Here is a 72089-nt window from a genome sequence, read left to right as displayed (position 1 = left end):
ACCCCGCCACAATACCACCACTTGTAATGTGAACCATTCCACATACACTCTTTATTAACATTTTACTTATAATCAACCTTAAGTGTTAGCAATTAAGGGAGAGAATAGCTTAGTTTTGTTTTATGAACGTTCACCTAACGTGGTCACATAGTACGAGCCTCGCGCCACACGCGAGCTGGAGATAAGAACACGTCATAAAAGAGCAGCCGTGCCGAAACTTTGCTTTAATTTCTAAATGGCTTTTTAATAATCATTGAAGTTTATATTCTTGATCAACTTATGCCAGTTGATTCAGAGATGTTATCACATAGCCAACGGCAGAAAAAAAATTAAAAAAAAGCTAAACAAATTTGTTTACAATAATTAATTAAAACAATTTGTGTTAAAAAACAAACAAAAATTTAAATTTTGAATTCATTTAATTCATACTATTCCAGTTAAATAATAACTTTTCAATTTAAATCATTTCATAACAATGAAATTTCATCAAATTTCAAACTCAGTGCACTGTGCTAACGATAATTAGTTATAAACTTTGCTTTTCCCTTTATGTCCGAGATCATATTAAATGGATTAATTTTTGTGATATAGTCATTGAGTTACATGTACTACGTAGGTACGTAATTATACCTCAATGGTTATTTTTGTACCTAGGTACTAACAACTTAACTCTAAAATAATATTTCCATTATAAAAATATTTCATTATACAAGTATTTAAAATCAATCCTTTTGAAATGAGTATAATCGTCGAACGCAAGCGTATAAATAAAGTTATCTCTCTGAATTAAGTAAACATTCATTGTGTTAAGTTGAGCTGATTTTGTTCTAGTTCTCGTTAAGCCGGAGCGGATAATCAGGCTTAACGCATCATACATGAGCGCGTAGAAAAGTTTGGCATAACTGAGAACATTTTATACAGCTCTATAGTTCACTAGTAATATGGAAGACCTGATCATGGTAAGAAGAGAGATAGTACGTGCGTCGTTACTACGTACCTACTCTTCTTTTAGAACAGTTTATGTCACCATTTCAACATTTCGAATATTTACTGTTTTATGTATTTTTTTTATTTTATTAATATGATCACATATAACGTAAACAAAGGGGCATAAAGAATATTAAGATATCATTCACTTCCTTGCCACACAGTCACTCGAATAACCACAATTCCACAATCCCAATTTAATTAAGACTAATACAGCGTCACTGTCCTCAGTCAGCCACAAAAAACCGTTGATGATTCGCTATTTGTCACTTACGATTCCAGTAGGTGACATGAGAAACGGTCGCGGAACGCAGCCGTAGTTGATTTAGTGGCTCAGTGCGCTACGATAACTATACCTTGTTTACAGTACATTAAACTTGTGCCAAGTGCCTGCGCTATTCGAGTCGAGATGCGGATTAATGGATTATTTTCTATATAATTTTATAGTTTAAAACTTAAGTAACTAGCTCCTGGAGATATCATAATGCGGGGATTGTGCGTTCGCTGGGTGCGGAACTTTACATAAATATAAATGTTGCCTTTCAGTGTTGTAGTTTTGATTTATTTACATATAATATATGGACTAGGGTGTATAAATTCCAGCGGATAGATATTATCGTCGACTATAGGTATACAATCCCGTTTGAATCAACACGATTAAGAAATATGACCCATCACGGTCAGTATTAATTCTTTATTCAACATTGAAATCACAGACTCATTAAATCAACATACAATCGATACGCAAATGTCAATCGAATGCCCGTACAATAGCGACGTAAACTATCAAAACCGTGAACAAGTGTCTGCGTAATTTCTGAACATTTATTTGATTGTCGGCGCACCTTGCCGCTTACAAAGCTTTGACCGACCGGACAAACAAGCGGTGGACGCAATAAGCTCGCAATTTCGGACCACCGCTCAACAAATTTACCGACCGAAATGAAGTCTCAACTGAACGAATGCTGTCAACAGGCCACCACTTTTATTACTCGCGCCACTATTGAATTCCGATGTTCCGTTTCAGTGTGCGACATCACGCTACGCCTCTATTCGGTCATTATTTAAAGGGACAATACTAAAGTTCCAAGAAATTACTTTGGATAAATAGCTGGTTGAAATAAAACTGGATTTAATTGTACTGGGATAAATAACAATGTTGGATTTAACCGAAGTTCAATATTGTTGTTTAATATGTTGATGATCAGTTCGTTATTAAAAAATATTCACAATTAGTTGGTGCATGTGCTTAGGGGACAGTTTATTGGCAAATAACTCTCCGATTTACCAAACGTTTCATAAACGTTGACATATTATAAAATATGAACAGGAACATAAATGCCTTTTTATTTCAAATCCTAAACTAAATGTACTAATTATAGAAGTGGTTATAGCTTTAATACGTACGTATTATAACTTATAACCCCAATAATAAAACCCCCAGAAAAACTCACATAAAATAGAATAGCAACGAAGTGTATGTTTTGTGATAGCCGGGTGCATCCGGAATATCCGGGCCACTCGTTTGGCGGCACATTAATTACCCGGCCACTTAACCGTATGGTGCCACAGCCCGACTGCTTATAATGGAGGAGAACGCTATTATCAATTTGCTATTTTCATATTTATGTGTGACGAAAATGCACCATGCACGGTTAATCTTTTACGATGCACTTTGTCATCATAATTTATCAAATTAAAAAATTGTTATCACTACTATGATATAATACGTTACGTTATACCTATACGCTGTACCTACAATTTTTTCTTATACTCGAGGAATTATAATAATTAACAGACAATTTTACAGCAAAATCGAAGTAAGAATATTTTCAATATGTTGTGTAATAAATAACTTAACAGCAATAACGTGTCATGAAAATATGTTATTTGCCTCTTTATTCGCAGTTATAAAGAATAGCTATTGGTTTTTCATATTTTTATATGCGAACGCAACCGACACTCAAAAACAAACATGCTAATATTGAAAGCGTCAGCTTGGTCTACGCCATGTCTACACAGCTACGCGGCAACAACACTTCTCGCTCCTATTTCTGCAAACAAGAAACGATTAGTTTTCCTTAAACATTTCAGTTTTGATAAAGCGTATATAAGATTCTTGATGACTGTAGAACCGATGTAGTAGATTATAAAATTGATAGACTAATTATTATTTATTCAATCTAAAAGTAAAATAAACAAATTTTAACGTTAGGTTACCAAATCATTTCTTTATTGGCAGCGATTGTTACGGTGATATTTTAATAATTAATGTTATTATACCTTAATCATTCCCACAGTAATAAATCAAGAATAAAAACACAACTTAATGTGCAATTACTGATTTTCGTCTAACAATGAAACGTGTTCACTTTCATTATTTACTCTGTTTAATGAACCATAGACGATGGAAGATACCTACATGCCATGCATATAAAACGGGGTCCTACACAATCGTGAGTGACTAATAATAAATCACTTTAACCACAACCATCACGGGTCTGCATTCATCACAGTCTAGTACATTTCTGCATGCGTTACTTTTCTACAGCACGTAACAAAGCTTGTTTGGATACATGAGCACTGAGCACCCGTATGCGAGTTTACTAAACCACGCTGTTTGAATAGCGTTCGTATGCCCATAGATTCATAATACCCTCTAAAATATACATTCAAAAATTCAATATCTGTAACTGACATTGTGCGTCATTTGTGGCATAAATCGTTTATAATCAAGTCTCGTGACGTCATCAACAACTGTCTGCGGCCTGACATGTAATTTCCCGAGCGTCAATTATCAAGATGCCTCGCGGTCGAAGGCCTACTGTCAAGTCTTTGATAACACCTTATTATTACTCTTAGACTTGACGAATAAATTATTTTATCATCTAGAAGTTACAATATTTAAGACAGTATTTATTAAGATATTTTATTGTAACCATTTATAATAAAAGCTTGAACACAATCCTATCGTAGATATATTATTACAAGCATCTAAGCATACTTGTGACATGCGTAATTTGTTGTATATATATAGTTTTATAGTTTGGGAGTTATTCAAGAATGATTAAATGACAATTAAGGCTAGCGCTCAGGGCTAAGGTTAAATAGATGAAATCAATTTAAGAACATCAGAATCAACTGATTTGTTTATTTAAGATGGCAACAGCTATAACCCATAAATTACAGGACGAATTCAAAGGAATGTTTTAATTGTGGTTTTAATCGAACTGGATAACATTCGAAGTATGTACCGTAGTTCCACTTACATTCACATTGAAAGTAATTGTTTATTTTATTATGTAATAAATCGGTGCACAATAATGTAGCCATTAATTACATCGTATCAACAAAATTTTGTAATTGAGATTTAAGGCCAAACAGCCGCAACTGCTAGCAACAAGGTACATCGTAGCAATATAGTATAACGGTGTCTACGACTTCCTTTAGTACGATTCCAAAGACGGTTTCCTTGAAATTTAGTTCAGAAATGTAAGAAATTATAGACAATTTTATTTTTTATAGTGCTCTTTAATTTTTCAGAAGTGAAAATAATGTTTGTGGTTCTACTTTTTCTTTTTCTCCTTCAAAATGTAGCCAGATTCTGATGCGATAGATATCAAATGAGCATTTTTTTACAAATTGATTGGAAAATAATTTAAACACATACGTAATGGCTTTTTCTCAAACTGTTGCTTTCCAATAATATATAAAGTGCATGTGTACGCGTAGACCAAGGGAGATAGGCCTTTAGGTAAATGTTTCTTAACATTTGATCTAACTTCTTCAATTTATCTGTAATTAAATGAAGAAAAACAAATTAGTTCAGCTGCTATACAGGACGTCCAAAACGTCGTTCCTGACAATTATCAACGTAAACCTTATTACAGCGACCAGACAATTTTCCTACTAACCTAACATCGTTTGAGTAAGATGAAAGGCACATCCAAGGTAGCGGTAGCTTTAACCGGTTAACTGGCGGATAATCAATTATCCGTTGACCGGCTGCATCCGGCTGCAACGGAACTATGATGGAACAGATAAATGGCTCGGAAATCTGGCTCTTATATAGTTATGACTATCTTTGTGTTATGACATTTTTATTTGTAATTTCTTGTAAGATATCTTACACTGAATAGAGCAAACAATACGTGTTACATATTATGCGCTTTCATACAACTATGTAATTCAGTGTTAAACGTCGATTTTGATTTGACATTATCAGCCTTTTAAACTTGTTGTGAAAGTCCTAATTGTGAGCTCGAATAAATTAACTATTAGGACGCCAGGACTAATAACAGTATCTCGTAATATACACAGAGCCCCAAGCAAAGTTGAATAATACAAAAAGTTACAAAGTTTCAAATTGCTTAATTCCACTCTCGTACTCTACTATACAAATTGTATAAATAAGTATCAAGTTTTATCTCTTAAACTTCAACCACGAGACGTGTTAGAAACTTTCCGACACATCAAGTTTAAATCGCTGGCCGAACCCGAGACACTAATATATCGCCGAACTTATCCTAGGGCTTCTAGCTGAGGCAATCCCGATAAAACAACCACAGAAACTGACACCAACAAATCTCTGGCCCCTTATCTTTCAATCCGAGCCCGTAGGAATTTAACCCAAATAATTTCCGTGTCATTAACCCTCTCCTCGTCCTAAGCAAGACAGACAACATCACATTTAGATCGGTATCGTGTAAATCTTGCAGCTTAAAGATTAACTGATCTCGGCTGCAGAATTAGAGTTATCAACCACGGACGCGAAGAAATCGTGCTATCTCCCAGTAATGCAGGCTTTAGGGGCTCCAATCAAACTAAACAAAGCCTTCTAATCGCGTTTCCATTGCGTATCTACATCTGTGGAGTTTCGTGAGTGGGATTAGTCTACAGACGAGACTAGTTACTGTCTCGTTACCTCAAATGACTCTAAATGTTGTGAGATTGCTGACTAAGCTCACTGCACTATCATTACCATCTATTTAGCTTTATTATTCATTAATTAATTTAATTCTACCCCTTTTTAAAATACCTTTCAATGCCATTTTACAATTTTTAAAACCTTGTATTTATAATGACGCTGTTACAGAGCTTTATACCAATCTTAAAAAATAGAAAAAGTTACGAAAGTCTAAATTAAATATTTTAATATAAATCTCAGAAAATAAAGGATAAAGTTGTAATAGTTTTATACCGAAGTTTCGTACAACAAAAGCTTGCCAGTGTTATTATACAAATTTCAAGAATAAAAACTTCACTTTGTTTTGTCTCAATCCGTTAAGTAAGCGCCGCGATGTTGATGCTTATTTTTTCTCTTTTTGTCTAGTTCTTCTGAGCTTGATCCATGAAAATGCCAATTCCATTTTTATCTCATTCGCAACATTTTAATAATTCGATTACGATTAATTCGATTACGAATAAAAAGTAAACAAATAAGCGCATTGTGCCAAGCAGTGTCATACCCTACATCTGACCCTAGGGGACTTTTTGGTCCAGGTCTCGTTATACACATTGGACGAAAAAAATATAATTTTATGTTTTATGGTATGTACGTAGTACTTACTGCACGTTTCTTTTTTTTTTCGAAATGTAACGCATCACACATTTTCAGTTCCTTTGTCACTAGAAGTATATTTGTTAATATACGTAGAAAAATAAATAAGGCATTAATTCAATCTTTTATGAGCCGCAATATAGAAGTGGGGTACATTTAAAATATGTTAGAAATAGGAGGAAAAAACATCCCTTTTCATTTTATCTAATCTTTATATTTAATTTATTCGTATAAATCATGAGGATACCTTTTTACATAAAATAAATCAGTCTAGTGGACGTAACATTAAATAGTTAATTGCCCTGAACCGTTCCCAAAGGAACTCTGTATTAAAACTAACTTTTTACATTTTACACTTTATCCTATGATTATGAATTATTTTGTTGCCATCAGATTAATACGATGTGCCTCTAACGTATGAAATATGATAATTGTTTAAATCGTACACAAATTAAAAGCATCAAGCATCTAAAACAATAAACAGACAAGTAGCGTTAAGATAATAGCTACATTAAAAGGTTAAATCTTAGAAGTTTGACACAATCCTATAACATTGAATAAATATTATCTCTCCGATATTTAATTATAAGTTCGCTTAATTACTTACAGTTTGAAAGAGGTTCTACACATTAATTATCCCTGGCCGCCGTCTTAAAACTGACACGAGCTTAACAAATATCGGAAGCGTCCCAACAAGCCTTCAGTGAGGCTGCTTAGTCACCGCCACGGAACAAAAGATAACTTTCGATGAGCACGGGAACAATTAGCCCGCGTTATCGTGTTACCACGTAAAAATACCATTGCTGTCATTTTTATAGAAAGACTTTCCTTGGTATAACATTTTATTAATTTAGGTACCTCACCATCAGAAGTAAAGTAAAAAAAGGACAACATTAGGCTTATTAATTAGTTAAAATTACGTCATTATTGTGTATTATAAAGCTCTAATTTAGTAATTAGGTTTGTTGTAGTTATACCCTATCTTCGAATTGACTTATCAACTATGTCACTACGATAATTTTTATATAGCAACTCACGCGTACATCTTTGGAAGCTCTCGATGAAAGTTGCTCGTCTTGAAAGTTAACCCGCGGATCAAAGTTTACTCGTGGGACACGAAACTTGACTCGAATGATAAGATTAAAATATTACATCGGCTACAGAAACTACTGCAGATATCCTACTGACATAGTTACAGACACTTTGTATTAAAGTTATATTACGATAGTGGAGTCGAACGAGACGCTGTGTAAATAATAATAATTCTTGCTATTCCTATTGTATCGCACAATACTCAGCTTTGAAACGCTAACTTTTATAACACTGTATAACAGTTGTTATAGTGGTCTTTTACTTGATATTTAACAAGATAAAAATAGGTCTTTACAAGTGTGTAGAGATAAACTACGATAACATGGCGCGCCCCTCCAAATTACTGTTTCAATGTGTGTAGTGAAATACAAATATTTTAATTAAATTAAATTATTAATTTTTATTATCATATCATATTATTATATTATTTATTATGAATTTCACAAATACTTTCAAACGTTTTGAATTTTGGAGGGGCGCGCCATGTTATCGTAGTTTATCTCTAACACTAGGAGTAGGAATGTAGAGTATTAACATAATATGAATGTAAGTTATAAGGTATATTAAGAAGAGCTGGAACGTCAACACATTTACACATTGCACATGTTAGGCCGGGAGATACTGACACAAAATTTCGGGTCATTTGTAACAGGATGGCGGTCTAGAGGGGTCTTAGTACGCAATGACAAAAAGAAAAATGATGGTCAGAACGCTGGTACCGGCGGACTAGTCGCGTGGGCGTTAGTCACACTCGTCGGATAAATAGCGAAAGTCCAACGATTTGTAACACAAAAATTTTAGAATTTACCGATAGCCCTTAAAAAAGATGTAGGCGGTAGTGTCATGCCATACAGTTACGATGTGACTTACAGTCCGCCATACCGACATGAATGCGTTGATTTAAAAAAAACAATTCAACCATTTGTACCGGGCTCACTTTTGCACAGGTAACCATCGTCGTGCAGCCATTTACTAAAATCGCCATGACATACTTTTCGGACGATTCCAAATGGTCGCCATACCGCGGAAAATCTGCAAATTTTTGAATTTTTTTTTTCTCGCCAAACGATTTGTACCACCCTACATTTTTTTTTCAACAACTCCTGAATGATTATAAATAGAAGTGTAATAATGCCATACCTGTGGGAGGTGGCGAATGTGTATAAGATTTTTTTCTTATTGTAAGATTTTATTCGTAGTTTGAACGATTTGTAGCAGTATGGCACTAATTTTTCCCTCTATTAAAAGTATGGCAAATATAATAATGGTCACGTTGCATCATATACTTTCCAAAAATGCCGTACTGGTACAAATCGCCAATTCTTTTCATTTTTTTTTACGTCTTGGCTTAAGTCTTACAATCATCCGCCCCATGTTTGCAATCTGCGATTTTTTTTCTAGGTAGAATTGTATACAAACAAACAGAATATAATGATCCCATACTGTAATAAATTATTTTACGTATTGTACAGTCGTATTTTTGAAACGTGACGAATAAATTAATTTTCAAGTATGGCAGCACTTTTTCCCCCTACTAGAAGTATGGCAAATATTATAATGGTCACATTTTATCAAATACTCTCCAAAAATCCAAATGCAATACTGGTACAAATTGTTTGGCGAAAAAAATTTTTTTTTTGCAGATTTTCGGCGGTATGGTGGCCATTTGGAATCGTCCGAAAAGTATGGCATGGCGATGTTCGTAAATGTCTGCACGATGATGATTACCTGTGCAAAAGTTAGCCTGGTACAAATGTTTGAATTGTTTTTTTTTTATCAACGCATCGCGTCGGTATGGGGGGCTGTAAGTTACACCGGAAAAGTATGGCATGACACTACCGCCTACATCTTTTTTATGGGCTATCGGTGAATTCTAAAATTTTTGTGTTACAAATCGTTTGACTTTCGCTATTTATCCGACGAGTTCGACTAACGCCCACGCGACTAGTCCGCCGGTACCAGCGTTCTGAGTTCTGACCATCATTTTTCTTTTAGTCATTGCGTAATAAGACCTCTGTAGAACCGCCATTCTGTTACAAATGACCCGAAATTTTGTGTCAGTATCTCCCGGCCTATGTATGTGTCATATTTTGCAATTGTTTATAAATACAGGGTGATGTAATTGGTGTAGTACGAATATCTAAAAATCTATGAAGAATTTTGTGATACAGTAAATGGAAGAATTATAGACTATTTTACAGTATTTAATAAAATCATTTAATTTTTTGTTCATTTTCATTAGAAATGTCAATTTTTCTCACCAAGGTGGAAATTTGGATGATAAGGATGTTGTTAGAAAAATATAAATTTTGACTAAAATCGGCATTTTTTTTTCAAAAATCAAATTACTAATTAATAATTTGAGTTATCACATTATTTAAAAAAATAAGCCAAACTATACACAATTTTTACCTACTTGATGCAATCCTCAAAGATCATGGACATAGTGTATTGCGCCTTCCACCATACCATCCAGAACTCAACCCAATAGAGTTACTATGGGGCATAATTAAAGGGAAAGTAGCATCACAAAATGTGAACTTTAACTTGAAAACTGTGGGAGAATTATTTAGAAAGGACGCAAATGCTATTAGTCTGGATATGTTTAGTGACGTTTGGAGAAAGACGCGAGAACATGAGGAAAAATATATTCAATTAGAACCAAAAGTAGATAATTACACTGACTCATTTATAATAACATTAAGAGATTCCGACAACGAAACATCGAGTTCTTCGAGCGATGAAAGTTACAGTGAAGTAGAAGATTACGATTATGATTAAATAGATTCTTCTTCTTCTCTATAGATACTGCTTTCTGAATTGGTGGTAAATGTTAAAACTGTTAAACTGTTATGACGATTCAAAAGTGCTTCGTCTAATTGTATAAATGTTTGAGTTTGAGTTTAAAACCAATAGTGTGAAAATTATACAATAAACATGTAACACATATTTGTTAGCGCGTATTGGTAGGTATTACGTACTTACTACAAATATAATATTTCTTAGATATCTTTACTCGACCAAAGTCAGGAATTTGATAATTGAATGATTATTAATACTTTTATCCAATTGATTATTATTAGAATAAATAATTAACTTCATCAATTGATTTACTTTTAAATTATAGTTTTACAGGTAAATTATGAGAGCTTTCATAAGTAATTATATTTGCATATATATATATATATATCTACAACGCACCCATTTTACAATTCAAGTCTAAAATGAAACTAGAGTCGCATTTATTTTTGAACATACTGTAAGTGAAATTGCATAAGTGTGAGTACTGTGAACATGCCAGCTTTCCCTAATTGACCGATATATATATGTACAAATCATTATTTCCTGATGATATTATATTTGAACATGCATTGTAGCAATTAATTTAGTTAATTACTTTCAGCTGCTTCTTGTCGCACACTAACGGAATTGTTAAAAGTCTCTTTAATTGTCAAAATTTTAGTAGATATAATTTATTTTAATAACATAAAAAATTAAAAGCCTCACAATCACCCGTCACACGCATTGAAATTACAATGTAGAATTTTATACACATGGAAATAATTATAATCTAAATAAGTGAATTCAATTAATTCATTAAATCTTATACCGTTTTATTGCAAGCAGTCTGTCTAAATTACATAGCTAAGCATATTAGAGAGGCATAATAAAACTAATTTGGCCGAGGACTGAGGATAAGAGTGCCTGGTATAGAAGGTAGCTGAGCGGTGACGGCCTCAGGCGTCATCTAATGAGCTTCCGCGTCTCACAATGTACCGAGATGATATTCCTCGGTACCCGACGACTATTATTATATTCCAAGCGAATCGCCCCGGGCGCGCTTGCAAGCCTTTTCAAAACTATGTTTCGCTATATTCGTGGGTAAGAGTTAACCACTAATTCTAAACAAGCCCTCTTAAATCATTCGGGATAAAGAGCCAAATAAACTCTCACGATGTGTTACTCACATAATGGCTTTATTTAGTGCTTCGTTAGTGTACGTATATAATACCTAGCTGTTTAAAGTTAATTTAAACTGGACTAGGAGATTAAAACGAAAGTTTAAAACTTTATTATCTGCTGAGGAAGTTATTCATTTGTTTTCAAATACTAATTAAATATTCAGATGTGATTTATTTAAAACAAATACTTGAATTTTACATTTAGATATATTTTTATTTTTTTCAAATTTTCAATACCAAACAATTAGTTATTTTAATTGTGTTTAAAAATATTGCGAATGCAAAAATATTACTATATTGCTATAGGAACGAATAGTAAATAACAAATAGTAGCAATAGCAAACTAAATCATATATCTGCATCTCCATACACTGAGTGAATACCGTTGCCTCGCCCAAATCCGGCCTAATCTCGGCTTACGAGAGATCACAGGAATCGCTACCTCTACCGTGATAACGCTTTTCAGTTAATACACAAATAAAGTAGCATTTCTACTATTGTGATATAAAGGCGTATGGTTTTTTTTTAAAAGCTAAGTAACGAGATACTTTGGTAAAACTTAAATATTATGTGCTATTCTGTATGTCTTTAATTTTCTGTTAGTAATTTGTAATTTGGGTCCCTATTAAATTATATTATTTTATCTGATACACATACACAATATGAAAAATGCTTTATAATATTAGAAGAGCACATAAGGCTCATCCCGGTTCCCTTCAGTTTTGCGATTTATTGACAAAAATATTCATGCAATAAACACCCTAAGAAAGAAAATTGGCAATTTAAAATGTGAATGTAAAAAGTAATTGTGTTGGAGTATTGGAAATCCAGGATTCGACAACGCTCTACATTTTCCATCTTGCAAGTTGATGGAGAAATAAGCTCTTGAAAGACAAACAACTTCACAGTATTCTTGGAAATATATTTTAAGCTATATAATATTTACTTTAAATTAGCATTTGCTGAGTAGTTAATAAATTATTTGTATAAATTGCATTTCATCATGAAGCTCCAGCAAAAACTTGATAGCAAACGCGTAACTTCAAACTTGAAAGGGTTATTCATTTCTAGCGAGCAATATATTTTCTTACTAGGTTTCCGCCCGCGGCTACGCCCGCGCAGTCAAAGAAAAACCTGCATAGTTCCCGTTCCCGTGCGATTTCCGGGATTGCGTCATTTTCCCGGGATAAAAAGTAGCTTATGTCCTTTCTCGGGTATCAAAATATCTCCATACCAAATTTCATGAAAATTGGTTCAGTAGTTTAGGCGTGATTGAGTAACAGATAGACGGACAGAGTTACTTTCGCATTTATAATATTAGTATGGATTATTCGAATAGATGTAATTATAAATATAAATAAAAAAAAATATGGTTACGTAGATACTCAAAAAGCATTTACAAAACTAAATACGTGTGTCATAAAATATCAGTGTAATCTTAAAATTGAAAAGCAAATCGGATAGCAGAATCCAGATTTTCATTTAGTTTACTTCTTTGACTTTTCATTTTTGCTTAAATCAATTATTCAATTCATGGATTCCATTGGCACTCTATAAAATTCCGTACGAAGTCAATAAGACTATCGAAAACAAAAAGTTTCCAAACTTTAAGTCAACTAAACTCAACTTCTTGTTGAATAAAAAGGAACAAGGAAAACATTTTCAGTTACGTTATAATGGGAGTTTAAAATCTCCTTTATATCTGAAAAGTTTAACCGTGCACACTATTATTATGTATCCTTTAAGATTATTCAGGATTCCAAATACATTTGAGTAGCCTATATTTCCATAACTTCCCTTCAAATATCAGAACCATATACATCAAACGTTTCGGATTCTCGGGGTAAAGCCGTATATTCAAAGCCGTTCTATTTCGTAATCAGTCCGAGCTAAGTATGTCTCAAACCTGGAAACGGTTGATTGTATTGTTGAATCTGGCTGAGAATCACCGGCAGCTTTCACACTGAGTCTAAGCGCGACCATTTCATGAACTAATCCTCTCCCAGAGAGGCATTAGCGAACCCGAGCCAATGCATTGTCATGCTCTTATTCTAACGCTTTTAGACTTCACTTTACACTTAAAGAGATACTTACCCAACATTTCTAAAAATAACGCTTAAACGGCATTCTTTTAATGGGATTTAGATGAATTTTGTTAAATTATCGCGGCAACATTTCATTGTTAAATTTAAAGTAAATAATGAATATAATATTTAATTAATATTTATACATACTAATCATAATATTATCTCTATCTCTAATATTGAGCATTCTATAATAGTATAATAGTAAATTATTTCTTCGTATTTCAATAAAAATTAAAATTAAAAATTTTAACAACTTCACAGCTTGTCTTATCTATCATCTTTTTACAAATCCTATGATTAATTATTTAGGTTCAAATTCTAAATTACAGTAACAAATTCAAAACTTAATTTGTCCGTTAAATACAGAACACTATTTGATGAGGATAATATTATCCTGCATAAAGACTGGCAAAAACGGTGCATTTTAACTAAGATTTCAGAATGGCAAGTGACGTTAAATAGACTGGCTGCAGGGAATAATCCTCGGTATGGGAGAGAGTGAAGGGGTATTATCTTACTAGCTTCAACCCGACGTAAGCACCTGCAGAGTGTTCCTGTCTCACACTATTGAATGTACTTTTTACGCCAAGACACTAAGCTTAGATATCAACATTCTACAAGTGCTGTACGAGACGAGTGGACAGCAAAATACTGAGTACAAAAATGATTCTTGTTTATCCTAGTCTGCTGCATTATTTGTAGTTTAGAAATATATTTTATTTAAAAATTAGGTAGTGAAAAATTGTACTGTTTTTTTTGTACAGTCCTTTGTTGTCTAATTTAAAACGCTGTACAACATTAATTTATTTATTTTAAGTATATTCAACATTTTGTGAGTAACAAAAAAGATGTATTTGAAATGACCTCTTTATTAGTAAAAATACACAATATGCGATATCCAATCATTTACTTTCTGTTATCAAAAAACTCATCTGCCACTAATTTTAACACGGTCGTAAGAGACGCCATGGACAGAGACCGGTGGAGGCAAATCATCCGCTCCAGATGCAACCCTGATGCTGACCAGTGACCACGATCCTCAGACATGAGGGACCGACAAGAGAGAGATCAAAAAGGAAAAGTCAGATTTTATTACCAAACAAATCTTCACACTAAATGTTACTCGTAAATATATTTCATGCTCAACTTTTAATCTATCGTGGAAAGGAAAATGTATATCTGTTGGAAATAGTAATTAAAAGGAACATAAATTAAGATATATTCAACCGGACGTATTCATTATGAGTGCTTATATTTTGGTTCAATCCCTTAAAAGCTTGCCATTGTCTCGTGTAGATTGATAGCCACTGCCTGTAACAAGCCCGTATTGAAAATATGTTCCTGTTTAATATTAAGAATGGACAGACTTTTGTGATTAAAACAAAACGTACGTGCTTTATAGTGCCGTGAGAATGACTGCAATGACTGCCATGGATGTTTTCCAAAACAGCACTCTAATCTAGACTTTTTACCTGTATTGGAAAACATACATAGAAATAACACTTAGCTCGCACACCAAATATATTAAAGTATGAATAATATAAATACTAAAAATAGATACGTATAGAAACAATTTCTGAAAAATATATATTTTCAAGCATATAATCATTTATATTTTAATCTATAAGTATCGTAGAATATTGCGGGTAAAATTGTCAACATAAATTATTTCCTTAGCAAAATATTAGAGGGCGATGAACATTTATTTTTCAATTTGTTTTTTTCCTCTATTATTGAAAGTGATTAAGCTTTATAGCCCAGAGATTTATGCTCGTGCCCTTTAATTGGAACCCATTCAAAGCAGATATTGGTATCAATGGAGTAGGTCATTTCAATTTTAGTGAAATATTGAGAAATACGGGTTTAATTTACATTTTCTTGAATTGGAGAATTCGTTCTGACATTGCCAGAGTTTATGTGCCCCAATAGTAAATTCGACTAACTTTATTCATTAAAAGAACTTTATTAAACCATTATTTTCCAAATCTAATAATCAAAAACAAGAAGTCATCTCATGGAAATGCATATGACGGGTAAAAGCAAGTCTGCTTAAATGGCGTCTATGAAAGGCTTATGTTAGTAGTCTGAAGACGTGGTATTGAGTTCACAATGGGGCCAATCACGGTGCCAACTTCCAACACCCCTAGAGGCACGTCCTTGTACTTCCGAGTTGAAACGTAGTTGGTTTGTTCCAAAGGTTGTTACAAACTATGATTTAAGAAACGGGTTGAATAGTTCAATTGTTATCATTTATTTGTCATTCCATTTTTTTATGAAAAATTATTTTTAGACAAAAACCCGCGCTCAGCTCACATTCCATGACACAAATTGAAATTAAATTAATTGATTGAATGTCACTTTTATCGATGTAGATAATATTATAGTCAAATTAAAGTGCTTTATATGGGTCAGTTTCAATTGTAGTTTTTACAGGGAAAACAAAAAATATGTAGAAATCCTTGGCAAGAAAGACACCGAGATAAACTAGCTTAATGTAGTGTAATAGACTGACGTCTAGCGCGCTTTACATGCATTTTCAACAATCTTTACCTTGTTTACACAAGCATGGGTACAGAAATACGTTTACAATATTTATGTAGGTATTCTGAAGCTGTGAATTTATGAAGAAAGATGCTTTCCGTCTTTCCGTTAGAATATAAATCTTACCTTAACTTAATTTACAAATCATTAACACTTCTTAATAAACTAATATATACTTAACTGTAATCCCTACTTTAATGAAAGCGTGTTAATATCAGACGTAGAATGTTATCGATAACCCCATACCATTCCCATATGAATTTCTTTATGATTACATAATAAATTTTTAGAAATCACAACTAATTCATTAATCAAAATTACTTTTTATTCGTTTCAAATTGCTAGCCAACACATAGTTGACCGTAACATATATAAAATATATGCACATGCAACATATATATATATATAATATAAGTATATAATATATGTATAATATATGTTTTACATATATGTATAACATATTCGGTAGATATAGGTAGACGTGATACTCCGTATCGAATCGCAATTTACATCACGTTATTTGCAAGGTAAGAACTTGGTACTTCGTACATGCTCGTAGTCAAAGTATCTGCTAAATCTCCAAGATAGAGCAAGCACAAAGTTAGTGTATAGCACTCTATTCCAATGTTCCCCTGTAAATAGGTCGGCTACAAGTTCCAATTTAACTTAATATTGACATAAAATACGTTATAATAGGACTATACGTTTTAACACTGATGTGATGTGAATATTTAGAACATTTTCTAGATAAACTAGATCTTACAAGATTTATTTGCAACACCATTTATAGCGGCAAGGTACACTATTTTTTTTAGAAAGGAAAAATCGTAATGGCAGAGTCTTAGCTTCGTAAAAATTATAAATGCGGAGTACAGTACGTTTAAACTTTAAACATTAAACAACTTCTAATGTTTTAAAAATTGTCCACCGCATTATATTATTATTACGTAATAGTATTTTAAATAGATCTCTGGTTGATATAGTAAGTTCACATCATACCTAAATAGTTTTTACCTACTCATAATATATTAATCTGAGTAAAACCAACATAACACAACCAAAATAATTTTACCCAACATTACGCCCTAATTCACAATCACATCGATTTCGGTTTGACATCGATTATATCGAGTAGATACACATGTCCAAAACTAAACCGATATCGATAGCCAAATAAACTAGCAAACCACATCGATTACCTGTCAACGACAGCCCCTGAATGACCGTAGCATCATATCCGTTGGGACCGGCCAATACCAGCTTTAATACATAATATTATTTGCGAATTGCGATAGACATTGATAATAAGATTACAGTTTTGAGAAAATATTCCTTTTATAAAATCATAAATATATCTTTAAGGCAAACAACAAAGGCTTGAATATACAACAAGAGACAAGATATTCAAAAAAGAGCTTTAAGAATTTATTACAATTCTAATATATATTTCTCATACCGCCTAGGAGTAAATAATATTTGGCTTGAAAATATTTTTTTCAGGCGGGTTTTAAACTTTCATTCAGCTAGTTTCTCTTTTATTTATCGACATGGCCTGTACATTGATTGATGCGATAAATGTTGTATGACAATAGATAATAGTAAAAAATAGTATCAGGAAAATTCTCAACACTTGTAAATGAATGCGCGTTGTAAACATACTATGTAATCTACATAAATTAATAATCATGTTCGGTAATTTACAATAATTATATCTAGTAATTTTTTTTCTAACATATTTTTATTCGCTTTACATATTTCATCTACCAGTCATGTACAAGTATAAGTAGAAGTAGCTATAACTACCTACTTACTGTAATAATTCTGAATTCTGGTCATTTTCCATATTTTATCTTTTCGTTTCAGATTATAATCAAACTATCTTTTGAGTGTAGTATCCATTTACACTCACATACATAATATTATAATGTGATAATATTACAGCACGAAAAATATTATGTATTTTCAAAGCTGTTATGAAAGTCCAATTCTTTTTTCCGACTTGATGATTAAAGTTCTACGCTTTTTATTAAGAAGGCTATTCACTGCATTCTTTTCGTTCTGAGGGGTGAAAGGGACGCCTTATCGCAATAACTCGTGACACCAGAAAATTAAAAGTGCCCCGTCATGGTTCGGCTATCTTAGGAAACAGGGTGACTGCGCTCTTATAAAGCTTAATTAATTGGCGTTTCGGCACAGATGGACATCTTTTAAAGTAACTATCTATAGGGAGGTTTAATTATTTAAACTGCGTTTATCACTTGCGTTGACTTCTAAATTGTATCATTTGATAAAGACTGGATGGTGGGTTAGTATGAAGATTTTTTTTAAGAATTATAATAACAATTTTTACATGGTAAACATAAAAACAGATTTGTATGTCTATAACCTACTTAAATTATTATGTATTTTTAAATTTTTATTTGTTTGTTTGTTATGATTTAAGTAAAAACCAGCTCTCTCGTTTTTTTATTTTTTATTTGCTGTGAAAAACTTGATCTTTAGCGGTGCCTATGCCCTATAGCTGTGTGCCTATAGTCTATACGATATAACATAATTATATTTGGTTTAAGTATTTCTCACATCAGATAACACTTTATTTACCTATTTCTCCTCCCGAGGGTTAGCGGTGAAACTGGAATAAGCGGATAGGAGGTATCATGTCAATTAAAAATTGGATGATTTCATTTTTTCTTAAACGAAATGCTAATATAAGTACATATAATGATATTTTACGGAAAAATAAATAAATATTATACACAAATCGATCTAGTCCCACAGCTACAGTAAGCTCAATTAAGGCTTGTGTTGTGGGTACTAGGCGACGATAAATATACCTAATATTTAATAAATACATACCTATATAGATAATAACACCCAGGTCCCAGACCCAAGAACAAATAATTGAGTTCATCACACAAATATTTGCCCGTCGGCTCAGTAGGAGTTACTTTACCACTGCGCCAACCGCGTCGTCAACAAAAAAAAAACAATAAGCTTGATTTTGGTCAATGTAAAAAATAAGAATATATATTTTAACAGCATGCAATACAAGTAGGTAAGTACCTTATAATATATTTATTAACAAGCGGTTCACCCACAGCAATAAGAGTAGGACGTTTTATATACCTGTTATGTGGTTTTACATGAAAAAGTAAGAAACATACATCCATACTAACAAGCTATCGATTATAATAATATTATTTAGCTTTATTATTTAGCTTAATTGTGCCACGTGGCACGTTTCTGTAGCATGTGTTGGTTTGGTACAGCTGTATAAGCTACATTACTGCCAATTAAAAATAAATAAGTATGTATATTTAAAAAACATATACCTAATTAAAATCTGTTCCGTTGTTTCCCTTGCAAAAGGAACAAACATGAAAAATCCATAGTAATATTAGAAATGCGAAAGTAACTCTGTCTGTCTGTCTGTTACTACGCCTTCTTATCACGCCTTAACTACTGAACCAATTTGCATGAAATTTGGTATAGAGATATTTTGATACCCGAGAAAGGACATAGGATAGGTTTTATCCCGGAAATCCTACGGGAACGGGATTTTCTTTGAAAAAGCTAGTGTACTATATTTCTAATATGTATGTACATACATCTTTTGACACTTTTGCTATTCTGACAATATTGTGGTTTGCTTTATAACAATACTAGCGGTCCGCCCCGGCTTCGCCCGTGGTACCTACATGTTTAAACTATCCTATCTCTCAAATTGGATCGAACTGCACATGGTGTGTGAATTTTATTATAATCGGTTAAGTGGTTTAGGAGTCCATTGAGGACAAACATTGTGGATACTGCATACTGCTGTGGCATAGAGGTACTGTTTCAAAACCTACACATTCAAGTTAGAGTAATAGAACCACAAATAGAACAATACTAAAGTAACTACATAATAAATTTAGGTATAGTTAATTTCACAGGTTAATTTTGTATTATTTGTATTTATACAAATAATAATAATATGAACTATTTTTATTACAAATGGTAACATTATGGGACGCGCTTTTGATTTTGACTTTTGCGATCTGTCACAGATTACGTCAAATTAATTAATACCTACAATAATTTTGTGAGTTCTAAAAGTTTGTAAAACCAATACGTTTTTATTTATTTACAAGGACAACGGTGCAGTAGAATATAATAAAAGTTATACCTATGGAAATCTGAAAAAATACTCTAAATAATAATAAATCATAACATGTAATACTTCATACTAAAGTGTTCATTAGTAAACAGAAATGGACCAACAATTTTCATTGTCTTGGAACAATTTTCACGGGAATCTTAGCAAAGGATTCGCGGGCTTATTAGGCAATGGTGAATTTGTCGATGTAACGATTGCTGTAGAAGGCCACTTGCTCCAAGCACACAAAGTTATACTTTCAATATGTTCGCCGTACTTCAAGAAAATGTTCCAATTGAATCCCTGTCAGCATCCTATTGGTAATTATTTTATAACCTTTCTCCTTAAACCAAAAATTAATAATAATAAACGTTTGTTGGTAATTTTAAACTAATTATTTTGTTTTTTTTTTTACAGTTGTACTCAGAGATGTTTCTCACAAAGCTATGAGGGATTTGTTACAATTTATGTATCACGGCGAAGTTAGTGTTAAAAGAGAAGATCTCACTAGTTTTATAGGTACAGCTGAAGTATTGCAAATAAAGGGATTAACAAATAAAGAGGTGAGTTTTCATCAACAATTTTTAAATTTAATATCATTTATTGTGTTGTAATTAATGGTTTTAATTAATAGTATGTTAACCATGACCATATTAATAATATTAAAACATTTAGATATAATATGATCTTGTTCAACTATTTAGTAACTTATTTCAGACTGAAGAAGAATGTTGTGAGACTGAAAAGGAACCTCAACAAAACTTAGAAACTCATAACGATAATCCTAACACTGAATCCTGTGCCTCCGATACATATGATACCTCACCAAATGAAACTCAAGAAACAAACGACATTGATATATTGAAACACAGGCAATTCATTGAAAAACTTCAACAGATCAGCACACTCAAAAGGAAATCAGAAGAATTTCTTAAAAAAAACTTTTATACAGATGTACTCAACGCAGAAAAGAGGCAAAAGTTCAATGAAAAATTTAACTACAGTAAACAATCTAACCATTCTGTACATAGTGCGTATGAGAATTTGAAGAAAATATATGACGAAAATCCTGTAGATATAACAACATCTTTGAATCCAATTCAGAGTCCCAGTAAAAATAACAATGAAAATAATATGAGTCAAATAGGGCCAGACACTCCGATTGAACTTAAAACTGAATGTGATGATAGTGATATTATTGTAACAGACCCGGCCGTGTGCACAACCCATGATACACAATCAGAAGGAAAGAAAAGCTTGATGATGCCGCTTGATCTGCAAACAACACAAGATAGTGAGTTTTACCTATTATGTTATTGTTTAGAATGTTTTTTAACACTAATTTATGCTATTTTTCATTGCAAGTGCACTCAATTCAGTCTATAATTGATATATTGGGGTGGGGGTTTTTTTGCTTGTTTGTAATATCATTTTATTTTCTCTATAGAATATCTGTTAAATCAGAATCATGAGAAAATTCAATAAGTTGAACCTTAATTAGTTAGTTACTATAGAATTGAACAAATTGTTGAGATTTTTTTATTTTATAAATTTTTCAATATTACACTGATTCTGATTAAACCCTTGCTTACTTATACTAAAGTCTAAAACCTGTATTATAATGAAATCAAATGCATAAATTTTATTATTGATTTAGTGTAGAATTACTTCTGTGCATTCTGATTTCATAAAACTGTGTTTTATATACTTATTTTTTCTTATTATTTTCATTTTGTTTGCTTCTATTGCTTCTGTATCTAGCAGTTTAGATTGTGTTGAAAATGCAATCATTAATTAGTTTTCATCAATCATATTTTGCATACTTTTCTTTTACAAACCTTTCATTCATTGAAAACACGATGGCATTTTCAACATCATCATATAACTGTTCTGCTGTTAATAAATGTAATTGAAAATGGCCATCGTGATTTCAGATTGTACCGGGTTGAGTACTCTTTTTTTGGATCTGAAAAATTTAGTGAACGGAAAGATATCAAATAAAGCAATAAGGCCTAGTAATGAAGAATATACGAGACCCGCTTTAGACCATCGCCTCGTCACCATACCACAGAAAGAGGATGGGAAAAAGAAGTATCCGCAGAGATCGTGTCGGCTTTGCTGGCGAATAGGGAAACGACGCGATACTAGATTTATGTGTAGTGCTTGTGAATTACCATTTTGCAAATCGCCATGCTTTGAAGTTCATTTTAATGACGTGTTTAAAGTGTCGCACCTCCAAGGAGATTACTACGCTAATTAGTTCTAAGCCTACTTTTTTTCCTCTCAAGAGGAAATTTATATTATAGAGATGCAAAAATAAGTGATATGATAAAATACACAAAAGAATCAAAGATTCAATAAATTTGGGACCAAATTATGCCACAAATAAAAATATATATTTTTAAAATAATAATTTTCAAATAACAGTACAATTGTGCAAAGCTCCAAAAAGTTGCAGGGATTAAAAAATAATATTTTAAAATATGTTTTATAAATATTATTCTGTAAAGAAGTACATATGTATAATGCTCATTGTATTTTTAAGACTTAATGAGAGTTGCTTTAGCATGATTGTACTGAATTTCAAAAAATAAAAGATAATATACCATTATACACATAGTAATATACCTATTTTATATATTTTATAAATTATAATGCATATAATGTACCATTACAATTTCTTCATATAAGCTGTGATATAAACTCGGCTTTTGCGTGCCAATATCTATTTTTAGAATGCAGTATTATGCATACCTTTTTTGGTGCCATTATTCTTCTGCCATATTTTCAAGACTTTTTTTGCTCATGTTCTAGTCTTATTTTTGTATAATATCTGTGAGTAAATGTAATTTTTACTTTGGAACTTTTTCTCTTTGTGGAAGTATTCTTATCTAATCTTAAGTGTGTTTTGTAACCCAGTGTTTTTGTATTATTGATCTCCAAATTTAAACTTTCTTCATAATATGTGACTTTTCTTAGTAATACGAAGAAATAAAAACTAAATTTTTACATTCCATTATGAATGTGGATTATTATATACTTAAAATCCAATTTTTATAATTATGAGTACTTTTGAAGTGATTAAAAATTTTGTATTGTGTGATTATTATCTAAGGTTTATACAAATGCGTTTTATATCCATATTTAAATTTAATAAATAAAATTATATAAAAAAATATTATCTTCATTTTATTTCACCACATCTATATAATCATAATCTTTATATATCAAAATAAACCTAAAAACTTATAGTTTACTATTTATTTAATATGAACGGTGTTTTGTATGTTTTTTGCAGGTGCATTATCCCTTGTTATTAATGGATCATCTGACAGCCAGCTTCCAGTGAGATATAAGTATATATACAGCCGAAAAGGACACAAGCAATTAGTCCATATGAATTTTGTTTATACAAAACACTCGACGACTCATGGTAAAACTTCGTGGAGATGTGTACAATATTTTTCACTCAATAGATGCCCTGCTACTGTCGAAACTATAGACGCAATGATATATGCTGTCAATCATCAACATAACCATGAAGACTGTTATGAAAAACTTGTGAGAAATAATATCTATGAAATGGATAATTCCTCTAAATAACTAAAATTCAAGAACTTGATAATTATCATGAAAAGTTAACTGCCTTACCTATATTGTTAAATAAAAATGGTTTAGTTTAAAAAACATCATATTGTGATCCTGCATGTCTTTTGTAATAACAATTCAAAACAAATTTGCACCAAAGGGCTATAGATTGATCTGATATCTTGACTATTTTATGAGTGTACAGTGCTTACGTAAATATAAAAGTGTAAAGTTCCTACTTTATATAAGAAACTGTAAATACATGTATTAATATTAGGATAACTATGTTAATAAGCAAAATGTAAATAAAAGTATTGTACTCATTATTATAGTTTCTGGAAATATTTTGAAGTATTTGATACTTATATTGGATTTTTTATGACCCTTCTATGACTTAAACTCGATATATATTCATGAGTGCATACATTCTGCAAAAAAATATTATTATTATCTAGTCACAAAATCTCTGTATATTTTTATTCATATATTATTTTATTGTACTTACGATTATGAGGGTGTGTACTGTGTATGTAATGATACAACTGGATTATAACCAAAAAATGTTTTATTTACATCCATTTACAAAAATATATACATAATATTATTTCTAACTATGCCTTGGAGATTTTATCTGGCATTGGTTTAGAAGTCAACATTGCTGCCTTCCTTTTTCTGGGCCTGTGCTTTTTACTGAAGCCAACCCCTAAAACAATAAAAAACCATTTTACCTATTACATATTAAAAATACACACTTAAGTATAAGCTAAATAATTTGGTATAGTGGTTAGCATCCTGGATTTGAATTTTGATGAATGATTACTTACAAAAAAGGCTCAAATTATCAGGTTATAACAGGCTGATTTCCTATCCTCATTAATTTATAAGGTACACAACACTATATCATATACCTTGTTTTTTTTTTTACTATAAAATTGGTATCAATTATATTTAAAGTAATGTATTACTCTTACTTATATCAACATCAGGTTTTCCTTTTAGGCCAAAAGATTTAGCAACAATATCCATGTCCATGTTGAGCAAATTAAATACATGTTTCAATTTTTTCACTTCAAATGCTCTTATGTAACCCTCAAATGCTTCAACTGCCATTTTATGAAACTCTGGATCTACCATTGCAGCATCTAACTAAAAAAAAAATTTTTTTATTCACATTATAACACATGATATTTACTAGTTATTTGACATTGATAAACGTGGCTGCAAATATTAACTATAACACATCATGATAACTGATAATTATTTAACATTGATAAATATAAAATCTTACTTTTGGCTGTAAATTATTATATTTATCCCATGTCTCATACTTGTCTAAGAAAATTTTTGCTTCATTTAAATAATTAACAAACTCCTTTTCCTCTGGTCTCAACAATAGTACAGCACAGCCTTCCGCCCCTAGACCTCTTGCTGTTCTTCCTACTCTATGAATATATTCCTGTAAAAATGTATGTTCATTGTTCAAGTTTTTAAAATTTTCAAATTTGGTGATAGGTGATCAAATTATAAGTATTTTTTTTAATTTAATATACCAATTATTAAGCATAGAGCATGTGGTCATCAACAAAAAATAAATAATTGAGGGTAGTTAGTTGTAACCACATAATATGTTTTAGTTTCTTCTTAAAATTATAATGGATAATTTAAAACTTACATTTGTGTCAGAAGGTGGATCAAACTGCACTATCCAATCAACAGCTGGAATATCCAATCCCCTTGCAGCTAAATCAGTACAGAACAGTGCCATTTTATCTGCATTATAAAAGCTTGTCATTACATTTGTTCTATCTGCCTGGTTCAACTTGCCCTATAATGATTATGATCTGTGAATTAGTTACATTTTTAAATATAAACATTAAATAAATATATCAGATCATTGTTTAGTGATTTGCAATTTATAAATTATTTTATCTAAATATGAAATAACTAGCGGTCCGCCCCGGCTTCGCCCGTGGTACATATTTCGCAATAAAAGGTAGCCTATGTTCTTTTTCAGGGTCTAAAGATTGTCTGTGCCAAATTTCATCAAAATCGGTTAAGAGGTTAAGGCGTGAAAACAATACATACATAATTACAAACTTTTCCTCTTTATAATATTAGTATAGAATAGAAATAATAACATGGGAAACTTAACATAACTTAACATGGGAAAGGTAACCAAACAAGGTCTTAATTAAATAAACATTTCTATTTTTACCATACCCAATTCACTAGTAAAATTTTGTGTATGATGTAGTTTATTAATATTTAAATACATACTTAAACTAAATATAATTAAGCTTACATGAATGCAAAGCACTGGCATATTGCAATATTTCGATAGAAACTCATGATGAAATATAACTGATTTACAGCTTGAAAAAAATACCATCACTTTTTGATTTTGAGTTTTTTTCAGCAGTTTATGTAGCCAAAATAGTCTGTATTCTGTTTCACATATAACATATCTGTAACCAAAAAATAAATTATAGATAGAATACTATTATAAGTCACAAAAAAACAAGTATGCAAAATTATAAAAAAATATATAAAATACCCTTGTTTAAGTCCCTCTACAGTTGCCCTGTCATTATCTTCATTAGTATTTATTGTGTGAAAATCATCTTTCATTGCTGATTTTATTAAAGCCTCTGTTGTTTCAGAATGTGTAGCACTAAATAACATTGTCTGTCTGTTCTCTGAAAATTTTCAAAGTTCATTCATTTATTGAAGTATAATGACATCAATTGGTTCACAAGCTGTTGAGATAATTGGTATACTATATATTTAATGTTAAAAACCATTCTCTTCAGGCTGATAAGGTATCTGGGCTAGCCACAGAAAATTATCATGTTATTAATTGATGAAGTTTACATGAAAAATTACACATTTTGACTCCTATAGAATGTGTACATAATTATAGAAACACATACAAAAAGTTTTTACATATACAAAAAGTTAATGCATATATTTCACAAACATATAGATTACTATACTAAAACTTACTTGGAAGTCGATTGATTATTTGCTTCAAATCTTCCTCAAAACCATACTGAAATATTTTATCAGCTTCATCCAATACAAGACAACATACATGTTTATAATTAAACTCCTTGGTCCTCATGTGGTCAAAAAGTCTTCCTGGTGTTGCAACTACTACATGAACATCTGTTTAAAAATAATTAATGTCTTAGATATTATAATATCTGTAAATCGTGTTTTACAAAAATAACTCCTAAATTTGGTCACAAATATTTAAAAGTGTCTACCTTGCGCTAATAAATTGCTCTGTCCTTTTCTACTCTCCCCTCCAATAACCAATGCAGAAGTCATTCCATCATGGAATGAAATTAAGTCTTGAAGTACTGTGTTGGTTTGTATTGCTAATTCTCTCGTAGGTGATACAATAATGCAACGGGTAGCTGAAAATAAGAAATTTTTTAAACTACCGAAAATATAATTAAGGGTTTATAATGTATATGATCCTGGTAAATTCTGACCTGTTGTTTCTTCATCCATTAATTTTTTGACCAATTCTACAACAGGTATTAAAAACGATAGAGTTTTCCCTGAACCTGTTTTTGCTGTAGCCACAATATCATACCCATCTAGGGCTTTGGGCAAAACTTCAGATTGTATATCAGTCATGTATTTAAAACCCATGCTTTTGATCGCTTTCAATGTTGATTTTGATACACGTAATTCTCTAAATTTTGGATTTTTATTTTCTGAACTCATTCTTAAAGCTAAATAAATTTGCTAATAATATAATTTTCAATTCAATAAAATGTTAAAATACAAAATCGGAAAATTTGTTTATCACATAAATTTCACGTTCACTTCAAGTTCAACAATGAACAAGTTACAAGCGTGATATTGACATTTGACAGTAGATAACAGTGACAGTTGCTTTTGTTCTTTTTTTTTTCTTTCTTTATGGCAAGGAGGCTATTTGGTTTTTTAAGCTTCGTACAAACGTGGCTCAAACTGAAGCTAATCCCGTGGGATCATTAACGTAAAGTCGGATTAACAATAAAATACGAAACAAAGAAGTTAGTGAAAACGTACCATATACTGGTTTGCGTACTTTTGTGTGGCTTATGGACGTCGTTTTAAATATTTGCGGCGAGTTATATAACTCGGGTATTTTGAAAGTACAATATAGATTTATTTTTTTATTGCTCTGAGAATAATCATCACAACGCGGACGTACATAAACGCTTCGTTAAGCGATATGCATCGCATCCTCTCTTTTTACTTCTTACTCATCTTCATTCTGCTCGTCGTACATTTTATTGAAATGAAATTACGAATTTAAAATCACTCAAATACATAGTAGGTATACTACTTAGTCTGTGCTACCTACGAAAAAATGTATGTGCGGCCATCGGTGGGCCCAAGAAGCTTATAACTTATACACTGGAGATTTCAGTATGAACATTAACTTGTAACAAGAAAATATGACCTTGAATGACGCCTGTATGTTTTTTTATCCCTTTCACACCTACATTGAAATCTCTATAGTCGAGCCAATTTAATAGGCAACATTTGACGTCTATCAATTTTATCTTTGAAGAGAGGTAACTTGCTTCAAAACATCGATTAAAGTGAATTAATCGATACGCACTTGAAACATTTGTCAATCGAACTTGAAACACATGTCAATTTTAAAATTCATCAGGCGAATCCCATTAATATAATAATTTGGAAAATCCAAAAGTGCACGCCTCATAATTTTTTTTTAATAAATATTTATTAATTATTATTTTTGTTTATTTAATAACAATTAAACCACATCGAATCAGACCCTGAAAAATGAAAGGGTTCTATTCCTGAGCATACTCAAGCGTAAGAGAAAAAAAAAGACTCGATTAGTAAAGTATTTCGGTCGCTATCGTGTTAACAAGAAAAAGGATCCGCACATACAGACACACGGACGTCCAAGACAGAACTTTTTTAAACTGTTTTTTAACTAGTTTAAATAACAAAAATGACATCAAAAATATCATGAACGTTAAAAATAGTGTTTTTTCTTAATATGTGTGTGTATGTATTATCTTACAAGTGCAATGTATGATACATAAAGACATTTTAAGTTTGAAAAATCAGATGTTTTGCGCGAAGTGACAGTAGTACCCACCTCAACGCCTCGCTTATGAGGCGTGCAATATGTACTTTCTTTCGTAAATTTTAAGAGCAAAATAAGACAAGTATAATACATAATTAAAAAAACACAACACATTTATTAATTTATGGTGATTTTTATTCACAAGTAATCAATGCATTCGATTCTAGATGTCAGATTTCGATTTTTAGAGTAACGTCTCTGGTATTTAAAAAGAAAAAAGGTTTATTGACACAAAATCGTAGCGACGTCAGTTCTTTAAATCCGAAATTGTTTATTATGTTTAGCATGGTTTATCAGTAAAATCAATTAATCTTAAAATTACTTGTATCGGACATTATTATTATAAATATGTAATCGTAATTGAAAAAAGTTAAGCAAATGTGCAGTTCTAACAAAACGAAATATCATGTTATTCTACGTCGTCGTTACTAGGTTACGTTGTTGAATTTTGTTGAACTGTCAAATGTTGCCTATTAAAATGGCTCTACTATAGTGTATCACACCTAAATTTAGGTGTGAAAGGGATAAAAAAAATACAGGCGTCATTCAAGGTCATATTTTCTTGTTACAAGTTAATGTTCATACTGAAATCTCTAGTGTACATATTAGTGGGCCAAAAGAAGCTTTGACAGTTATTAGTTTTCATGTGGTTTACACCGGTGTTTTCATTTCATTAATTATTCGCTTCTAGTTGGGAAGTGAAGGAAATTTGCGTAGTCCACATTATAATTTATAATGCATGACAATTAATGTTTGCATCTTGCGCAGAAATAGCCAAAACACTGCACCGAGTACAAGGAGCCGTTATGTGATTTACTTCGTGTACCTTTTATGGAAATTAAATTATCGTGTTAGCCGCTCGTCTTGCGAATTTACGATCGTCGTGTGGCCGTGGACAAAGATAGGGCTAAGCGTAAGCGAGCGAACTAATCGCAAGGGATGCGGGACGTGAATTTATGTTACTCACCCTAATTTACCTCATGAAATCCATGTTTGAATGAAGCTTGATGGCTCTACGCATAGTGCATCATCTATGGCTCTAAGATTTGTATTGACATTGACGGCAAATTAACTTTAGTCTTTAGCTGAACTGACAAGTGACATTGACAATTTATTCCAGTGCCCCAGCCAGCCCCACGTGAAACTTCGAGTAAACCGAGTAAACTTCGGTGTAAAATCAAGTGGCGCGTGTTAATATATGAAAAAGTTTCAATTTTAACTCTTCAAAATGCCCATGCCAGACAAGATATTAATGAGAAAAATTAAAAAGCGGGAGAAGAAAAAGTTGAAATTGATCGCAAAGAAAAGTACCGGAGAAAATGAAGAAGGTAACCTATTATTATTTCTTTCACGTCGTGTAAATTGCATTCTTTTATATAATTCTTTATTAAAGTTACACTATTTAAGTGTCTGTTCATACATCTCTTAAAATGCATGAGAGTTAAAAAATAAGAACAGTTGTGAACATCTCTCTTTTTAAATTTAAGAAAACAATCAAGAAAATGTACCGTCCGTTGAATCAACGAAGAGAGCGTCTGAAAATATTGAAAACAATACTGAGGTAGTTCCAAAAAGTAAGTAGCTTGTTTAGATTTATATTAAGAATAATAATGTTTAAAAATATTATATTTCATAAAACTCATGCGCATCAACAAAATGTGTGAAAATTTGACTTGATTTATTTAACTTTAAGTTTGCTTTATATTATTTTTATTGTAATTTTCGCTGTTTGGTATAAAAGCATTAGTTGAAATATGAACATAAGCATCTCAACTTATATCAGAGTTGAAGGTATTCATATTTAATGAATTGTGTAATATTATCAGAAAAAAAGAAGAAGAAGCCAAAATCTGAGTCAGTGGTGGAAGAAACAGAAATAAAAGAGGAGCTAGTGGAAAACTCAGATGATGATGCTAGCCAAGATGAAGATAAGAAAAATGATGAAAGTCAATGTAAGTCCTAGTCTTGAAATTTAGAGGTTATTAAATACAAGATTTTATTACTTACAATTATGTTATATGTTACAAACATTATATTTATTTGAATTTTGTGATATAATATGTATTTAGTTTGGTTGGAGTAGGTTAAATTCCTGATAACATATATTTTATGTGAATTTATTTAAAATTACAGCTATACTTGTGTCAGTATACTTTATTAATGTTAATTATTTCAGTACCTGGATCCAGTCTATGCCTCGGAATATTATCAGATCAGAAGTTTTCATGTTTGGATGGAAAAGTATGTGAAGCTACACTAATGGGTATTAAAGATATGGGATTCACGACTATGACAGAAATTCAGGCTAAGGCAATCCCACCCTTGTTAGAGGGAAGAGACTTGGTGGGCGCAGCTCGAACAGGCTCCGGAAAAACATTAGCATTCCTCATACCGGCTATTGAATTGATATACAAGTTGAAGTTTAAACCTAGAAATGGTAAGATTTGTAACTAATAAATTAATTGATTACTAATGTAAATAAACATAAAAATAGTAAAAAGTAAAAGTACAAAAAATGTATTTTACATGCAAGTTTTGATTAACATGATGACAAAAAAGGCGAATGTGAAAATTGAATTCCACATGAAGATAATCAGTTTATTAAAATGAAAATAAATTGAGTCTCCGGTGAAAACTGTTGAGGCACATTTGTTATTATTTTAATAAACTGAAAAGACATGTGTTTAGAGTCATTTCATGAACGAAGAATGGATATCTGATATTTCAATTAAAATTAAAAAAATACAGTGTAAAAATATCAATATTACAGTTTAATAAATTTTGTTCAAGGTACTGGTGTTATAATCTTATCACCAACAAGGGAGTTGTCAATGCAAACATTTGGAGTTCTTATGGAGCTCATGAAATACCATCACCATACTTATGGTTTAGTAATGGGAGGTGCTAACAGAAGTACTGAAGCACAGAAACTTTCTAAAGGTAACAAATTTAAAAAAAATATTGTAAAATCTAAATACTCATATATGTTAATTTTTTATGTATGATTTGATTGATGTTGACTTGCTTCAAGTGTATGTTTATGTAGATTAGTATGAAGATGAATAAATAAATTAAATTAAATAAATAACACAAAAATAAATAGAATAATAATTTTGGTTTAAGGAAAAATTTAAAAAGTAGAAAAAACATCATTATTGTTTATTTTACAGGAATAAATATACTAGTAGCAACACCAGGAAGGTTACTGGATCATTTGCAAAACACTCCCGACTTTTTGTACAAAAACTTGCAATGTCTGGTAATAGATGAAGCCGATAGAATATTGGAAATTGGGTTTGAAGAGGAAGTCAAACAAATTATTAAGTTATTACCAAGTAAGTGTATTAACAACTTATATTTATTAACTCCTGTGAATATTACCTTTTTTATGTATGACTAGCTGCTTCGCGCGTTTTCACCCCCTGTTGGTCCACTCTCCTCTCTCCACTCCTGTTGGTTGTAGCGTGATGATATATAGCCTATAGCCTTCCTCGATAAATGGGCTATCTAACAGCGAAAGAATTTTTCAAATCGGACCAGTAGTTCCCGAGATTAGCGCGTTCAAACAAACAAACAAACGAACTCTTCAGCTTTATAATATTAGTATAGATTCAAGACTAACCTACATTTTTAGAACGGCGACAAACAATGTTGTTCAGTGCCACTCAAACAAAGAAGACAGAGTCTTTAACAGCTTTGGCTGTGAAACATGAACCAGTGTATGTAGGAGTGGACGATCACAGGGAACAAGCAACAGTTGACTCATTGGAACAAGGGTAAGAAACAGAATGAACTGTGTTTTAAGTGTTGGATATTATTTAAAAAAAGACGTGTGGCACTCGGGAACTGCCGTGGTAAAGCTATTGCATAGCATGCCTTCAAGCCGTGCCGTCGGAGTGGAGAGCGTGAGGTTTTTTCGTTACGGAATTTCTCGATTCGGTCTCCGCGCTCAAGGCCCGCGATAGAAGCTATGCAATAGCTTAAAAATAGTCAATCAATAGCATTGTATAGATTTTAAAATTTTAACAAAAAAGCATACGAAATCCATGTGAATGAAAAACTGCCTTTTTATGAATTTTTTGATTTGATATTGAGTTAAAATTCTTTATTGTTCTTTATTTCTTTCCAACAACATTTTTTAAATTTTGTAGTAATGAATTCTCTGACTCAGATGAGGTAAAAACTTGTATGTCAGGATGTTTTTGTTAACTTTTATTGTAGTTATACAATATAATTATCATATAATTAAGAATGTAAATTTAATTAATTATGTATAATGTTAATAATAATATTTTAGGTATATAGTATGTCCATCAGAAAGACGCATGATGGTTCTATTCACATTCCTCAAGAAGAATAGGAAGAAGAAAGTGATGGTATTCTTCTCTACCTGCATGTCTGTCAAGTATCATCATGAATTGTTCAATTACATTGATTTACCAGTTATGTCTATACATGTAAGTTTTTCAATAAAAATTACCCATTTTATTGATGTAAAATGATAGTCGAGTCGCCTCTAACAATGGTACATTCTTTTCTGCATACTACTTTTACAAAATAATGTCGATGTTCCACATTAGTCAGATGTTAGAGCTCACATTTTTTCTAGATACAGCCCAGTTGCTACAAATTATTATAATTTAAGTGTTCAAAATATTATATTCCTTTAAAATCTCCAACATATTTTTCCTCTATGAGAGCTTTTAACTAACAAAATGTTAATTGTTAAGCAATAAATAATAATATTTATTGTTTCATTCAGGGAAAACAACAACAAGCAAAGCGCACAACAACTTTCTTCCAATTTTGCAATGCAGAGAGTGGAATTTTATTATGTACTGATGTCGCCGCGAGAGGGCTTGACATTCCTGCTGTCGATTGGATTGTTCAGTATGATCCGCCAGATGACCCTAAGGTAAATCTTATATATAAAATTCTCGTGTCACAATGTTAGTCTGCATACTCCTCCGAAACGGGTGGACCGATTCTCATGAAATTTTCTGTGCATATCGGGTAAGTCTGAGAATCGGCCAACATCTATTTTTCATATGTACCACGGGCGAAGCCGGGGCGGACCGCTAGTTTAAATATATTATATGGAAAAATTTATAATTACACCCTTTTTAAATAATCAACCGAAATAGACATTTACATTTTTGTTGAATATAATATGTATGCCTTAATGTATGCGCATTACGCATAGCTTCCGAAGGTCCAAAATTATAAAATTATTTTGTTTGTTGGACAAAAGGAAAGGCTTGAATAGAATTAAAATGGTTGAGTTGTCATAACCTTTATTGAATTCTCATGAGATGGCCTTGCAATAATTATTATATTATGTGTTTTCTTAAGTAAATAATTTATTTTGTATGCATTTATAGGAATACATTCACCGAGTGGGCAGAACAGCCAGAGGCTTAGGCACCAGTGGACATGCTTTATTGTTCTTGCGACCAGAGGAGCTGGGATTCCTTAGATATTTGAAACAATCTAAAGTTACACTCAATGAATTTGAATTTTCTTGGAATAAAGTTGCTGATATTCAGTTACAGGTAATTTTCACAATATTAAAGTAATATTTTTTATTAAATTTACCTTAAACTTATCGATTTTAATATCTTTTCAGTGATATTTTTCAACCAATAGAAACATTGAGCCTTATTTATCAATTATTTTCATTCTTTAACATCAATCAATTATAAATAATAGAAAAAATTCGATCACGGGGCGGGACTCGAAACCGCATTCTTTCACGCTAATCCGGGGCGGTTGCTTGACCAATTTATATTTATAAAGCATTTGAATGCCATAAAACCAAAAATATCAAATTCAATCAATAAATTTTCTAATTTTTTTAGCTGGAGAAGTTAATATCAAGAAACTACTTTCTCAATCAATCCGCAAAAGAAGCCTTCAAGAGTTATCTACGCGCGTACGACTCGCACCATTTGAAAACAATATTCGATATTGATACAATTGACATGGCTAAAGTATCAAAATCGTTTGGTTTCACTGTTCCACCTGCGGTAGAATTGAAAGTGACTTCTAAAGGCCCTACTCAGAAACGTAAGGGTGGTGGCGGATTTGGATACTTCAAGAGTTTAAATAATCCAGGACAAAAGAAAGACGCAAAAACGAAAATTTACAGACAAAAAGGCAACAACAAAAGGCCAGTTAGCTGAAGCTAAATTGGTTCACATTTGTGACTATTTATAATTTTTAGTTTAAAAGCAGTTTATTTCTAGCTGAATTGTTGCTAATGTTGTATAAGCAATGTTTATGATTACAATGATAAATACATTTGTATGTTAATGATGTTGTAAAATTTACTATTTTATATTAAACAGCATTAAAAACTAGCCCGGAATTTACCATTCTTATCAATATTGTTATGAAATGATACACTGTTACTCCATGTCCCATATGATAAATAAAACGAATTTTTTCATAAATATTTTTTATTTTTATTTAAACGAATAAGAGAACATATTTCTTCAGGTGTCATCGGGCCTTTTTGGGTTTATTATTTACTGAAATGTGTGTTAAGGAAAATATAAGTGGCAGTGAAGTTTACTAGTCTATAAAAAATGTATAATAAACCTAAAATAAAACTTTCAAAAAGGATACAAAAATCAACATGTGGCTGTTCTAAAAATCCAAAGGATTTAGCTGCTAATTTTAAATCCAAATTGTTGATGTTAAAAACTTTACTTAGAGGGTGTTTCTTGTAACATCTTAGGAACGACAAATAAGCCTTTCGAGCTAAGAGTCTTATAACACCATTATTTTGTATTAAGTCTTCTAGCTGTAAAAATAAAAATACAATCAGTTACATTACAATAAAATCCATACTATTAATATTATAAATGCGAAAGTAACTCTGTCTGTCTGTCTGTTACTCAATCACGTCTAAAACTAAACGTCTTAAACTACTAAACCAATTTGCATGAAATTTGGTATGGAGATATTTTGATACCCGAGAAAGGAGATAGGCTACCTTTTATTGCGAAATATGTACCACGGGCGAAGCCGGGGCGGACCACTAGTTATAAATAAACAAAGAATCCTTATACATACCATTTCCTGTACATCATCTTGAGGTGATTCAAATGTATATTTATCTAAATATACTTTTTCTTTCTTTAGAAATTCAACAAAGTTTTCCTCTTCAGGTCTCAATACAATAACAGCATTACCAGTATTATTTAAGCCCCGCGCTGTTCGTCCTACTCTATGAATGTATTCCTAAAAATAAAAACATTATAAAAACACTAATAAAAAATAATAAATACTACAACTACACTACAAACATGATAAGGTGATTTTTTGTAGGATAGTCTAGGACCCATTCACTTCAAACATAAATGTTATAAGTTCATATTAACATTAAAATATTGCTGATCACAAATCATTCTTGATTTAAGTAGGTATCAGTTTTCAAACAACTTTCGAAAATAATTACTTAGTTGTAATAAAGTCTAAATTACCTTGACATCTGTTGGTGGATCAAACTGCACAACCCAATCAACTGCTGGAATGTCTAAACCTCTTGCTGCTACATTAGTACAAAATAAGACTCCACTTTTAGCTTCTACAAAATTTTGGAATGCTTCTTTTCTTTTAGATTGACTTAACTTTCCCTAAAATAGAATTTTTTACTTTACTAATCTATACAAAAACACTTATGTTCAATTAATAACTCAGGCCCCGGAATCACAGACACCTTAGAAAATCTATTGTGTCATGGCCCAATCGGGCCGTTCGGGGCTCAATGGGTAAATAATATTAGTACCTATGAAGCTATAAATTTCATATTATAAATAATAATATGTAACTAACATGGATACTCAAGACAGGAGCTTTGCAGTGTACCCTGAAGAATTCATAATGAAAGTCGACTGATTTACATGATGAGAAGAACACTAATAATTTCAACTTTTTCGCCTTTTTTAACATTTTGAAAAGCCATGGTATTCTTTTTTCAACAGGGCATATGAAATAGCTGAAAACAAAAAAAAGTGATCAATTTTATTTTATATTTTTAACATTTTGCATTTCCATAATCAAAAAATTATTTGCAAAAAATATTATCACATTTATAACCTATTTTAAAGTAGATATACATAAAATCTTATATATAAAAATGAATCGCAAAATGTGTTGGTAAGCGTATAACTCGAGAACGGCTGTCTTATATATAAAAATGAATCGCAAAATGTGTTGGTAAGCGTATAACTCGAGAACGGCTGAACCGATTTCGATAATTCTTTTTTTATTATATTCCTTGAAGTACGAGGATGGTTTTTATGTAGAAAACGTAAATATGTACCACGGGCGAAGCCGGGGCGGACCGCTAGTATACAATACATTTTGATAATTAAATAGGTATTTCATTGTTCTAAAAGTATTGATTGTTAAATGATAAATCATTAGATAGTAATCATTTGTATGTATTGATTGTATACATTTTGTAATAAATTATTACCCTTGTTGAAGCCCCCGTACTGTGGACTGTTTTTCATCTGTGACTGATATTAAAATTGGATTTTCTCTCAACACTAATGATGCTAAGTTTCTCACTCTATCATCTATGGTTGCACTGAAGAGCCCTGTCTGCCTTTTTTCTAAAAAGAGAATAAAAAATAACATCAACTAATCAAACATGCAAAATATTCAAGATTCCATACTTAAGATAAAATAATATGTTAAGTTTGAGCCACTGAACAGGCCTAATATATTGCTAAGATTTATGTTATCTTATATATAAAATTCTCGTGTCACAATGTTAGTCTGCATACTCCTCCGAAACGGGTGGACCGATTCTCATGAAATTTTCTGTGCATATCGGGTAAGTCTGAGAATCGGCCAACATCTATTTTTCATATGTACCACGGGCGAAGCCGGGGCGGACCGCTAGTAATGGATTTTATAACAATCATGGATTTTATGCACTACCAAACTTAGTAGAATAGTACATTAAAAATAAGCTACAAGTACAGCTTCATACATTGCCTGGTTCTTTTTCTATTGCAATACCTATTCAGATGACATTGTTTTATATTTGTACCATACTTCAATAGCAAATAGATAGCTTACTTGGCAACAGTTTTATTATTCCTTTAATATGTTTCTCAAATCCAGCTTCAAGTAATTTGTCAGCTTCATCCAAAATCAAGCATTTTAGGTTTTTGCAATTAAATTCTTTTGTATTTTCCAAATGATCCAATATTCTGCCTGGTGTTCCAACCACTATGTTTACACCTAAAATATTAAAAGAATCCATTTATTTCCTGATTCAAGATAAAAATAATTGAAATAATATATAGTGCTAACCATACCTTGTTGCAGAGATAATAATTCTTTATTTTTCTTAACACCACCAACAATCAATGCATGTGATAAATTAATATTGACTAGTAATTTTTTCAAAATTTCATATGTCTGCAATGCTAGCTCCCTTGTTGGTGAAATAATGAAACATCCTGTTCCTGGAACAACAGTATAACATTGGTATTAATTAATTATGATGAAGTAATATTTGAATGTTGGTTTGAAATGTACTTACCAAGTTTTTTGTTAAAATTGCATTTCAGTAAACTATTGATCAGTGGAATAAGAAATGCTAGAGTTTTACCACTTCCAGTTTTAGCCGCTGCTATAACGTCTAATCCAAGTAACATGTGAGGTAGCACTTTTGCTTGAATTGCAGTAGGTTTATCAAATCCCATTTTACCTATAGAACTAATGATTCTGCTGTCTATCTTTCCTTCAAGCATTGAAAAAGTGGAGCGACTTATAATATCGTCAACGTTCATCTTTTTTATGATTTTATATAAGAAAACCACTAGATAACGTCAGTATTCTTATGCTCAATCTTATTTCGTAAGTATGACTCTTATTTACGAAGGACGTATGAACGATGAATTAAAATTAATTTATTGCGTTCTCAACATACAAAACGGTTAATTATAATTTATCAAATTACTTTTGTATCATATTAATTTTAAAATAAATAAACAAAATAACCTTAAAAATTATAATTTACAGTCAGCTGTGTTTTGACATTTCTGTTTCTTTTTTTCGTCTCTCTATTGATTGCCATTGGTAAATAACCGCAAATAAAAGTATAGGTAAACCAGAATCTGATGGCAATTAGGGAAATCAAAATTTTGAGTGTGCAACACTAGGGAAAATGGACTGAACGATCTTGATCACAATCTTGATACTGCTTATTTTTATTTTGTCCTCCATGTTGCCCTCAATATCATTAGTCACATACTTAGGTGGATAATAATGAGATATCCGATAATATGTAGGTGTGGTACATACTTACATGTATATCATGGAACTATATATACTACGTATGGAACCCACACTCCCTAAGAAAAAGTAAAGTCAAAAAATTTGACCTTGAATCTTATCGTTTCCCCTCCGTCTCTTTCTAGTTACGGTGAGTCATAATATATATAGTATGTCTATATTTCCGTGGGGTGAGTATAAATGTAAAAAATTCAGGATATTAAGGAAAAAAATAACGGATACATCAATTTTATTCGTATTAAAATTTTACTATAATACTAGATTTTGCCCGCGACTTCGTCCTCGTTGAAGTCATAAAACATAAAATCCCATTTATCCCGTGGGGATTTCGGAATAGCCTTTCTAAGTGCACCTTTAGGATACTCTAGATATACAGAGTGTGCCAAATTTCATGTCTTTAGGTCCAGTGATTTTAGGCTGTGCGTTGTCTGTCAGTCACTAAGTAACGGGAGAGTTTTATATTTATTGATTGATTGATGGTTGATGATTTACGGCGGAAATAAATTACGTAATTGCATTTATTATTCTAATATAGTTACTGTAGAATTTTTGCAAATAGATAAAAAATAGATGTTCAAGTATTTAACATTGGAAAATTGTAATGTTCCTTTCAGCGTTTTTTCATGTTTGCGTCTTCCGTCTTGCATCTTCAGAACACAGGACCGCTATAAATTATGACAACATTTTGCTGTATAATTTGGCGTTACGTCCAGTCATTTGAGGAATTAAAGAAGTAAAATATCAATGTGTTTTTATAATATTTATTTATCATTACAATGCCAACTGCCTTTACAAATTTGCAAATTATAAGATAATAACAATAAAAAGTAACGAAATCGGTTCACTGAAAATATTTTTATCATTCCATACCCTTAAGTATTTAAATAGTTTTAAGAGTACTTGAAATATGAGATCGTGGTCTAGCGCTTCCCTATCATACAATAAAAAACAAAATATAATATATTCAGGGTGTAATCGTTAAGTGTGCACAGGTGATTATTCCGTAACTATTGCAGGTATCAAAAAACTTTAAACTGATATCGATATGATACTGATATGATACTTTACCTAATGAGTAAAATAACAATAATAACTTTTTTTAAATATAACAAGAAATATCTAAAAATGTAACTTTAAACCCTCCCATACATTTTATTTCCCGTAACGTATATATTACGTTCCCACTGCTGGGACATGGCCTCCTATGAGGTTACAGCCACATCCACCACACTGGCCAAGTGCGGGTTTAAAATGAATGTTGCATATCTTCACTTTTTCAAAACAGGATATTTTTAATTCTACTATATTTAGCCATGTATTACGTTCCGCTAGATTGGACGGAAACCTGTAAAGAGAAAAGAAGATTATTTGCAAAATATAAAAAAAAAAAAATGTCATTTAGATACAGATAACACAAAATTTGTGCTGTTGTCTTGTGCTTCTATTTCAGTAGGTACCATATATGTATGTACTTTGAGTTTTTGATTTTACAATACATATATCATTATATAAAAGTAGTAAACAACGTTTTTATACCATTAACTTTCACGCCAATTGAACTAACTCAAGTGGAGAAAGACTTCTCCTCATATAAAATACCATACCGAAATATATGTACACAATTTTATAAAGTATGGACACCCTAGTCTAATATTTATTACAATCATGAAACATTTAATAATAAGCAAATAACGATGTTAAATGGAAAAAACCGGCCAAGTGCGAGTCGGGCTCGCGCACAAAGGGTTCCGTAGCAGCAAATATAATAAATTACAGTTAAATCAACCTATCTCAAAAACTATAAGAGATACTTTGATCAAACCAAAAATCGTTGAAAGAGTTAATTAGCATGCATCACCTCTATTTTTTTTAGAATTTTATACCCCGTAGTTATAAAAATAGAGGGGGGGGGACATACTTTTTACGACTTTGAGAGCTGATATCTCAAAAACCGTTCACTTTAAGAAAAATGTTTTTTAGAAAACTTTATATCATTTTAAAAGACCTTTCCATTGATACCCCACACGGGTATGTACATCGAAAAAAAAAATTTCATCCCTCAGTTACATGTATGGGGGGCCCCACCCCCAATTCTTTTTTTTACTATTTAGTGTCATATTTTTGTAGCGGTTCATACAACACATATTCCCATCAAATTTCATCACTGTAGTACTTATAGTTTCCGAGTAAATCGGCTGTGACAGACGGACAGACGGACAGACGGACAGACGGACATGACGAAACTATAAGGGTTCCGTTTTTGCCATTTTGGCTACGGAACCCTAAAAACCTAATCAAAATTAACATTATAATCACAACTTCGATCTATTATTCCAGATTTAACAACAATTAAAGTAGAAATATTACTAAACTACAATTTTACATGAAGCGTAGTTTATGCATGGTTTTTTGTACTTACGAATGAAATATAATATCACATCCTGGATGCCATTCACTTTTGCAACCGCGCACAATATATTTACAACCATTTCTATTAATTTTGGCTCAGAATAATTCCAAAATACAAGAACAAACTCACGAAATGAACATAAACATCCGCCATTTTGCAGTAAACATTATTTGACACCTAGAATTGGGGCTGCCGCGCAACGATTTTCATAACATAATTCAAAATATGGGAAAAAAATTATGAGCGTGTTCGATAAGCAGTCCATTTTAAAAGTTGTAAACCTTTGTTATTTCAATGGAAAAGCAAACCTGCATGAATCTCGTTTAAATTTCATTTTTTTAGCGGATTTTATTAATGATTTATGTCATATAGACTATTATTACTGACAGTCGATTTTTTAATGCACGTCAATAGGGGAAAAATTTACAATCACGCTGGCTACCCTATGGGGTAAACAGGGGTTACTTGCGGTCATTCTATCAGTTTTTTATTTATTCTTTGGAGTTTGGGTTCCAGTATGACTATAGTTCCATGATGTATATAATATGTATATATAGGTATCACCATCATTATCCCATGTGAAAATGTGGATGTAATGATATAATGCAGATAAAAACTCGATTGTTTATTATTTTTTATAAATTATAATAAAAAAGGATGTGTGACGCTCGGGGACTGCCGCGGTAAAGCTATTGCATAGCATGCCTTCAAGCCACACCTCCGAGCCCGTCGGAGTGGGGAGCGTGAGGTTTTTTCGTTACGGAATTTCTGGATTCGGTCCCCGTGCTCAAGGCCCGCGATAGAAGATATGCAATAGCTTAAAAAAATAAGACAATGTTTATTTTTGTAAGTACATATTAACAGATACGCAAACACTCCGTCAAGAAATAAAATAGACATATCATCCAGAACTCGAAAAAGATTCTAAGTATTTCACTTCCATTTCTAGATCTTTATCGGATGAAGATAAAGATAAAGATAGTAAAATTCTCGTTTTGTTCGAAACGTTTATTTCTATTACTTGTCTTGTGTTATATGTATAAACGTTTTACATTTTTCGGACGTGTTCACAGCATTTCAGCCATTGCTCTGGCCCAATTTCAGAAAAAGCTTCTTCCACTAATTTTTGACGTGACAACGTCTTAAATTAGGTTGCGACTGGGAGTCACTTATGAAAAAGTGTAACGCTCGGTAACGTTACGATGAGTCACCGAACGAGAGAGAGGCCCGCCGAATGCCTTGCGTCTCTCTCCCACTCAACTATGATCGAGAAAAAGACGTTGTCACGTAAAATCTTCGCCCGTAAAACCGACTTTACAGGCAACCATTTTTTTGATATCCGTAGCAGGTCTATTGACATTCTTCTCAAATCATTTCTATTGGATTAAGTTAGGTAGTTTAGGATTTAATATATTTTTAATTTAAAGTATCAAAACGGGTAAGTCCAATTTACCAGTCAAATCTTCCACGCGCTTCAAAATTGAAGATTATGATGTGTTTATCACTTTTCAGGAGAAAGTATTATAATAAACCGATTGCCAAGCAATAGACGTAGCTAGAGATAAAAAAGGCTCAGTGGTAGCTAATTTTTTAAACTTTTTATTTATTATATTATGTTTCAAAATAATTTAGTCTTTTATGAAATTACATATTAAAGTTGATGTCTTATAATATAATCACATGATCACAGAAATAGTGCAGAAATAAAAATATTTTTAGATAGAATGAATGATCCAAATTCCCAAGAACCCACAGCAAGAACCCATAAACAGGATACGTCATTATTTTTTAGAGACAGGTCACCCTTCACCGCCCGTCACAGAGATATAAAGTTCCGTCATTGTCAAATCGTCAGCGGTCGGCTGTCGTTTTCTACACGTTCTATTTATCGAGTGTTATTTCACATTATTTCAGTTGCCGCTATACGATATTAATCATGGTGTATTCAACTTGGTTAAGCAAGTTGCAATCTTTTATTTTAATATCATCTTCGCTTGTAATATTCGTTCTTTCCGATGTTCCGAGGCCTCGCGGTGTTTCATTATCAAAAGCATCGCTATATTCGCCAACTAAAGATTTTACATGTTTTGATGGTACAAATACAATTCCCTTTAGCTACGTAAATGATGATTATTGCGACTGTTTTGATGGAAGCGATGAGCCTGGAACATCAGCCTGTTTAAACAGTGTGTTCCATTGTACAAATGCAGGACACCGACCACAAAACATTCCAAGTTCTAGAGTAAACGATGGAATTTGTGACTGCTGCGATGGAACAGATGAATATGCCGCACCAGATACGTGTTCCAATAATTGCGAAGAACTCGGTCGGGAAGCTAGAGCACAGGCACAACAGACAGCTGAGCTTCATAAAGCAGGTAACTCTATAAGATTAGAATTAATCGAAAAGGGAAATAAGAAACGAAGTGAAATGGCGGAGCAATTGTCACAATTAGAGAAAGATAAAGTAGATGCTTTAAAAATTAAGGAAGAGAAGGAAGCTTTAAAGAATGAGTTAGAAGCTAAAGAAAATGAAGCACTCCAAGTTTATAGAGAGGCTGAGGAAAAAGAAAAACAAAAGAAAGCAGAAATAGAAAAGGAACAGCTTGTTAAAGAAGCAACAGAACAGTTTGACAAGTTTGATTCTGATAAGGATGGTATACTAACTATTGCTGAAATTAAAGTTGTAAATGTTTTTGATAAGAATAAGGACGGAGAAGTTGATCAGGACGAAGTTCAGTATTTCTTTGGAGATAATGAAAGTATGGATAAGCATTCATTCATTTCGTCCACTTGGTCATTACTAAAACCGTTGCTTATGATGGAGAAAGGTATGTTCCGTCCTGCTGAACCTGAAGAGGCTGAGGCAGATGATACTGATATTCCACATGAAGAAGCCCATGATATGGAGGGTGAAGGCGAGGAAGAAACAGAAGATATTGATCAAAATGAAGATTTAAACATAGATGACCATGATCAAGAACCAGAACAAGATCATGCAACAGAGTATGATGATGAGACTAAAAAGTTAATAGAAGAAGCAACTGAAGCCAGAAAACAGTTTACGGATGCAGAGCGTGCTGTCAGGGAAATTGAATCAAATATAAGAAGCATTCAGCAAAACTTAGAAAAGGATTATGGTCTGAATCAAGAATATGCAACATTAGATGGGCAGTGTCTCGAATATGAAGACAAAGAATATGTTTATAAACTATGTTTATTTGAAAAGGTCACTCAAAAATCTAAATCTGGTGGTGCTGAGGTTGGGCTAGGAAACTGGGGAGAGTGGGCTGGTGAAGGTGATAACAAATACTCTATTATGAAATATACTAATGGAGTGACATGTTGGAATGGCCCTAGCAGAATGACAATTGTTCACATCTCTTGTGGACTAGAAACAAAATTGTTGTCTGTGACAGAGCCATACCGATGTGAATATAAAATAGAACTATCTGCTCCAGTTGCATGTGATGACTCTCACTACTTACAACAACAACAACAAAAAGAATCACATGACGAGTTGTAACATTGTTATTTTAAAAATAGCCTCTGGGTAATACCACTTTAGTTTTAGTATCATTTTAGTTTCTCTTTTTTCAATAAGGTAAAGTGATTCATACAGCCGAGCTGCATTTGTTTATATATTCCAGTTATTTATTACTACAGATAATGTTTTTATGAGATTTCCAAGACCTATTCGATTTATAGGCTATCTCTTGTTTTTCATAATATTTACAAAACAATTTACTACACAAAATATTTTATTTTTCTTTATTAAATAAATCCATTAAATAATAAGAAATTGCATTTCATTTTGGTTAAAATGTATTTACGTTAATAATAATCTATATCTATAATAAAGACTGATGGTTTAACATGTAGTTCAAGTGGTTTTGTGATAAAGGAAGGAGACAGGCATACAAGATAATGAAGTGATGCTCACTATTATTCTCAGTGCATGTTTTGTTGTTGAACATCACATGTTTATTTTTAAATGATATCAAATTATTATATTAGCCTTATAAAATATATAAAACAATAAAATGAAATAGGTCTGTGACTATTGAAGCTGTCAATTTTCTTATTTTTCACATTCCCTGGATATAAGGCTGTATTAGACAATTTAGTATTTTTTAGGAAATCAAAGAGAACAAGTTGTAAATTTAGTGATCAATAAATTGTTTTAAATTATTATGATGATTGTTTGATTGAATAATCCTATTGCCCATTGACTATTATATGTCTTAGAAAATAAGAAGGTTTTATGAACATTTCTATAGCCAATTAAAAGTCACATTTTTACAAATTTATTATTATATTTTAAGCATAATATATAATGACATCTTATAGTAAGCCTTGGCGTTTCAAATCTTCATAGGTCTTGCGATTGACAACATTCCCTTGAGAATCTTCAAATTCCTCATCATTCTCAGCAACGAATCTCTCGCCTTCTTTCTGGTTTTTAATTTTTTCCCATACTGAAACATAAAAGTGCAATAATCAATTTGGAAAGAGAAACAAGAAAAATTCTTCAATTTAAATTATAGATTTTTAATATAAAAGAATAAGGTAAGTACATTTATAAAAACTACTGTGGCTTCACTACTATGGTTTTATAGACATGCAAATAGGTGTTCAATTGATTATCCCACTCGATTCATAATATTGTAATAATACAGTTTATATAATTGTAATTCTTTATTCTACAAACCTAGGTACTTGAAATGTTTGAAAATGAAGGTATTTAATAAAATTGTATTTTGATAAGTTGGTAAATTTTTTTCTTCTATAGTATTATAAATGGAGTTCTACTTACGGGCTAAGGCATCTTCAATTTGTGTGACATTAGCAAAATGCGCCGTATTCGGTATGCCCAGGCATCTCATGCCGTGCGCGTGCCGCCACTCGGCGAAGTGACGTTGGAACGCTTTCGGCCCCTTGTACGTGTAGTTGCCGCAAATCTCACACGAATAACTTATGTTCAATCCGTGGAGCTTGTACAGCCAGTACGGGATCGGCTGTGGAGATAAAAATAATGTTAAAACACAGACCAAAATAGTAGTGTCTATTATCTGTTTTATAGTTTAAATTTGCATCAATTAAATACTATTTAGGGAATGTACCCAAGATCGGTTGTAAACGCTATACGAAGGTTACAGTATTATCGTAATATACAACAAATGCACTGACCTAGTAATTATATTACCGAAAGTTATAAAATATTTGTTTGCATATTATGTTATTTGATAAAATATAGTAAACAGATGAGTAGTGGTTGAAAGATGAGCCAGATACGCGCATATAGTTGCACCTTCAGATTGGGCGGATTTCGTTAATTCATTACCCAGTGTTCTCTGTGATTTTTAAATCAGGAAAGACAATGTTCTCGGTGGACTTGTGTTAGCAAGCTATTAAATTATTCAGGTTAAGATCACGAATACAGGAAATTTCAGTATTGATGATTTTTTTATATATTTGGTAGAAGTATGTTCAATCAGCCCTGGGAAATATCTTGCAAAAGCACATACATGCAGTCAAAATGTTATCATAACGAACTTTCATCTTAAACAATAAGATAATAATTTAAGATCGTATTTTTATCATCGAGAGAACTGATATAAGTAACAATAACGATAAATTGCATCAATTTCCTTATTATTGTGTATTTATGAATAACAAATAATAATTATCACAATAATTATTTAATTATGCGTAACTTATTCCAAGATCGGAAATAAGAATATTATTGGCCTTTATATAAAAGCGTACAATAAATAAGAACGGAATAACGTTTTAAATATATATGTCACCAGAATATGTAGCTATAATAATGTAGAATGTAGATCAATGTATCAACAAATGCACATGTGCATTGTGCGTTATATGATATATCTAAGAATAGGTATGTTATATATAAACGCAAAAGTTAGTGTAAGGATATGTCTGTTACTCTTTCACGCGAAATCCACCGAACGGATTGTGATGATACTTCTATCATTGTAGTAAAATGTAACCATATAAACGCGAAAGAAAAAAAAACGGTTCGTTCAGTCGCTGGCGCGGGCGTAAGGAGCAGGAGTCAGACACAAATATGTAGTAAGGAAAACATCGAAAAGCGCAAAACACCGAGTTGACCGTCGGCCACCAGAGGTATCGCTCTCATCTCTACGCTCGCGGCGGAAAACGTTGCGTTTGTCTAATGTTGCCATATCAACCTATTTTGGACTACTAAGCCTATCTTAATACTATTATAAAGGCGAAAGTTTGTAAGTATGGATTTATGGATGTATGGATGTTTGTTACTCTTTCACGTAAAAACTACTGAACCGATTACAATGAAATTTAGCACTTATAGAGGGTAACTTGGATTAACACATAGAATAGGTTTTATCCCGGAAATCCCACGGGAACGGGAACAATGCGGGTTTCAAACGCGGGCGAAGCCGCGGGCGGAAATCTGGTATTTACATATTATTACCAATGCTCTATTGTTTTCTATGGGTCTACTTACCTTGCCGTCCCATCCCAGCGGCAAGTTCTTAGGGTTATACGGTACTTCATCATCATCGGAATCAAGGTCAGCAGCAACTGAGGTGTCACTTTCATCATCGCTCTCGTCTCTACGCTCGCCGGCCGCGCGCGCCGCGCGACGCGTCACGTTCTCTATGGTCGCTGCGCGCGTACTGCTCACTATGCCCGCGAATCTGTAAATGGAATGCATTGTTTAAACTCAAACTCAAACATTCATTTATTAATTCAATTAGACTACTATTTAGTAGCACTTTCGAATCGTCATTACATAAGTATTTTTGACATTTACCACCGATTCGGAAAGCAGTATCTATGGATAAGAATCGGCAAGAAACTCCATAGTTGCTCTTTAGGTACATTGAGATATACATATGGGGACGACACCGCCTACATCACTTATGTTCCGCTCAACACGCTCATTTTTTATTTGTTTTAAAGTGAAACGCATCAAATATGCCTTCGTGTGTGTTACAATATTGCACAAATAATACGGAAAAGTGACTAACATAACTTTTCATAGGTAAGTACCTAACTAGATAATAATTTTTAAAACTTAGTTAGAGCAAAAAATGGCGCACAGATTTTGTTCGTGGTGTCTCCTTCATACGTAGTAATATTATCTCAATGAGTGTTTATGGTCATGGTAATGTATAATAATTATAGTTGTAATAAGATTTTTGTTAAATCAATATATTTTCATAATACACTTAATTATCTACATTTGAACTGTGACAAGGTAGGAGTTTGACCATTATATTTGAAATTTGGATGAATCAAATAATTAGAGAAATGTAATGTAAGTGTAAGAAAAGCAATATTTTTTAATAAATATGTATTTCAATATAAAATATTACCTGTAAACTTGTGCCTCAATGGCGCCAATATCTTTGTGCCTTTGCTGTGTTGAAGCTTTTGCCTTATTTCCTCCCTTTTTAGCCACCAAAGACTTGTCTAGTGCCGTTTGTCCTTTTGTGCTGAACAATCTAAAAATGATTGAATTATACAATAGGTAAGAATCCATTAGCTTTGTTATATTCTATGGTAAATATTGTAACATTAATATAATTACTGAAAATTGGTAAATATGCTTTTTTTAATTTATATTTTAGACAATTTAATGTAAGTAAACATAATATACTAAACTATTCATGATTTATCAAAAAGTTCATCATTTTAATATTCTCATAATCACAATTTTAGATACCTTTGTGCTCTTTCCTCCAAGGTGCCGCCGCATTTCAAACCTAGGGCCATCAGAGCAGACTTCAATCTATCAAGCCCTAGAGACGCCAGCTCTTCCCATGACGAAAATGCAGACAGATCAAGATGAGCACCTACATTGGTTAAGGCACCACCCGTTTCTTTCTAGTAATGATAAAAATAAATTATTTGATTTCTGATAAAATAATCCTAATTAGAAAGGGAAAGATGCATGTAAACAAATTTGCATGATTAATTTATATTATCATCCGAAAATAACCTTTATTCGAAATTTACTATAGATACAGATGACCAAACGAATTCATAATCATAATAGTATTCATATATATATTAAGACTACAACCAGCTATTTATCAATTTTAGATTGCATAATATATTATAACAACACAAAACAAGATAAAACAATACATACAGGCCATCCAGGAAAGGAGCCAGCTTCCCATTGCTTAACAAAATCCTGATGAGCTGCTGCCATCTCTTGTGCTTGATCAAGCAGAGGCTTAACTCTGCTCACAAAGTCTTTCAAATATGTTAGAAGAGCACGAATGTAGTTTCTATATTCACTATTCTTACGCTCCCTTGGTATATCAAAGAGATGATCGAAGATACTCAGATATGTTATGTAGTCAACTTTCTAAAATCAAAAATAAATATTATTTCAATTTGTACCATTGTATAAAGGAATTTGTTTAAAAGATTATAATATTTACCTCAATACCCTTTAAATTGATATATTTATCGTAACATTCATGTAAATCTAAATATTTTCCGTAGCCCTCTTCATCAGTAAATTCCACAGGGGCTGAAATACATAATTAAATTAAATTAGAATAATTGTTTTTAAATACATTAACTATTCAATAAAACATTTTAATTCATATTTACTTGTGTAGTCTTCAGAAGGATTTTCTCTTATTTTTGCCATTTCTTCAAACTCTACAGACATAGGAACACAAATCTGCAAATATACACATAACATGTAATTAATTTATCACTTTTTTGAATAAAAAAAGAGCATTTCAGAAGTTAAACTCCTTTGGCAAGGTTTAAATAAACAAAATTGTTGCCTTACTCCATGACGTGACGGTATTGCCATGACACAACCTTGAAATTTTACTCTCAACACGCTTAAAGAAGTTTCACTTCAAAAAACGAATATGTAATATATATTTGTAGTTGTAAGTTACTACAATAGAAATAAGAATGTAAGTACCTCGTTAGGATGTTTACGATGAAACTCCTTGATCTGTTTGAGTCTAGCATAGAATTCTGAAAATTCATTTGGTCCCGATAGTGCAGCGATTTCTTCTTTTCTTAAACCGTCTTTATCTTCATACAGTTCTTTCAGCCTTATGGACGACTCAATATATCTCTAAAATAGAGGATGAATGAATATCACATAAAAAATTATATTACTATCTAGTTAAGTAATGTATAAGTTTAATAATACTTACATCATGTAAATTTTTCATTCGATGATCACTGTTTATTGTTTCTCTGTGCTGAAATTGTAAAAATACAAAATTGTTTATGAACTCGCGAGGTAAGTAATATTTTGGTATTTCTTTAGAAATTTGCGGCACGAGTTAAGGGGGGGGAGGGGAGGGAAAGGGAGGGGGGAGGTAAGGGGAAACCCCCTATAAAGTGGGGGGGTGAGGAAACTCCCCCTTCTATTTTTTTTTTTAATTTTTTTGAGATTATATTTATACTAGACCTAATAAATTTACTACTAAACCTAATAAATTATATACTAAAACCTTCCTCTTGAATCACTCTATCTATTAAAAAAAACCACATCAAAATCTGTTGCGTAGTTTGAAAGATTTAAGCATACAAAGGGACGAGAAAGTGACTTTGTTTTATACTATGTAGTGATGTAGTTAGAAATATAACAAAGATTATGGGCTTTCTTGACTGCTCCGGCGCTGCAGAACGTGGCGCTTGCCCCCGTGTACCTCGTTGCAGGCAGGAGTCTTCACTCGCCTTCGTAGCTTCGGCTTTTTGGTCGCCTTTGGCGACCAGCCTCAGCCACTCCGGCTCGCTTGACTCTGCCTGCTCCTCAGCACACGCGGGCGCCACGCTCCTCCGCGCCTCCGACTTTTTTAATACACTCTAGTGTATGACAGACAAGTACCACGTGGAATCGGGGTGGACAGATTCGTTTCTGTGATTAACAATTTATGTGCAATATAAATACAATAAAAACATTTTTTTTAAATAATTATTTATTCAAATCTTGTATACATGTTTGATACAATTTACAATGGCAATGAGTGGGTCCATTTTATTTTTTTCCACCCATCGTCTCCACATACTCTATATTATCACCGAAGTTTGCTGGGTGGTATAGTATCTTTTTTAAAAAATCTTTTTACAACATGCCACTGGGACTCAAATGGGTCAGAGGCAACAAATGGGTTGTCTGGGTCTGAGTGATTACCTTTTTTATGAACATACCCATATTGCCCCAAACAATCATATGCTCGCCAATAATCCGTATGAATTGTTGTCCCCTCAGCAACATGCTTTTGAATGAACTATGGTTTTTAATATGTACATTAAGACATTTGTTATATCTTTCAAACACAATTCTTGTAGTTTTGTCAAGGTAACTCAAACAATTTTGAACATAATCTCAAAAATAAAAAAAAAGATTTCTCTGTAATTACACGTTTCCGCACGAAAAGCCGTGAATGTATGTTTGGGGGCATCATTACCGATCGATAAAAATTAAAATCGCGCCGAAATTCGTGCCGCACGTTTCTAAAGTCAACCCAAATATTTTATTTTTTAATTGAGTTAAGTACATATTACACTTATTTTCGCAGAATGATTTACTTAATAAAAATAAATAATACTTACTCCAGTTTTCTTGTGCAAAACCTCTTTAACCATAGCATCCATCGTCCGCTCCCTTTCTTCATGATAACTTCGTTGTTGTTCTAATATTGTTTCCATTTTTGGTAAAAACGAACACAGCTACCTATTATTTTTGTCTAACTATGTTATGCTTATTGCTTATTCTGTAAGTTCAATTCCTTAAATTTTAATTCGAGTTTACGAATATTAAAAATGCACGCACGCAACCCAAACACGATAAAGCTTGGAAATGTCATTTCACGATTGACATTGACAATTGACAAGTGACGACAGTTGACTGAACTACAGATAACAGTTATAATGATACGTAAAATAGTCAAGAACCTTATACAAAGAACCTTAGAGTATAGATAGTATCTACTATTGTAATATATACTCTAAGCAAAGAACACTGGAGATTGCAATTGAATGTCGTATTTTGTTTAAATCTTGTTTAAATCATCTTAAGCCACTTTATATTACCTACTTACTCTGTGGTCACTGTTATTGTCATTTGTCAAGATGTCACGTTGTCACTTGTCAGTGTCAATAACACGCGTATCAGCGGATGGTTATTTACAAAAATATTTTAACTTTTATAATCAATTATAATTATTAATTGTCTTTTTTCAAGAATAAAGTTATGCACAAGCCTCCTAAACATTAACGATGGCAGAAGAGAAATCAAGTAGTCAAATATTCGCCGGTGCAAGAGTTTTAGGTTATGTTAGTACACATGTTCCATTTGTTGCTAGATTTATTAAAAGAAGAGGAGAAACATTGTTATGTACGAGCGTCGGGAGGTGGTTTCATACTTACGGATGTAATAAATTTCGTTTACTAAGCGTGAGCGGTGAGCATCCAGGACCTATAACATGTATGAGTGGAGACGGTTTTCATGTATATACAGCCAGTGGAAATAACATTTACGCATGGCGACGAGGCTGTGAACTTAAGCATGTTTACAAAGGCCATAACGCCGATATTCACTTGTTGTTACCATTTGGTGTTCACTTGATTTCTATTGACAGAGAAAATGTTTTGAAACTGTTTGACATAAAAGATGAATCTGAGTTCTTGGAACTCAAGTTCGGTGAAAATTTCACAGTTACTACAATTTGTCACCCTCCAACTTATCTAAATAAGATCTTGCTTGGTAGTAAGCAAGGAGAGTTACAGCTGTGGAATATTAGAACATCAAAACTTATTCATACTTTCAATAAATGGAAATCTGCAGTTGTGGTTACTGAACCAGCTCCTGCAGTTGATGTTGTTGCTATAGCATTAAACAATGGAAAGATATATTTACACAACTTGAGGTATGATGAAACAGTTATGGAATTTCAACATGATTGGGGAAAAGTTACTTCTCTATCATTTAGAATGGATGGTGTACCAATGATGGTCACAGGAAGTAAATATGGTCACATTGTGATGTGGGATTTGGAAGAGAAAACTGTTGTATCTCAGATAAAATCAGCTCATTCAGGAAAAATAGCAGGACTACAGTGTTTAATGTCTGAACCATTAATGATTACTAATTCTGAAGACAACTCATTGAAAATGTGGATTTTTGACATGCCTGATGGTGGAGCAAGACTTTTGAAGAAAAGGTTATTTTAATTATGTTTTTAAAATAATTATTCTTGATCATTTATATTAACTATATTTTTTTCTAGAGTTTTGATGTGCTTTATGCATATAAATCACTAGACCAAGTTAATTTGATTTATATCCTCTTATAAATCTGATGTATAAATTATACAGCTAATGTTATATATTTTCTTACAGAGAAGGTCACGCTAAGCCTCCTCATCTAGTGAGATATTGTGAGCCTTCAGGAGAGAATCTACTGGCAGCAGGAGGAGACAGTAGTCTACACATTATGAACACTGTTACAGAAACATTCAACAAAAACTTGGGCAAAGCATCTTACAACAGAAATAGTTCAAAGAGGAAAAGTGTGTACTTTAACAATTATTTAAAACATCTTTTCTATTTAAAGTATTTATTCATTCGGTTCAGGAAATTACTTCCTGCACTGCACTATAATACCTAATAAAATATTTAAAATGAACTTAAAAACAAGAACTTGCAATCTTGAAAATTGTGATCATGGTTCAATCATCACAATTTTGGACTTTTGGACTGCAAATTACATATTATAAATGAAATATGAATACAGTAGTTATTTAATAGATAATACATAAATTGATGTGATTTATTCATTTACAGAGAGATTAGAAGTGGACACCAAAATACTAGCACCAATATCAAATCTTAGTTCTTGTATGCAGCGAGATAAACAATGGGACAGTATTGCGTCTCTGCATAGAAACATGCGGCTGGTAACAACATGGTCTTATAATAAGATGCGGCAAGGAAAGCATAAACTGTTACCACCTGATTTGGTAAAGGGTGTTCAAGCAACATGTCTTACGGTCACACATTGTGGGAACTTTGTTATTATTGGTAAGTTTTGTTGTGAATTTCGTTTTTAATACTTTTTGAAATAGATTTTGTTTATTTGAGTAGCTGTGTGTTTTTATAAGTTTATTAACTTTATAGCTCTTAATTAGTTGTTTCAAAATGTTATAGTTACTTGGTATATTCAACTATATTAGTTGTATTTTATTTTTAATTTAATTCAATTTAGCTTACATGTTCAATAGAATGTACATGTGTACAACATTAAACTTAAACTTGTATGTAGAAGATATCAATCATTCAAGAGCACATAAAATGAATATTGTAAGATTACAGGCATTAATTACATGAACTTATCTAGGTTACAGTAATGGTGAAGTACACAAATTCAACATGCAGTCTGGTATGTACAGAGGGCATTATGGCAACGAGAAAAAAATTGCACATAAAGGCGGAGTTAGAGGTGTCGAAACTGACATTTGCAATCAGAGGGTCATAACAGTGGGCGCTGATGAAAAGTTAAAGTTTTGGTACTTTAAATCAAGTAAGTGTTAATCTTGTTAAAATAATTCAACTTTAAAACAGTATTAGCTTTGGTTAAAAACTAAATTGCTATTCAAGAAAAATTGAATGAATTTTTCGTACACTCACCGGCACGGAATCTTGGCCACTGCAAATTTTTGGGTAAAATTACACTATTTCTTTTCTACTACAAAATTCAATGAAAATTTAATCAAAACTAGTTACTTTAATGTTTTTACTAACTTTAAGTAATAATTGGAAGTTTATGAGAAGTACTACCGCGTAGATATGAATTAAAAAAGAATTTACGCTTTTCCTGTGAAATTTAAATGATTTCTTAAAAAATGCACAAAAATTAGAAAGAACGTTTCCATAAAAAAAATTGAACCTTTTAATATAGGGTGTTTCCTTCTCTTTCCTTAAACACTGTTTGCATCCAGTCTGGCATACTCTAGAAGACATTTTTGATGTCCACTTGAGCTATAGTGTACCAAACGGCCAAAGCTGTATTTCTAAGCTCATCTAACATTGGTGCTGGGTTGGAATCGAACTTTATGTTTATTTTAAGCATGTCCCAGATGTGTTCTATTGGATTAAGATCCGGGCTACGAGCTGGCCACTCCAATTTTTCAATAATAACCTCTTGAAGGTACTCTTATACGCATCGTACGACACGCGGACATGCGTTATAGTGTATTAGTAGCAAATTTTCTTCACTGATAAACCTGTAATAGGGCTGGACATGTTCCGGGAGAATTTCCTCAATGTACCAGATCAAATTTAAGGCATTATCTGCGATAACTAACTCCGTGCGAGCATCGGAACTTATATCTCCCCATACCATTATTGTGACCCTCCAAGAAAAATCGCAGTTTGAGTGTGGTGATGGGTGAAAACCTCTCTTCTCCTCTCCTCTATACTGACTCTTGGCTATCAGAAGCTCGTAAAGTGCCTTAGCAGTCATCTGTGAACACCTCACGAGCGCACTGGCTGTGGGTCCAGTTTTCATGTTCTCGTGCAAAACGAAGACGTGCTTCTCTGTGAAGTCTGAGGAGTTCTGGACGGCGTGGTGGTCTGCAAACCTTCAAACTAACTTCCTTCATTAGTCTTCTCACCGATTGCTCACTCACATTTTTTATCCTGGTGTTTTAGAGCCGGTGGTGTATCTCAAAAACTGTCAGAAAGCCATTTCTGAGTATCTCTTGAACAATAAACGGGTCTTCTCGAGCTGATGTGCACCTCACGCCTTCATTTTCTTGTCTGCACGTGTAGCTACCAGTCTCCTGGTATCTTCTCCATGCATAGTGCACCGCTGCACGTGGTACGTACTGTACATTAGGTACTTTACGTTGCGGCAGTCATTGGTCTAACATTGTGATGGCCTGAGCAGGTTGTTCAGATGTTAACGGCATTTTTTATTGTTTGTAATGATCATTGACTACAGTACAACAATAACAATATCTTAAAACGTCATAAACGATATCGAAAAAAGTTTAAAACAAACAATTCGTAACTTCAGCTTAACCGCACAAATCACAAATTTCGAGTAACTCTTAAAAAGTGGTAAAAGATTATTCTCAAACTTAATGATTTCTTACCATAAAATTAAACAAATAATATGTTAACATATCTGCACACAAAAAAATCGTGAAAAACACATCAAACTTTTTTTATCGGCAAATTTGTAAGTGGCCAAGATTCCGTGCCGGTGAGTGTATTTTGTTAAATGGTTCACCATTCGCTTAGCATGTATAGTATCTATTTTAGAGGTAATATGATCCTTAAAAAAAACATATTTTTTACAGCGGCATCTCCATACCATGTACTAAGGTTAGAAGAATCAGTATCACACACCAAGTGTCACAGAGAAAGTGGATTGCTAGCATTGGCAAATGAAGACTTCAGTATAACTATAGTTGATATAGATACTATGAACATTGTTAGGAAATTTGAGGGACACATTGCAAAAATTAACGATATTGACTTTGATGCTCAAAGCAGGTAAAATATTATGATTTCATATCAATATTTCACCCAAATAATGTCTTTATAAACTCCCATTATCATAAAATTCCTATGAAATTGAGTTGGAATTGGAGCCAATACATTTTATTTGTACCACTATGAATAAATAGTAAGAAGCAGCACTTGAAAATTAATAGAAAAATATATAACTGAATGTAATAATATATAATAATTAATTGATTCTTATCAAAAACTTAATTAATGAATAATTTACAGATGGCTTGTAAGTGCTTCAATGGACTCAACAGTGTGTACTTGGGATATACCTAGTGGAAAATTAGTCGACATATTTTCGGTGAGTTCAATACCTATATTTTTCGTAATAATAGAAGGTCGTAATGTGAACAGTGTTTCTTTTAAGCTTTCTGAAATTAACATTTCGTGAAATATTGTGGCAATGTAATGTACCTACTTAATTGTTTAAATATTAAGAAAATTTATTAAATTCAAAGGTTGTTACATTTTATAAAAATGTTGGAATGTTGTTTCGGTAATTTAAAAATATTGTAATAATTAGAAAAGTAGTTGAATTTTAATAAAATCTTATTTTAGGTTGAGGACCCATGTACTTCGTTAAGTATGTCGCCTACGGGCGATTTCTTGGCGACAACTCATGTCGGTGAATTGGGAATTTTTCTTTGGGCTAACAAACATTTATATGAGAGAATATTCCTAAAACCTGTAGAGAGAACGGAGGCAAATATTCCGAAATTGAGTAAGTATAACTGGATCTTAATATTATATATATATATATATATATATAGGTTTTGTCTCTCTAAATGTATCAAATTTGTGTGTGTGCGTGTTGTTAGTGTTAATTTTTTGCTTAAATATTAGCTTTCATTATCAGCTATTGAAACTAAATATTTTTTTCAGAACTACCCACAACAGCACCTGAAAAGCCAAGTATAGAAGATATAGGAACAATTGACTTAGGCGAAGTTGAATATAAATCACCTGAACAAATAAGCAGTGAGTTGCTAACTCTTTCGGGAGAATCTACTTCCAGGTGGCTTAATTTATTAAATTTAGATATTGTTAAAAAGAGAAACGCACCGAAAACGCCACTAACAGTACCAAAATCTGCTCCGTTCTTCCTACCGACTATACCAAGCTTAGGCTTAGAGTTTGATCTTGAAAAGGACAAAAACACAAACAAAAAGCTTCTCATGCCGGATTCATTGTCAACATTAACACCATTTGCCAAGAAGTTAAACGGGTGTGAAAGTGAAAGTGATTATGAAGTGTGCATTATGAAGCTAAAAGAAATGTCACCCGCGGCCATAGAGGCAGAAGTGTCAAGCATGTCTCCCGAAGTTGGCGGTTCTATCGATGTCATGAAACAATTTATGCACATGATCGATATAATTTTAAAAAGCAATAAGGATTTTGAGCTTGGTCAAGCGTATTTGGGTCTATTTTTGAAGACGCATACAAAAATTGTCTCACAGAATAAGGAACTAATAAGAGAGTTGCAATCAGTGGAGGAATCGTCGGCGGCCGCGTGGTCACGGTTGCAGAATAGTTTGCTGTATAATATATGTGTTGTAAAGGCATTAAAAGAAATGAATTGAATGTATAATTGCATTTTTAAGTTTTATTATCCTGTTAGATTAAGTCACATTAGATTTTTTAATTACATATTAAGGAATCGAAAGCACGATTTCTAGTGAGTAGAATCTTTTAAAAATAATTAGATCAGATTATTCATTAAATCACAACGGGTTGCTTAGCTTATTTAGGTTAGGTTCATTGGATCAAAATGTGTTAAAAATTACCAGCATAGATTCTAAACTTCGACGTTTTTTTTTCTAAATATCTTCAATGAACAAAAATATACTTGACTGATAAATTTATTAAAAACTAGCGGTCCGCCCCAGCTTTGTCCGTTGTACATGTTAACGTTTTCTCTCCATACAAAAAACCAACCTCGTACTTCACGGAATGTAATAAAAAAAGAATTAACGAAATCGGATCAACCGATCTCGAAGTTTGCGCTTGGCAATACATTTGGCGATTCATTTTTTTTGCACGCCTCATAAGCGAAGCGTTGAGGTGGGTACTACTGTCACTTCGCGCAAAACATCTGATTTTTCAAACTTAAAATGTCTTTATGTATCATACATTGCACTTGTAAGATAATACATACACACACATATTAAGAAAAAACACTATTTTTAACGTTCATGATATTTTTGATGTCATTTTTGTTATTTAAACTAGTTAAAAAACAGTTTAAAAAAGTTCTGTCTTGGACGTCCGTGTGTCTGTATGTGCGGATCCTTTTTCTTGTTAATAGCTACCGAAAGCGATAGCGACCGAAATACTTTACTAATCGAGTCTTTTTTTTTCTCTTACGCTTGAGTATGCTCAGGAATAGAACCCTTTCATTTTTCAGGGTCTGATTCGATGTGGTTTAATTGTTATTAAATAAACAAAAATAATAATTAATAAATATTTATTAAAAAAAAATTATGAGGCGTGCACTTTTGGATTTTCCAAATTATTTATATATGTACTTAGATATTTATTAACTATAGCTAGCTAATATATAATTATTGTATCTTTACCTCACTAAGATTAAAGTCTCTTTAAGTACCTATTAGTGAATAGGTACTTAAAGGTAGGTATACCATAGTTTTTTTCGTATAGGTACCTAACATGAGTAACGCGATGATAATATTGTAAAAAGCATTTACTTATAGCTTCGGATTTTTTTTTTTATTTTCATGCAATATTGTCTCCCTTCAGTTTTATATTTTCCATTGTAGGTGCATTTATCCTACAAGTAAATCGTTTTTACACAATCTGTTATTCCTAAATATGAATTTAAATTACCTATGTGATTTCCAATACAAAACAAATAATAGTTTCGGCTGTGGTTTCGGTACCTACGCTGCGCTGTTAAATTGTACACACAAGAAAAATAAAATAATAGAACATTTTTCGCCTAAATTTTCGGATTCAGTTGTCCCTGCAAAATATATAGGTACTTGCACTATAATTAATATAAGTATGTACAATGATTATACGGAAACGGAGTTTTTACTTTAGAGCAACAGCTAAGAGCAACACTAAACTAATAGGTACATTACCTAATTATAATATTAGGTAATAAGGATTGTAGGTTTGTAAACGAAGAATAGAACTATGCTAATTACAACTAACTTAGTGAATAGGTAACTACTTAAATAAAAAGCATTTTAGACCCGTAGTTGCATCGTTTATATTATAGGCCAAGATAATGTGGCTTTTATTTCGAATAACAATAAAATGAAATTACCTGCCCCTGATCGCATTCTAGCGGAATTCCTTAATGAGGTTTTTTACTTCATTAACTTTTTTACAGGTATTGCTTTCCTAGGAGAATGTTGCATAATTTAAAAATGTATTTTAAAATGCAAGTTCATTTCCGATGTTATTATAGACCTATTGGCTATTTACTAGAAATGGAACAGTAAAGAACTGTTTTCTCAGCTGCACAACTTTCGAGTTATTCTTTCTTTTACAAGTTATAACAAAGTAATCTATATTCGTGTATTTAAGCAAAACTTCGGTAGAAATAGAGTTTAACATTCTCAACATATACCCGACGCTTTGAATATTAAGATTATCGTCAGTTTAGTGTAAAATTCACATATACCGAAGAGCGTCGGCCCCCTTTATTAATTAAAGGTGCGAACGTGATATCTTAGTAAAATTCACCGGTTCGTAGGCATTTGTATTCCGAGCACAGCTACGTGTATCAAGTTATCAGGATAATCAGGTATGAATATTGGATTTACGTCAAATAGCGAACTAAGTACCCCCATGAGCTTCAAGGGAGGTAGAGAAGTAGAGCACAGCTTTTAATTACTTATTCACTGATACCAACGTATTTCCAAAATTAGCTATCTATTTGTTACCTGCGCCGTTTTTTCAAATTGAAAAAATTAAGCAAGGAAAAATAAACATACCTATCTTATAATGAAGCTATGCTAAACCCTTATTATTATTAATTGTATACTAAAACCTTCCTATAGAATCCTTTTTCTCATAGAATTTATTAAAAAACCGTATTATAATCCGTAGCGTAGTTACCTACTTTTAAAGATTTAATCATACAGACAAAAACACGACTGAAACCTGAAAGCGACTTAGTTTTTTTGGTAGGTACATACTGAAAATACAATGACAGTTAAATGAAATCATGCAATTGTCTATCCTTAGATGTTTAGAATGGTAGTTCATATAGTACGTGTCAGCATCTAGGTTCTAGATCGTTTCAGTTGTGCTATGCGCAATCCATTAACGTGCTACGTTATTGCATACAATCGAAACAGATATCTGGCAACATTTCAAACTATCTTGAAATCTCATTTTGGTTTGAACTATGAAGGTTTTATAGTGAAAATAGAAGAAGAAAATATAATATATAAAGTAAGAATATTGGAATAGGTAGGTACACTCATTTAGACCGCATAAATAAAAGTTTTATTTTCAAACTGTTATTCATTTTGCCCTTTTTTACCAACAATGAACTTGTAAAACAACAGTTGGTTCGATGTCAAATCTTTTGAATTTTATCAAGTGTTTAAACAGTACACAATTAACAACTCCTTAACTTTTGCATTGAGAATGAAATTTAAAAATCCATAAAGTAGTTACTTTAAATGTCAGACGGTAGTGGTTGCAAATCAAATCACAACTTTTGCATTACGCGGCTTTCTAGATTCATTCAACACATTAACTTCTAAGACTTTTCGCACTTAAAACTTTCCCGTACCCCGTCGGTGTTGTTAGATTATATCGCCGACATTCCGACGTATTGTTGTTACCGGGGACAACTTTAAACAACATATTAAGTGCGGAAAATTGTGCTAAGTCGTGTTTTACAACGATCCCAATTTAACCTCGCAAATTTAATTTTAAGATTTAACTTTTATTTTGTGTCATTGTTTACGTTAACTTTTAATAAATGATACCTAAGATTTTTTAGAAAATGCTTATAGGAAGGTAGATAATGTTTTGTAAGTAGCAGGATCAAAGGTAAGTTTACTCGACCACAAATTTCAATATCTTTGATTGAAATCTTTAAGATGGACTTTGGCTGTAATAAAATTTTATTTAAACAACACGAAGCTTTTGTGAAATGAGTACGGCTATCTTTGATATTCACAAAGGAGTGTAGGTAAGTAAGGTACCGTATTTATAAAATAAAAACAATACTTTCTGGAAATTGTGGAGAGAAAGTTTTCCAATTGATAATAATTTTCATTGTATGCAGCACAAAGAGGAGCAGAAAAGTATGAAGTTGTGAAATAAATTCTTAATTTAAGAGCTGACTGAACGCCGTGCCGCCTGAAAGAAAAGTCGGGATTAGAAGAACAAAGAGTGCGCCCGGCCCATTGCGAGTGTTTTTTCACCCGCATTGCCATAGCTGCTGTTTATACAAATTGGCACTTAAAACTTTAGAAATAAAGATTACTTACTGCTTTATGATCACGAGAGCCATAATTTAATTATCAATTGACTTGAATACTTGTTGGAGCTTAAATTTATCATTCAAGTGCTTTCTAAAGAAAGTTTATATTAAGTCATATTATTTAAAAATAATCATGCATCTCAATAACGTGATTATTATTAGTTTGTTTTTTGTTTTATGAGATTGGAAAATAAAACTTTTTTATAATTTACTTTGATTCTGGAATATTTGTTCCCAGGATAGAGACACCTGTGCGGTGGTTGTCGTCCATAAGCCATAATCTGCTACGCTGGCCAAGTTCGTGAACTTCAGATTTGACTTGTCCTTTAATTAATTATTTGGACGCTTATGCTTCTTGTCTAGGACAACAGATAATATTATATTATGTACTATTCCCAGAACCTTAACCACTGAGCTACAGCTGTTCATCTGGTACTTGGTCTTGTACTAAAAATGTGGGTGTAGGTGGGTGTAGATTATATTTACTTAGTACGTTATAATATTTATTCTGAAATATTGCCTTTATTTACTTATAATTACTTAACCGCAATAAAATTCTTCTGAAGATTCCTTGAATTCTTATGAAACTTTGATAACTTCGTACCGAATTGAGGACAACTGTGTTCCATAGTGTACAGTAGTTTCATACTTTTTAAGGTATGAATTAATTTAATTACAATTTACAACTTAGCAGCCTGTCCCGTTTTGGGTCACAAAATGAAACAGTTAAGTATTTAATATTTTCATAGTACATATTTTAATTTCTTAACATATATCTAGGTAATATTTTACCCACTTCTTACAATGTAGTATGAAAATTTAACCACAATCTTTAAAATTTATGTATTATAAAAAATGAAAGACACCTTGATCATTGTCAATTTATGAAACGAAGTAGCTTCAGGTTTTTAGGAAGTAGGAGGCCAAAAATGCACAAGGCTCCTTCTGCGGCAGCCCCAGGTAGGTATGCATTATAACAACATTTTTCCGAATGCTAAAAATAAGCTTACCTCTCCATTCAATCGCGTTTCAATTTATGTGGGCGATGTAAGAAGGATGTGGATACTGGATCATCCAGTAACATGTTCATTGTTCATTTTCCTTCAATCCATAAATAATAATATAATTTTAAGTAGGTATCTACGTATACGAAAGTTCAAAGAGGATGGCCCAAATAGTGCGCCTTCCCTCGTTGCGGTCAATGCATTCAGTTACAATTTGATTTCGTTGTTTCGGTGACTTACCGTGCGGATTGGCATTACCACGTCGATAATTAAACGCCATTGCAATACATCGCGATTCATACATTTATACGAAAACGCTGGATATTATCGTACGTAAAATTCGGGTTATTTTTGGCATACCTACAATGAAAGAGGCAGTTGAATATGAAACGGTTATAACGTATATCACGAAAATGGTAAAAATATGAGATGTAGAGAATTAAAAGGAAGAAGGTTCTTTATATTTGTTGCTTACTCAACTAACATTAGAAATGTTACACACACAACACACATCTTTGACTGATAAGTGGAGGCAAAGCTATCCACCACCAAAAAGAAAATAAACCTTCTTAGTACCTAAATAAGTATAATTAAATTATTATTTCACTCTAATTATATCAAGATTTTCTTAAATGCAACCATTGGTTTCCTTACAACAATTTAGTACCAAATTCTGAGCCAAATGAGGCAAAATCTATTTTAATGCACATTTGAGATGGTCAAGTCACAGCATTGAAACCAACATTGAAATGATGTTGACGTTGTACAAGTGAACGCTCTTTTTACTACTTCGAGTAGGTACGTTTCGAATTTAATATATATCATGATATCGTACCAAAGAATTTCATAATGAAAGAGTAAAATAGTTTTAGACTAGCCTATTGTGATGTTGAAAAATACAATTTCCTAGAAATAGCGCGAATTATTAATAAAAATCTGTTTCATCTCATTTCTAATAAATGATTTATCCACGTAAATCCTTATTGTATTACGAATATTACGATTCCGATACAATATAATCCGCTTTCTATTCTTCGTTAAGTATCTATGTTAATTAATTATTTCATATTTTATTAATTAGAGCGTGCCCATGTGCCACTTGGTCGAAGGCAGAATAAGACTAAGATTAACCTACATTGAACTGGAAAATCGGCAAAGGAAATATGCAAAAATGGATTGCTATAAGTGAATGTAGGTCGCAAAAGGCTGAAAATCTCTTATGAGTCATGTATCTTCATAGCAGATGCTGAACTTAATCACCAAATGGATGCGGTTTGAGGGCTATCGCTTGTACTCTAGCCTGACGGTAAATGAGAGAAATGAAATGGGGATTGCAATTACTTAGGATCGGTGTAACTAATATATTTACACTTCTTGTCGCTTTCCTGATCCTTGTTCGTATATTTATATAGATATAATTTTATGTAAAAGCTATATATATTTCAACGCAATCACATATTATCGCTTAATTTACCTAGAATTTAATCTAAGTAGTATCTCTAATCCATGATGTGTACTTTCAATAAAAAAAAAACGTGTGGCACTCGGGGACTGCCGCGGTAAAGCTATTGCATAGCATGCCTTCAAGCCACACCTCCGTGTCCGTCGGAGTGGGGAGCGTGAGGTTTTTTCGTTACGGAATTTCTCGATTCGGTCCCCGCGCTCAAGGCCCGCGATAGAAGCTATGCAATAGCTTAAAAATGTAAGCAAGTCACCTGGCAAGGAAAAAATGATCACATTATTAAACGTGAAACACATATTTTCTAAATTTAATTTTATCGCATGACCCTTTGCGAACCTTGATGAAAGTACATAGAATTAATCACAGCGGTCCCTTGTAAATCGAAAAGAAAAAGGTTTCATCAGCGGTATGCTAATTACAAAAAGCAGAATACCTACAACCCTTTTAAAGTCGTCCATTTCAGTACGAATATTTTATTCAGGTTATGGTGCAAGGGTGATTTGCTAAAAGGTTTGTTTTTAGCTACATGCGACAAATGAAAAGGACTGCCAATGGTGAATGGCGGTATCTGAATCTATTTCCCATTTTGTATATTTCATACATTCATTTCTCTCGGTTCAATGAAGTAAGTACCAAATGTACCAAAGTACATAGTAGAGTCCGAAGCAAGTACCTATTGAGAAGTGAACATTATAGTTTAGGTACTACTCAATACTTGCTTCTAGTCTTCTTCAATTTCAAGAGACGATAAGTATATTTGATTAAATAGTTAAAATTAAAAAAAAAAATACAGTGATTTTACCTTTGAATGGTCATGACGAAGCCTTTGTTTTGGAGGGTTTCCTGCATATCTCCAGGGAATTTGAATATTATCAGACCCATTAATGGGGTGATAATGTATTAAAGGGATTTAAGTTGGTCAATAGTCAGTATTAACTTGCATTATACATTGAGTTAGTGATTATTTGGTTTGGTTTTATTATTTGGTTTGAATAGATCTTTCAATTTATTTTTTATAGTCAGCTTGTGTTTAACGTTTCGAATAGGTCAGTCTTATAATACTAGTACATTCTGCACTTCTTGCAAAGGTCATGTTATTGAATCAATGTTCATAAAAATAAAATAATATCTATGTAATTGTAAAGATAATATATAAATGGATAGAGGTCTCAAACCCCGTTACTCATCGTACGAAATGCGATAGGTACCTATAGCACGCCAGAGCAACACCCACACAACAAGCGTGTAGGTGTGTTGTATTATGACGTCGATACGTGTATTCATTATTTGGTATTGTTTTAAATAATATTGTTTTAAAACTAAATTAAGTTCAAAAATCTGACAAAGAACACACCATCTTTCTTTGCTTAAACCGTGGCTTTTTAACTGAATAATTAATAACTTCTTTCAGATTTAATAATGTGTCAATTGAACACGTTTTATAGATAAATTAAACGTAATTATGTTTGTAATTATTTATCACTTTACGTATTATATTATTTCGTTGATTTTTTCACATTAATTAAAACGTGTGTTTCACAATTTGCTTGTTATTTCTCAGAATGTAGGAAGTTAGCAAACAAATACATTTAGCTCATTAAAATGAATAATATGCCCAAGCTATGAATTCTAAAGCAATACAAAATATCATCAACAAAATTCAATATTGTTTAATAATAATAATCAGCGTCTCTGTTACAGTTCAGATTTCAGACGTTTATTCAAAAACAAACGGCCCGTATAGCTGTCTGAATTAATGTCAAAGCGAAAACTACTCCGGAATTGCCTCTTGACTCTAGTTCAACTTTGAATTTCCATTTATAATCACCATAAGTCTACGAAGTTATTGGAGTATTTTACTTTATCACATCACTGCACATACTCCTCACCTACCGTTTTGCGGATTACTTACTCGTAGTAAGTAATATTAATATAATAAAGATACCTATGTTTTAAACTAATCCTTTCAACGTTACATATAAAGATCTAAAGTTATTGCTAGTTTGTTTGAGATGTTATCTAGGTTACTATGTTATTTGTAATATAATTTCGAAAGTTGGTAGCTTGAATTTAACAATATGGGTTGATTATTCAGCTTTTGTAAACGATGATGTAACAATATTAGCTGAGATTTTGCAAATAATTTTATAAAGTGAAATAATATAAAAGCTTCGACTAGAAACTGCAAATTAGTTAGAAAAATATAAAAGATACAAGTCCCTTCAAAACATATGTACCTACCTATTAGGACCAGAACACAAGCAGAACATGGTTGTATATTTACACCACATAATCGAAATCATACTTTTCGCAGGAAAATTCTATTGTTACCTTCATCAAGATGTTATGATCCTATAATCTTCTTTTTTGCATTTGTAGAGACCACCAAGGTTTTTCTTAGAAAATACTCTCTGAATAACATAAAAATATGTAGGAAAAGAATATTTATTTACTAGGGGTAATTAAAATGGAATGGTCTACAGATTAGCTATAAAAATAGGTTCAGGGTCCTCTAAGTAATGAGGTAGTCACAAGAAATAGTCACTTAGTATTCCGTAAAACAGGCCACTAAGAGAATATTACTCTATCTAAAACACATTTCTAATTCTAAACGTAATTGCAAAAGCCGGGAGTTTCTCCTTTATTCCAATTTGTTTCCTGAACTTATTGACAAAGAGGCTCCATTGTTGATTTATACAGTACTTATTAAAATGCTAATTGGTTCTCTTAATTATTGTAAAGGTTTATAGAGCATAAAATTAATTATTTTGATTTTTATTAAGATCCTAAAATTACAAACAATGCCTTTGTTCATAAATTTAATTATTATATAAATAGTATACATATCTCGTAGTTAGATAATTGCGAGCAAAATTACATAATTAATTATTACGTTCGTCGCTATCATAAGCGCTGTACAAATAAGTAATTTACTTTTCCACTTATGAAGTTCTCGACTGTAAAAGCTAAATGGCCTGAAATAAAACATCGGTAATGTAAGTATGACCAATTTAATTTCCTTGTTATGATTTATGAGGGCTAATAATTTTCAATATTTTTATAAAAAGGTCTGGATTGTCGACCTACGAAAATAATTTGTAAAGGTAAGGATAATTGGTTATAAATTAAAGGTAGAAACACATTTACGACTTGGTGGGAGATTAATGAAAATGTTATTCTTGAGAATCTGAGAATGTGTATTGAATGAATGAATATTTTGTTTTCCTTTTGTAATATACATAGTGTAAATCAAAAGAATTTATGACATTCTATTCTTCATCTTCTTCGTGATAGTATTTGTCCAGCTTGACGGCGTCTTTGTCCTTATTTTTTACAGAAAAAAAACTTTAAACATACACGTTATTAAATCAGTAATAAAGGAATGTTTCATCTGAAAGGAAATTGGTAGCTAGCGATAGATATTCATAAAACGAAGAAAGCACAATCAGATTTTCATTGCAAGCGTCTCTCGTCGGCAGCGAAGAAATGAATACTTATTGCGAAGCGACCGATTAATGAACGTTTGCTCCGTTAAAGCGATCGGCCACGATTTAATTCACTTCGAAAAATATTCAATAAACGCTTCAAAGACACTCGTGGATCATCAGCAAATAGACTTCGGTACTCAAGGATGAAGCTTGGAGTTATTAAAATTATTGCTTTTCGGCTACGCATTTGTAACCTGAAAGCAAAATAGAGCATTGTATAATGTTTTAATAAATCTCCGTTGAAACATGGAAAACCTTTCCATGTTACACAGCATTGCGGCTACACAAATTGTTTGCCTCACAATAAATATATTTTCGGATAATTGGAATCTTTGTTCACATTTGTAGTATTTACAGTTTAATATTTAGGTCCACCTTCACGATATTTATCAAATATCGTATCGTATAAGCCCAAACCTGAAATTCAAAACAAAGATAAATATATATTCATACCAACTTATTCATATTTTTTTTTCATATCATGCTATCTATGAATTCGTAAAAAAAAAAAAAATAGTTGAGCTGCTGGCACAAACAATTCCTTACTGAAGATATATCACAGTAATATGTAAAGTACCTCGTGAGAGCAGATGTGACTCCTGAATTAGTCGTATGAATAAAAGTTGCTACTAGTAAGTATGTATATTGTATATATCTAGTGTTGTGGGAAATACGAATGAAAAAAGTGTTAATTCCCTCGTACTTAAGAGACAAAAAAAATAAAGAAAATTGTTATATTTGTTGTTCTTAAATATTTTTTAAATGTGTCTTTTCCCTTACCTTGTTGACTGTAGTCGCTAGTATATTTTTATCAATAATTAGGTATACTTAATATGTATTAGTAAATCCATAATTTATATCTCAGATATAGGTAATATTCCATTCGTATCGAAATCATTGTTAACAAAAATAATTAATTAAGCTTCTACTCCATTAATATTTAGTACAGAAAGGATATAGGTAAATTCAAGTTTGCATTTATGAAGTTTACATAGTTTCTAGATAGATTGTTGATGCAGTATTGATTATTATATTCATTGAAAGAGCTTTGAGTTCCTCTCTACACGGTACCATATTAAGTACATATTTGTAATTACTACTTCGTATATAATATGTTCATTTATGATTCCCGAATTGGTTTATGGCGTGGGCGAGTTTAAAAATGATTCTGGACAAGCCAACGGAAATAAAAAAGTCTCGGTCTGGCAGGTAGCTAGTTACTGGTCCGTGGAGCATCGATCAGTGAAACAGATGTTCAATGTTTCTGTTCAAGAAAGGGAATTTACTTTTAGTAATTATCTTATAATTATTTATAAGCTTTAACATTCATAATGCTGAAATAAATCTATTAATCAACGACAAACGTCCATACAATTAATATTAATCCATAAAATATAAAAGTATTTTAGAAAATGTTATATTGCAGGCCACTCCAGGCATTCATAACTATTTACCTATTTTGAAACAGCTAAATATTTTTTTTTTTATTTCAGGGTTAATTTTGTTTTTCATAACATACCTATAAATAAACTTGAAATTATGTAGTCCAAATTAAAGCACGTCTATTGTATACGTTTTTGTTATCCATAAGTATGTTTGAAGGCCTTTATATCTACGTTTGACAAACGAAAACAATAGCTGAAAATTCGCAGTCACAGTTAAAAAAAGGTATTTGCTTTCATTGTAGTGTAAGATAAAAATTAGGATCCCCGAGGTGGTGCAGAGGGTTTTTATCAAAGCCTAAAAACAAAGGGTTGTTGAATGGGGGTATTAGTGGGAAGTCAGGATAAATTCGAGATCGTTAGAGCGGTCTTTGTCGCCGCTGTATTGTCCCGTGACCGTCAGTCAACTGTTCCAAACTTTCATTGAATAGCACCTCAGTATTTATTTCATTAAGTCTCTCGAGGATAACAATGACTGTCCGAATCGTCAATTTGATGCTTTTAACTGAATTATAAGATATAAATTAAATATTTTTTTGAGCGCTGCGTGATTTATAGTTTTGAATATTAATTCATTTGTAAAATGCAATTTATATCAAAGATCATGCTTTTGTTAAAATATGTTTAGGAATAGATTATGGTTATCGGCCAGAATTCATCATCAATTCGATAATGGATGTGGAAATCACGGTGACTGCTTGCATGTTATTGTCTCCGAACATAGCCAACATTCAGGCCTACTCCAATTCAAGCATGGTCGTGTGTTTGTATATTATTGTAAAGGCATTTAATAATCGATACACAATTCTGGTTAGACCTCTATGCTATTAAATGCTTTGTCATATTTGAATTCATAAGAGAAATGTATAGATGTAATCATGAGAATTATTTATGATTTGTCATAAATTAACACATTTTGCGAAAAGTTGATACTTTTGGCAACATGATAATATACCCACTTTAAATATTATCAAAAATATTTAATCAGTTTGTTTGCAATATAAAGATAATAAAATTTAAAATCTATATAAGTGCATTTCATAATAACATGTTAGTTTTGATACACGATACGCAATATATCTGATTTGTTAAATATAAATTATTTAAAATGAAGAATCCAGAGTATTCTATCAAGATTTCAGTGTTGCATTCTAGTATACATATTTACTTCCTGAAGTTAGAAGAATGTCCTGACGATCCATCAATAATTCCAGATATCTGTCGCTTCGCAAGCCTTCATTCTTCGATTGAGATAGAGATAAATAAACTAATAATTTAAGGAAATATTGCGAAGTAAGAATACCTAGTAAAAAATTATAAATTATCACGAGTGAAAATTTCCTACAAATGGAAACAAATATTTTGTTACATTGTTTCGTATTGTAATGAAATAATGAACTATTGTTTTACCTTTTTAAAATACTGTTCAAAAGTTAGCCACATCACATACTATTTTGAGTGAAATGAATTTATTACAGTCCGTACAATTTTTACAAAAGCTCTCTGAAGTTGTATGGAACGTTTTGAGAAGCCTGCGATGCAAAAGTTGTAATTTGATTTGCAACAAAACCACTTACTGCGCTCATATCTGTGTCTGAGTAAATGTTATTTAGATTACTTTTTTCCATTTTTGTTTGTAATAAAATTTTCAAAATTGCTATTACTTTTGAATAAATAATTCATTATTTTATCAAAAATTTCAAAGTTACAGCAATACAAACGCTTCTAATCTTATGCCATAAATATTGTTTAAGATTGTTTCAGTCTGACGGTATTCCTTATCTGGGTGTAGAAATTTAGTCGTCGCAACGTCTGCAATCCAAAGACCAAAGTT

General features: G+C 32.1%; 7 protein-coding genes across 8 annotated transcripts; 4 read left to right on the top strand and 3 right to left on the bottom strand.

The window, feature by feature from the left end:
- Positions 1 to 20311: 20311 nt before the first annotated feature.
- LOC149908503 (uncharacterized) lies at positions 20312 to 24280 on the top strand. 2 transcript variants are annotated; one of them, XM_090101990.1, is made up of 4 exons: positions 20312 to 20687; positions 20785 to 20930; positions 21085 to 21661; positions 23666 to 24280. In XM_090101990.1, exons 1-4 carry the CDS (start codon positions 20483 to 20485, stop codon positions 23968 to 23970), a joined length of 1233 nt encoding a protein of 410 aa, XP_089958116.1. In that variant the 5' UTR covers positions 20312 to 20482; the 3' UTR covers positions 23971 to 24280. The 2 variants fall into 2 exon arrangements, with proteins under 2 accessions (XP_089958116.1, XP_089958115.1); XM_090101989.1 differs by lacking the exon at positions 23666 to 24280 and adding an exon at positions 22302 to 23509.
- A 180-nt stretch (positions 24281 to 24460) lies between these two features.
- On the bottom strand, positions 24461 to 27792 carry LOC149908502 (putative ATP-dependent RNA helicase pitchoune). Its single transcript, XM_090101988.1, has 9 exons — positions 27453 to 27792; positions 27222 to 27374; positions 26959 to 27120; positions 26510 to 26651; positions 26258 to 26420; positions 25628 to 25780; positions 25244 to 25411; positions 24927 to 25101; positions 24461 to 24658 (listed from the first exon to the last, which is right to left on the bottom strand). The coding sequence occupies exons 1-9, from the start codon at positions 27688 to 27690 to the stop codon at positions 24567 to 24569; spliced, it is 1446 nt and encodes a 481-aa protein (XP_089958114.1). The 5' UTR covers positions 27691 to 27792; the 3' UTR covers positions 24461 to 24566.
- Positions 27793 to 30242: 2450 nt separating this feature from the next.
- pit (probable ATP-dependent RNA helicase pitchoune) lies at positions 30243 to 35439 on the top strand. Its single transcript, XM_090101985.1, has 11 exons — positions 30243 to 30408; positions 30568 to 30654; positions 30907 to 31032; positions 31257 to 31517; positions 31871 to 32020; positions 32251 to 32415; positions 32715 to 32856; positions 33378 to 33537; positions 33843 to 33995; positions 34462 to 34632; positions 34939 to 35439. Exons 1-11 carry the CDS (start codon positions 30309 to 30311, stop codon positions 35260 to 35262), a joined length of 1839 nt encoding a protein of 612 aa, XP_089958111.1. The 5' UTR covers positions 30243 to 30308; the 3' UTR covers positions 35263 to 35439.
- A 79-nt stretch (positions 35440 to 35518) lies between these two features.
- Positions 35519 to 39120, bottom strand: LOC149908500 (ATP-dependent RNA helicase DDX18-like). The gene is made up of 9 exons (XM_090101986.1): positions 38646 to 39120; positions 38419 to 38568; positions 38177 to 38341; positions 37566 to 37704; positions 36920 to 37082; positions 36568 to 36720; positions 36158 to 36325; positions 35708 to 35885; positions 35519 to 35610 (listed from the first exon to the last, which is right to left on the bottom strand). The coding sequence occupies exons 1-9, from the start codon at positions 38893 to 38895 to the stop codon at positions 35582 to 35584; spliced, it is 1395 nt and encodes a 464-aa protein (XP_089958112.1). The 5' UTR covers positions 38896 to 39120; the 3' UTR covers positions 35519 to 35581.
- A 4525-nt stretch (positions 39121 to 43645) lies between these two features.
- Positions 43646 to 46004, top strand: GCS2beta (glucosidase 2 subunit beta). Its single transcript, XM_090101984.1, has one exon. It carries the CDS (start codon positions 43747 to 43749, stop codon positions 45334 to 45336), a length of 1590 nt encoding a protein of 529 aa, XP_089958110.1. The 5' UTR covers positions 43646 to 43746; the 3' UTR covers positions 45337 to 46004.
- A 122-nt stretch (positions 46005 to 46126) lies between these two features.
- On the bottom strand, positions 46127 to 52670 carry noi (splicing factor 3a subunit 3 noi). Its single transcript, XM_090102293.1, has 11 exons — positions 52425 to 52670; positions 51017 to 51064; positions 50776 to 50934; positions 50448 to 50520; positions 50273 to 50364; positions 49975 to 50196; positions 49546 to 49706; positions 49196 to 49324; positions 48322 to 48514; positions 46627 to 46828; positions 46127 to 46288 (listed from the first exon to the last, which is right to left on the bottom strand). Exons 1-11 carry the CDS (start codon positions 52518 to 52520, stop codon positions 46155 to 46157), a joined length of 1509 nt encoding a protein of 502 aa, XP_089958419.1. The 5' UTR covers positions 52521 to 52670; the 3' UTR covers positions 46127 to 46154.
- A 293-nt stretch (positions 52671 to 52963) lies between these two features.
- LOC149908497 (WD repeat-containing protein 36) lies at positions 52964 to 58977 on the top strand. Its single transcript, XM_090101983.1, has 8 exons — positions 52964 to 54034; positions 54213 to 54382; positions 54657 to 54893; positions 55210 to 55392; positions 57176 to 57371; positions 57612 to 57690; positions 57948 to 58110; positions 58272 to 58977. Exons 1-8 carry the CDS (start codon positions 53091 to 53093, stop codon positions 58967 to 58969), a joined length of 2670 nt encoding a protein of 889 aa, XP_089958109.1. The 5' UTR covers positions 52964 to 53090; the 3' UTR covers positions 58970 to 58977.
- Positions 58978 to 72089: the final 13112 nt, after the last annotated feature.

This window comes from Colias eurytheme, chromosome 5 (genome assembly GCF_061535395.1).
Source record: "Colias eurytheme isolate Ceu_HAF_F1 chromosome 5, ilColEury1 Martin Lab GWU primary, whole genome shotgun sequence".
Lineage (NCBI taxonomy): Eukaryota > Metazoa > Arthropoda > Insecta > Lepidoptera > Pieridae > Colias > Colias eurytheme.
Note: the sequence above shows the minus strand (reverse complement) of the source record. Positions and strands in the feature narration are given on the sequence as shown.

Bases quoted from the DNA above. Each gene is read 5' to 3' on its own strand.
- LOC149908497 (XM_090101983.1), top strand. From the start codon at position 53,091: ATGGCAGAAGAGAAATCAAGTAGTCAAATATTCGCCGGTGCAAGAGTT. The intron at 54,035-54,212 runs GTTATTTTAATT...ATTTTCTTACAG, and splicing joins GCAAGACTTTTGAAGAAAAG to AGAAGGTCACGCTAAGCCTC. The intron at 54,894-55,209 runs GTAAGTTTTGTT...GAACTTATCTAG, and splicing joins TGGGAACTTTGTTATTATTG to GTTACAGTAATGGTGAAGTA.
- LOC149908503 (XM_090101989.1), top strand. From the start codon at position 20,483: ATGGACCAACAATTTTCATTGTCTTGGAACAATTTTCACGGGAATCTT. The intron at 20,931-21,084 runs GTGAGTTTTCAT...AACTTATTTCAG, and splicing joins AGGGATTAACAAATAAAGAG to ACTGAAGAAGAATGTTGTGA. The intron at 21,662-22,301 runs GTGAGTTTTACC...TCGTGATTTCAG, and splicing joins TCTGCAAACAACACAAGATA to ATTGTACCGGGTTGAGTACT.
- GCS2beta (XM_090101984.1), top strand. From the start codon at position 43,747: ATGGTGTATTCAACTTGGTTAAGCAAGTTGCAATCTTTTATTTTAATA.
- pit (XM_090101985.1), top strand. From the start codon at position 30,309: ATGCCCATGCCAGACAAGATATTAATGAGAAAAATTAAAAAGCGGGAG. The intron at 32,416-32,714 runs GTAAGTGTATTA...CTACATTTTTAG, and splicing joins AATTATTAAGTTATTACCAA to AACGGCGACAAACAATGTTG. The intron at 32,857-33,377 runs GTAAGAAACAGA...ATAATATTTTAG, and splicing joins GTTGACTCATTGGAACAAGG to GTATATAGTATGTCCATCAG.
- LOC149908500 (XM_090101986.1), bottom strand. From the start codon at position 38,895: ATGAACGTTGACGATATTATAAGTCGCTCCACTTTTTCAATGCTTGAA. The intron at 38,569-38,645 runs GTAAGTACATTT...CTGTTGTTCCAG, and splicing joins CAATTTTAACAAAAAACTTG to GAACAGGATGTTTCATTATT. The intron at 36,326-36,567 runs GTAATTTAGACT...TTTTATTTTTAG, and splicing joins ATCCACCAACAGATGTCAAG to GAATACATTCATAGAGTAGG.
- noi (XM_090102293.1), bottom strand. From the start codon at position 52,520: ATGGAAACAATATTAGAACAACAACGAAGTTATCATGAAGAAAGGGAG. The intron at 49,325-49,545 runs GTATCTAAAATT...AATCATTTTTAG, and splicing joins TTGGAGGAAAGAGCACAAAG to ATTGTTCAGCACAAAAGGAC. The intron at 48,515-49,195 runs GTAATATTTTAT...TTCCATTTACAG, and splicing joins ATTGAGGCACAAGTTTACAG to ATTCGCGGGCATAGTGAGCA.
- LOC149908502 (XM_090101988.1), bottom strand. From the start codon at position 27,690: ATGAGTTCAGAAAATAAAAATCCAAAATTTAGAGAATTACGTGTATCA. The intron at 27,375-27,452 runs GTCAGAATTTAC...TCTTATTTTCAG, and splicing joins AATGGATGAAGAAACAACAG to CTACCCGTTGCATTATTGTA. The intron at 24,659-24,926 runs GTAAGAGTAATA...TTATTGTTTTAG, and splicing joins AAAACCTGATGTTGATATAA to GGGTTGGCTTCAGTAAAAAG.